This window comes from Sphaerodactylus townsendi, linkage group LG01 (genome assembly GCF_021028975.2).
Source record: "Sphaerodactylus townsendi isolate TG3544 linkage group LG01, MPM_Stown_v2.3, whole genome shotgun sequence".
NCBI lineage: Eukaryota > Metazoa > Chordata > Lepidosauria > Squamata > Sphaerodactylidae > Sphaerodactylus > Sphaerodactylus townsendi.
Window position 1 is genome coordinate 64,262,507 of NC_059425.1, and position 63,726 is coordinate 64,326,232.

At 43.0% G+C, this 63,726-nt stretch overlaps 1 protein-coding gene across 3 annotated transcripts; it reads right to left on the reverse strand.

Annotated features, from left to right (window-relative positions):
- Positions 1 to 18,524: 18,524 nt before the first annotated feature.
- On the reverse strand, positions 18,525 to 54,002 carry LIN9 (lin-9 DREAM MuvB core complex component). 3 transcript variants are annotated; one of them, XM_048507381.1, is made up of 15 exons: positions 53,924 to 54,002; positions 47,610 to 47,642; positions 46,899 to 46,993; positions 40,952 to 41,056; positions 37,248 to 37,381; positions 35,865 to 35,990; positions 32,431 to 32,588; positions 31,464 to 31,597; positions 30,257 to 30,376; positions 29,974 to 30,075; positions 26,724 to 26,804; positions 24,132 to 24,257; positions 22,959 to 23,141; positions 22,445 to 22,542; positions 18,525 to 20,272 (listed from the first exon to the last, which is right to left on the reverse strand). In XM_048507381.1, the coding sequence occupies exons 1-15, from the start codon at positions 54,000 to 54,002 to the stop codon at positions 20,167 to 20,169; spliced, it is 1,680 nt and encodes a 559-aa protein (XP_048363338.1). In that variant the 3' UTR covers positions 18,525 to 20,166. The 3 variants fall into 3 exon arrangements, with proteins under 3 accessions (XP_048363338.1, XP_048363411.1, XP_048363489.1); XM_048507454.1 differs by lacking the exon at positions 53,924 to 54,002 and adding an exon at positions 53,307 to 53,866; XM_048507532.1 differs by lacking the exon at positions 46,899 to 46,993 and having other exon boundaries at positions 53,924 to 53,968.
- Positions 54,003 to 63,726: the final 9,724 nt, after the last annotated feature.

Sequence of the window (63,726 nt, forward strand, 5' to 3'; positions counted from 1 at the left end):
GGGCTGCCCTGCTCTGCCCTGTCCTGTTCTGTCCTGTCCTGTCCTGCCCTGGTGCAGTAATGTAACCAAGTTTCACCTCAGTTTGGTTTCAGTAACTCCCGAAGAAACACACACACTATAAAGCAAAATAAGGCTTTATTGAAGACATTTAAGGTATTAAAACAAGGTACATAGTTCAGTGGAGCAGCAGAGTTATCTAGCTCACTTGCTTTAGGTCTTAAGCATAGAATTCCTAGGCTTCAAGTGGGGATTGATGGAGTGCTGAAGCCTTTGCATACTGCAGATGATTTTTGTGGCTAGATTGTCAGATGGAAGACAGATAAATCACTAGCCAAGTAATCCCTCTGGATAAAGAGTGATCAAGGGAAAAACGACATTGCTCAAGAAGCTCACCTCTGGAATAAACTGTGAAAAAGTGTGTGTGTGTGTGGGGGGGGGGGGTGTTTGCAGGTCACCCCAGAGTGGTGAACCAAGAAGCAGGACAGTGAACAACAACTCATGGCCACATTGAATATAACTGGACTCTAAGCATGACCAGCCCCTATTTTTCTGCTACTGGAAGATAACTAATCTTGAACATAAAGAGAGATTTGATCTGTGCCAAAGAGAAGCAGCCTGGCTGTGCGATAAACCTTTTCTCTGGGAAGCTATAAATCAGAATAGACTTTAAAAGGGGAGGGTGGAGAATTTAAAATAATTTGGCAAAATGTAGAATAAAGAGAAAAAGCACGGAGGAGTATTTGTATATCCTATTTTTGGACTTCTCTCAGAGTTCTCTCAGCCCCACTTCACAAGGTGCCTGATTGGGGAGAGGAAGCGGAGGGGGAGAAGGCAATTGTAAGCCACTTTGAGATTCCTTACAGTAAAGAAAAAAACAAACTGTTCTTCCTTTTCTTTGGTACTACAACCCAAAAACCAACTCTTTCTATTTTGTTTTGGTAGTACAGACTAATGCAATTGTTCATTTGGAAGTAATAGCCCAACCAGCAGAAAAAAAGGGAGCCTCTCAGGCAGGCAGAATTTCTTGACCCATTTACTGGTGAATTGTTAATTCAATTATTTGGGATCAGATAACTGCTACTATAAATTCCACAACTAATTTCAATAATTCCTATCCTGCCTTTCTCCCCCAAAACAAGTTTCTAAGGCAGCTATCCATGGGATCAAGAATATTCTATTACTATAGTTAACAGAACAATACAAAATAAGACCCAACCCACATTTAAGGCCCTTCACGGCCTGGGGCCCTCATACCTACGAGACTGCCTTACCCCATATGTCCCGAGTTGGCCTCTCCGTTCGGCTGAGGCGAATTTGCTGGTGGTCCCTTGTCCCTCAGTGATACAGCTAGCCTCCACCCGTGCCAGGGCTTTTACGATCCTGGCCCCTGCCTGGTCGCTCTTCCTCCATCTGTTAGGGCCCTGCAGGACCTTGGGGAGTTCCGCAGGGCCTGTAAAACCGAACTGTTCCACCGGGCTTTGGGGAGGCTGGCCGCTGAGTCCGCCTCTCTCTGTTTGCCTTCTCTGTTTGCACTGTGGATCATCTGATTTGAACATCTGCCAGTCCCCTCCCAGGAGTTAAATACCGAACGTCATCCATCTATTTTAATTATTTAACTATAGAAGATTACTGCGGCAAATGTTTTTAACGTATTTATGGTTTTAACTGAGTTTATTCTATGTATTGTGTTTTATTGTTTTGTAAACTGCCCTGAGCCCTTCGGGAGTAGGGCAGTTAACCAAATTTAATAATAATAATAATAATAATAATAATAATAATAATAATAATAATAATAATAATAATAATAATAATAATAATAATAATAATAATAATAATAATAATAATAATAGAAGAAGAAGCAGCAGCAGCAGCAGCAGCAGCAGCACTTGAAACATCTTTGAATTGACAAAATTAACATCTGTCAAACTCAGAAGGCAGCCCTGCTGGGATTCGCACGAATACTACGCTGATACATTACAACTTCCTAGGCCTCTGGGTGAGGCTCGAATTGTAATGAAGGCCAACAACCAGCTAAAGATCTGGCAGCTGTGAAATCTACAATAACAACAACAACAACAACAACAACAAAAATACTTAAAGTTTTGGTACACAATACTCCTGACCTCACAACTGTTGAAAAAAAGAAAGTGTGGATAGTCGATGTTGCAATTCCTGCTGACAGCAGAATTTATGAGAAGCAACTGGAAAAACTTACACGATACAAGGATTTAAGGATTGAACTACAAAGACTCTGGCACAAACCAGTAAAGGTGGTCCCAGTGGTGATCGGCACACTGGGTGCAGTGCCTAAAGACCTTGGAAGGCACTTAAAAACAATCGGCACTGACAAAATCACCATATGTCAGCTGCAAAAGGCCACCCTACTCGGCTCTGCACCCATTATTCGTCAATACATCATACAGTCCTAGATGCTTGGGAAGTGCCCGACGTGTAATGTAAAACAAAATCCAGCATATTGATCTTGTTTGCTGTGTATAATTGTTTTTGTATCAATAATAATAATAATAATAATAATAATAATAATAATAATAATAATAATAATAATAATGACAGCAGGGTAGAGGACAAAGAGCTGGAAAAGATCACAAAATACAAGGACCTACAAATTGAAGTTGAACGATTGTGGCAAAAAAGAACAACAGTAATCCCACTAGTAGTCGGTGCTCTAGGAGGAATCCCAAGAAATCTTGAAAAACATCTGGAAAGCCTAAACTTGGACAGAACATCAGTCCACATGCTGCAGAAAGCAGCACTTCTAGGAACTGCACATATTCTACGCAAATACCTCTAATATCCTAGGTCCTTGGGAAGGACTCGATATTCAGAGATGAATTCCAGACACTTGTGCTGTGTTGTTATATGTATAATAATAATAATAATAATAATAATAATAATAATAATAATAATAATAATAATAATAATAATGCATCTTTACCACCAACACACCCAACTCAAGAGAATATATTAAGATGCAGTAGATATGCATACATGCATACTGTTGGGTCTTATTTTGTATCATTATTTCAACTGTGTATATGTGCATATAATCTGATACAAAGCTACCATAGAAGGCACTTTGTAAAGGGCTGTCCAGCCCTGATGTAATAACAAGTTTGTGAAGCATGTTTGGGGGAGGGGTACTATGGCTGCCAGTCTTCACCCCCCACTTATCTCCTGACCCCTATATTAAAATGATGTACTAGTTAAAATATTTTTTTTGGTCACAGAGATTCAAAGGGTCCATTGTGGACATAGTTTGAACCTCAAATTCGTTGCTCAGCAAGGTCAATAGACCAAACCTCTGCTCATGGACGTACATAAGGGGGGGTTCTCAGGTTTGAACCCCCCCCCCCATTCATGTCCGAAGCTCTGCCCGTCCGTTTGTGGGGTTTTTTAAACATTTTAGTTCTTTTTTGGTTTTTGGCCTGCAGGGGGGTGCATTGTTTGGGCTAGCAGCACCAAACTTTCAGAGATTGTTTGGGGGACTCTCCTGATGATACTATCCAGGTTTGGTGAGGTTTGGTTCAGGGGGTCCAAAGTTATGGACTCCCAAAGGGGGTGGCCCCATCCTCCATTGTTTCTAATGGGAGCTAATAGAAGATGGAGGCTGCACATTTGAGGGTCCATAACTTTGGACACCCTGAACCAAACTTCACCAAACCTGGGATGTATTATCAGGAGAGTCTCTTATTGATACCACCTAGGTTTTGTGACATTTGGACCAGAGGTTCCAAAGCTATGGACTCCCAAAGGGAGTGCCCCATCCTCCATTGTTTTCAATGGGAGCTAATAGAAGATGAAGGCTACATCTTTGAGGGTCCATAACTTTGGACATCCTGAACCAAACTTCACCAAACCTGGGTGGTATCATTAGGAGAGACTCCTAAAGATACCCTGAAAGTTTGGTGCATCTAGCTTAACAATTGCACCCCTGACAGCAGGCACCCCCCAAATTTCCCTAGATTCTCCTTTTAAATCCACCCCCTTTGGCATGGATTTAAAGGGAGAATCTGAGGTCCTCAGTTTAGAAGAAGAAGAGTTTGGATTTATATCCCCCCTTTCTCTCCTGTAGGAGACTCAAAGGGGCTTACAATCTCCTTGTCCTTGCTCCCTCACAACAAACACCCTGTGAGGTGGGTGGGGCTGAGAGAGCTCCGAAAAGCTGTGACTAGCCCAAGGTCACCCAGCTGGCGTGTGTGGGAGTGCACAGGCTAATCTGAATTCCCCAGATAAGCCTCCACAGCTCAAGTGGCGGAGCAGGGAATCAAACCCGGTTCCTCCAGATTAGAATGCACCTGCTCTTAACCACTACGCTACATTGAAAATGATGCTGTTTCAGGGTGGGGGATAATCCACCCCAAAACAGCATCACTTTCAATGTTGTTTAACTAGGGACCCCAGATTCTCCCTTTAAGGTGGATTTAAAAGGAGAATTTGGGCTCTCTAGTTTAAACACCATTGAAAGTGATGCTGTTTGGGGGTGGATTCCAGCATCACAGGGGCTGCCTGTGGGGTGGGCGCAAAACTCGCACCAAGCTCCATTTTCCCTCTATGCCTCTGCCCAGAGGGAAGGGGCAGGGGAGGGGAGGGAAGGGGAGTCTGTCATCCCCGACCTCGGAGAGCTGCTTTTATAAGCGGTAGGCCAGGGGCGGGGCTTGGGGAGGTGTGGCCATGCCCTAGGGGCGGGTGGGGATGTGCCCCCCCCGAAACCCCCCCCCCATAGAAAATCTATACCTACGTCATAGCACAGCAAAGATAAACCACACTTTAAACTTATTCCCATATGGAAAACTTCAGTAAGAGGGAAAATTGAAAAGCAGCTCCTGTTCTCATAATTGCTGAAAATAAGAGAACCACTACACTGCAGGGATTAGAGTGGTAGGAGGGGGGAAGGACCACCTTCAAATACCCACTCAGCAACGAAGTTTAACTTTGGGCCAGTCATTCTCACAACCAGACCTATGTAGAATATGACACTGCAAAAACAGGTTACCTCTTAAACTGGATTACAAATAATCTGTTTTAATTTAGCTCCTCAATTTACACTGGATTCTTAAAGCACCTGACAGCACATTAAAACACTGTGATAAAAGGCCCAGAGTGAGTACAGACAGCTCTGAGCACAGATGGCAGGGTGCTCGCTGCTTTCTCAGTAATGGTCGCCAGCAAGAAGGGGTGCCAACTGGAACCAGGTGAGATGCCTGTTCTCGTCCGCAATTGTTCATACATATGGAAGCCTGAAAGAAATTGTGGAAGTGAAGATTTAGAAAATTCATCCAAAAGCCTCTCATCTACAGGATGTTATAAACTGAGCAGGTGAATTTCAATATAATCTTTTGTTGCCCTCCTCCCACATGGTGTAGTGGTTAAGAGTGGTGGACTCTACTCTGAGAACCAGGTTTGATTCCAACTCCTCCACATAAAGCCTGTTTAGGCTAATCACCGTTCTGTTAGAACTCTCTGACCCCCATCTACCTCACTATTGGGGGGAGGGGGAGAGAGAGAAGGTAATTGTATGCCCTTATAGTAGAGAAAAGTGAGTATAAAACCAACTCTTTTTCTTAAATATTTCTGTCTCCTGAACCCCTGCTCAGGAGCAGCAGTGGTGTAGTGGTTAAGAGCAGGTGCATTCTAATCTGGAGGAACCAGGTTTGATTCCCCGCTCTGCCACCTGAGCTGTGGAGGCTTATCTGGGGAATTCAGATTAGCCTGTGCACTCCCATACACGCCAGCTGGGTGACGGGCTAGTCACAGCTTTGGAGCTCTCTCAGCCCCACCCACCTCACAGGGTGTTTGTTGTGAGGGGGGAAGGGCAAGGAGATTGTAAACCCCTTTGAGTCTCCTACAGGAGAGAAAGGGGGATATAAATCCAAACTACTACTCCTCCTCTTCCCCTTCTCCTCTAGCCACTTCAGGGATATTTTTTTCTTTCAATTTACACAAACATATTTTTCTGCGTACCTGAGATATTCCTGCCGTCTGAGAGGCACCCTTATTAGTGGACTAGTTGACTCCTGGAGGGAAATGTTAAATCCCTGAAGAACTTTGGCAAGACCAAGAATAGTATTTATGACAGTAGCATTTCCATGCCTGTTGGCTGTTATTAGCTGGAACTGTGCCAAATACACAGTCAAGTAGCACAATGTCCACCTGATATTATGCCAGGGGCATCAACTTCTGTTACTGTGGTGCAATTTTCACACCAGCAACAATACAAAAACACCATCAACCTCTTTTAGATCAACTGAATAATTAAGCTTCAGAGATGTAATCATTCCTCTTTCAGAGCACCCCTCCAGTCATCCCATAATACAGCTATCTGATGGTCCCTTGTGATGCCTTAATGGGCTAGCTGGGGAGAATAAACAAGTGTGGACAACCCCAGGGAAAGCTGTGTATCCACAAGCTGTGTATCCCTGGTGTTCCTTTATCTGAGCATAAGCATTTTCCCTGAATGTAATCAGGTATAGCAGTTAGAGTGTCAGCCTATGGTTTGATAGACGGGAGGCTCAACCCCTCTTCCCCCTCCCCCAAGTTTGGGCCAATCATTCTTTCTCTGCCTAACTTCCCTTGCAGGGTTGTTGTGAGGATGATACCCAGAATCACAGAAGGATATTCCCCATTCTGAACTCCTTGGGGGAAGAAGGGAAAAAACAGTAATGTGATATAAGTGTTAACAGGTAGGGAAGAGGAGGAGACTGGCTGTGGGGCCATTACATTGTTTCAGGACTTTCAGGACTTCATCCTTGCACCCATCATGCTAATGCTCGTGGATCTGCATGATCTAATCAAGTAAAGGACTCTTTGTTAGTCTGATTACGTTTGCAAGCCTGGTCTCCACCCTGCCCTGCTTCATTGTTTTCAGAATCAAAACCAGTCTGGGTGACTTTGGCACAGCAGGTTGCAACTTGAGGAAAATGATTTCCCCCCTGACCTGCCCTCGAATTCCCCTGACCTTGATTTCCCCTGACCTTGAGGAGACCTGCCCTCGCTGACCCTGTTCGTTCTCGTCTGCAGCCTCCTGACCCTCCGCCACATAAACCCAAGGATACCAAAAAGAAAGTCCCGCGGAAATAACAGGAGTTGCTTCCAAAGTCGTAACGATACATACTTTGGAAGGCCTAATTATGATTCCACTAAGCCGTAATTCTATGCCCCCGACTCCGACCTAAGGGGACCGGAGGATCTGCCGGACGTCCTGCGACTAGGCAGGTATCGACCAGCCGGAGCCCTTGAAAACGAACCCACTGGCTGTCTTGATCCGTTCTTCGGAGTCAGCGATCCCTGCCGCAGAGGAGTTTTGCTACAACTGAGTTACCACTGGCTGCGTACCTAAGAGCCATAACAGACTAGTGTGATCTTGAAAACAGAGCGCGGCACCTTCGAATGTCTCTGTTATAAAACCCGCGCTTTTTCTAGACTGAAGCCTTCTGGTTGTGCGGCAATTGAAAGAGCGGCAGATTTTGCGCTTTTCACAGCCTGATGATTTTGTAGCTTTGCACTCAACACCTTCAGCTCCTTGGAGACACACACATTTCCATTGGGCCCGAAGGGTTGCCTTGTTGGGTAAAAGCTGTATCATACCTTTTTTATAAGAACCAGCCCCATAACACACCCTGTCAGCGTCTCGCCCACCCTTGGTTTAGGCGGGTCTTGTGGGGAAAGAGCTTTGCGGATCCCGGCGAGCACAGAGCGTGGCTAGAAGCCGGTCGCGCCCCATTGTGTGCTGGGAACACGAAGGAAAGTAGGGAGCCATTTAACTTAAAGCCCAAGAACCAGTAAGAAGGGATCCTTGCCTGTCTAGTGATCCCAAAGCACAGCTCCTTGAAAAGAGCGAAGAAGTCGATTAGTTGATGCATTAAGGCGGATTTCGCGTGGGCCAAAAACAGCGGTGTGAAAACAGTGTAAAAGGGTTTACACCGTTTGCACACCGTTTTTCTCACCGCTGTTTTTGGCCCATGCAGAATCTTCCTAAGAGTCAACGTAAACCAGGCTCGGGCAGTGTCGCCTAGGGAAACTTCTCCAGCTGACATGCTTCTTTCTTTTGGCGATCACCGACTTGTAAAATCTCGAATCTGAGCAAAACTCAAAACTCGATTTATGCTGATTTATGACATGGCTTCTGTTTCCAGATTTTGTTAGGGACTTCCGCAGCTAAATATGTTTTTTGTTAAGAGTCTGCCAGAAGGTAAAAAGCTCTGTTTTCACCTGTGTTCCCAAACTCATAATGCTATACGGAGACATTAAACTGGAAGTGGAGACAGGTGGACTTAGTTCCAAGTAAGCATGCATTCGGCCGGGCTATACAACGATTCTACAACCTAATTTGGGGGGGGTGGGGGTGGGAGGCACTGCTGTACAGTGAGTTTTTCATTCAACATATATTTTTTAAAACCCTAAGGATTACAGTGCCATCCTGAACAGTGGTACACCAAAGTCAGTGGCTTGAGTAGAAGGCAGCTCATGTAAATCTGTTTGGGACCGCCAATTGCCTTGGAGGAAAACACCCACTTTAACAGAGGCTTAATAAGACTTTTACAAATCTTAGAGTTAGATAACATCCTTCAGTACATAACCCACCCACCCACCCACCCACCTTTACCCACCGTGGAGCTTCTATTAAAAATACAAGATATCTTTCTCCAATACAAGATATCTATCCCCGTGGAGCTTCTATTAAAAATAAAATATTTATTTCTGCTTTAGTTCGTTGTTGTTTTGGTTCGTTTTCAAGATCTTAATCTCGTTCGGATTATTTTATTGACGAGGGCAGCCATCTTGGGGAGTGATTTTGTGCAAGTGGATATAAGAAGAAATACTTGCAAGTTAGCCTTACAGAACTCTCTGGGGTTTAATGTATTGTCTCTCTGGGGTTTGCTCCTGGGGTAAGTGCCCCAGTTAATAGTCACTTGTGTACATTAGAGCTTTGCATAGAAATGTCACTGCCTAGATGTCTGACACTGTACTGCCTTTCGACCTTCCTGTTTACTTTTAAACACACACACACACCGGTTGTCAACTGGACCTGGGGTAAAAAGTTCTGCTCTTTTAATAGAAGTGCAGTGGGTGGACGTGGGCATGGCGCAGAGATAAATAGTATCACCTGGTAATGGGTTGCAAGTTAGAGTGATATTTAAGGGGCAATCGGCAGGGATAAATAAAAACAACCCACGGTGCGTCTGCCAGTTCTGGGTTCATCCAAGAAAGCTTCTAGTACCAAAAGTCTGTGTAGGAGGTCAATATGCCGCCTGAGAAGCCCGGGAGTCTCCGGCTGTCTACGATTACTCCTGGGTCTACATTGCAACCAAGGGTCGTCGTCGGGTGAGATCGGTCCTTATTTACGCGTCGTCTGCTCAACAAAAGCAGCAGCACCCAAAGTTGGGTTTCCAAACGGCTCTCGTTTTTTGTAAGATCGACTGATATTCTCTCTTGCTGCAATGTACGGGTGTGTGTGCTGTTCCTTGATGGCCCTCGGTCGTGATTTCTCCGCAGAGATCGCGGAGGAGCACAGCGGCTCGGGGGACTCCTGAGGAATAGTTTCCTGCTCCAAGGGCTGGTTTCTGAAAACGATGGACAGGCGCTTTCGGTCCTCGGCTACGGCGGAGTCTTTCGAGGCACCGAAAAAAGATAATGTGGCAGAAACGGAGCCTCCTCCTCCAACGAAAACATATGCCACGAAAGGGCGCCCTGACAGCCAACAAGCTTAGGCTGCAGTTGGAAGAGGCTCTTCCCTGGAGTAGCCCTGCTTAGGTTTGCTGCCTAGAAAGAAACTGGACCAGGGGAAAGCTGCGGTTGTATCTGGTGCCGACGCGGCCCCAGGTCTCATGGATCCTTTTTAAAGACCTCGGCTGAGAAAGACCTGGCTGGAGGCTGTTCCCTTGACGAACTTAATGAAGTAGAGACCTGTTTGCTGGGGAACTCAGTGGGGCAGGCAGGGCGCTTTCCTAAGCAGAGGTATATCCTTTTAAGTCCTGTGAAGAAAGCTGGCTTAGGAGGATGGAACTGCTTAGAAGCAGGCTCTAAACTACCGGCCAATTTACAGACACGCGCCAAGGTTTACTCGGAGGTAAATGCCGCAGCATTCAGTGGGATCCAGCAGACCACATGCCGCGCGGACTGCCCTTGAACCTGTTTGGGCAACAGCAGACCACCCCTTACGCCGAAGGACTCTGGCCCCCTCGCGCAAGCTGATCCTATACCCTTCTTTTGAGTTCAGGGGCAGACCAGACCCCCTCTTGAGAAGGCAAAATGGATCCGCGGAGTGGCTTGAAGAGAAACTACCCCCCCTCCGGCAACTGGGGGGCGGGGACAGGAAACAAGGGTTATCACCTTCAGATTCACCGTAACCCATTCTTTGCAGTCCCTCCCTGCCCCCACTGCCGGCCAGAGTATATATAGGTAGGCCTCCTCCTCCGCTTTGCTAGCCAAACCCCCACCCCCCACCCCAAGCACTGAAGCCATGCACAGCCTCGGTGGGATGGCAAGCCACTTCGCGGGGCCGATTCCGCCGAACAGCAGTCACTTCCCGATGGCAGGTAAGGTGCCGCTGCTCTCGCCTGCTCTGCCCGGCCGTCGGGGCGGACTCCAGTGAGCAGCGGACGGCGCTGCCCGTCCCGTTTCCAGCCGCGGTGTGTCCGGGTCTCCCAGCAGAGGCCAAAACCCGATTCGCCCGAAAAGCACCTTTCTCAGATGCAAGAAAGGCCAGGGCCGCCTGGGATGGACGGCGCTTGGCGTCGGGCAAGGGGGCTCCCAAGACTTTTTTTCTATAACCCCCCCCCCCTTCCACGCAAAGGCTCGCCCCGAGCATTTCCTTAGGCGAGCCCTAAAGAACTCCGCTCTTTCCCTTCCAGATCCAGGCCACGGCTCCTCCTCGTCCTCTTCGCCGAGGGACTCCGAGGTCCCCGACTTGCTGCTCCTCCATAGCGAAAGCGCTCCGGAGCCGGCCGGCCAGCTTGGCGTGTCTGCTTCTGGCCGGCGGAAGAGGACCCACTTCACCGCTTCCCAGCTGGCCACGCTCGAGGGGGTCTTCCAGGAGAACGAGTACCCCGACATCTCCGTGCGGGAAAAGCTGGCGGACCATACCCACTTGCCCGAGGCCAGGATTCAGGTGAGGAGGAGGTGGAGGGCTGGCGGCCGGAACTCAGCAGCAGAGAGGCCTGCGGGCCTTCTTGGGCCCTGCTGGCGGTTTTGGGGCTGTTGCTAACTGCCCGGGCGGCGGCGGCGGCGGGGGTCGGGGGGGGGGTACTTTCCTTCCCCAGCCTTGCAGCCTAGTCGATTCTTTCACGGGCTCGGGTCTAGATCTGTTCACTCGAAAGTATTCTGAGCAAATCTGCTTCGAAATGCGCGCGAAAGCTGCAGGCGTCGAGAAGTGCCCCTGAACGCCTGGACTAAGTTCTCGGTGGTCTCCGCGCTTCCGTGGAGGCAGGTCGGCGGGGCCTGGGGAAGACGCATCAGCGCAAGGGGGTCTGGGGTCTGGTTTTGCGGTCTTTCTCGGCCACTGTCAACCCTTTTGGGCGAGAAATGCGCGACAGAAAATGTTTTCCAAGCCTAGATCTCAGAGCCGCCCCAGACCGGTTTCTCGAAGAAAAGTCTGTTGACTTTCCAGACTGTAGATTGCGACCCTTCTATCCATGTAAAACCAACTTTCTTCCTGGTCTGGCTGAGAATTTGGCCCCCAACCGCTGGCCGGCTTTTGTGAAGGTATCCTAAAACGTGCGTAATCCAGCTCTGGAGACCTGTGCCTGGTTGTAAAGGGTGATTTACTGTTACAAGGGAGAGCCAGCACCTTCTTAATCTCAGTTTGGGCTCATGAGGTTCTGTTTAAACCCAGAATCTGTAAACGCAAAACCCCAAACAACTTGCAGAGTTTCAAGGTACTTGTGTTTTCTTTGTGTGTGCGAAGGGTGGGGGTTAGTTGTGTTTTTTTGTGTCCCCCTGCCTTGAACTTTGGGGCTGTTGTGGTTTTGGTAGGTTTCTTCTTGGTTTTTAACCTGCTTGATTTCTGAGGGGCTGTAAAAGCTGAAGGGAAATTCAGAGTGGTTAAGTCCCAGCAAGTTCAATGGAATATTTATACCTACAATATTTCATTGCAACCACTCCAAACCTGCAGGAGTTTGCAGAAATCACAGTTCTTTAAAGGTTTGTTTAAAAAAAAACCTTTAGAGAAGTGTTAAAGATTTGGCGGCATGCCTCTCTTTCCCCTCATTTTTCACTTCACTTGAAGTGGCAAAAATGCGTCAGGCTTTTGCACCTCCCTTCAGCCTTGAAATTACTCTGCTGAACACTGCTACTTGTAGCATTTCCTTTTGGGGGCACTCTCCAGCAGTTCCATCTTTTTCTTTCAGGACAGGTGCTAGAAAGACAATCAGCCATTAAGGGGGCTGCAGCTGGACCAGCTTTCCCTTGCTGGGAGAACCTTGACCTGTTGAAACTTTAGTTGAAATGCAACCCTTATGCTATTAATTATGCTTTGCCTTCCATAGGGGGCCCTCCATGTTCTTTGAGGAGCCCCAAAAGTGGGATGGGTGGGTAGGATGATTTTTTGAAGAACCTCTCTGCTCACAATGTTTCTTTTCCCTCCCAGGTGTGGTTCCAGAATCGAAGGGCTAAAAAGCGTCGCTTGGGGACCCCACCCAGATATCCAGGAACAAACAGGCCCTTCCACAATCTCAGAGGCTCTGCTAGATATGCCCCAGTGGAGGCCTCAGCAGACTGGCAGGGGCCTTCCACACTGCTGCAGCAGCAAACACACTTACCTCCGGCTCTGGTTCCAGCCTGTTCTTCTTTCATTGCCCAACCTGCTTGCCACAGCCCACTACCAGCAGAGGATTATCTACCTCAGCTCAACTACATGCTTTCAGGAACAGGAACCCCCACTGAGGAAAAAAGTCTGATCCCAGCACCTTCAGAATACTACCTTGATGGATGATTAGTGTGAAAATTAAGTATGTTTTTGCTTACCTATGATTGTTTAGAAATTTCTTGATGAAATGCATGCTATCTTAGGAAGGATTAATTGTAATATGCTGACTATTTTTGATATTTTTGGATTAAGCTCTGTGACACTGCAGCTTTTCCAGGCAGTGGTTACTTGGTTGAACAACTTGAGTGGGACTCCTCAGACAGGGCTTGAAGCTAATTTTGGGAGTGCAGAACTGTGGCCCTTTCTGCACAGGCCAATAAACCTGAGAGAGCAACTGTAAAAAAACAACAACCCTGTTTTGGATAGAGCTTTGCATGGATCACAGCCATAAAGTGAGTCTGCCCGTGCTATTTCCCCCAAAACGGGTTATTCAAGAATTGCACTATCTGCAATTCTTTTTTAAAATCCTGGATTGCAGCCGCTTCTGAGCAAACAGTGGACAGGGAGGCGGTTTATTTAAGCACATTTTTTTTAAAAAAAATTCCTGGTGCCCATCTGCATAGCTACACAGGCACAAAGGGTCATAACATCAGTTAGCATGTCTGTGGGGGTTCACTTGAGCATGCCTGTATAGCTGTGCATCGGTGGGAGGTAAATAAAAAATAATACACACCTCCATGCAAAGGCAATTTGCTGGCTGGTACCGCGGGACGGCCAGCCATGCAAATGGCCCGGGACCACACCAAATTCATTTATCCTGGCTGCAGCCTGCTTTACATTTGCTGTGGGCAAAGGGCTTGTATAAAGAGGTAGGAACCAACATATCTCCTCTTACAACAACCATTGTGAACATAGCATATTTGGCAGTGGCGAGGGGCAGAAGTACCACCAATTTGGTGTGATGCTTGGAGGTTTTAAAAAGTTTGAATGTATAGTTCAAGAAACACAACATATGTTATGGGATGCTTAAGCCTGATGCTTTTGATAGCCTTAGCAATGCAGGTGTACTCAGATGCAAGTGGGCAGGAAAAACTCAGCCCAAAGGAGTTTTTCACTAGGAATTCCTAGACCTGTCTGCATCCCATATAGCAAATACTATGTTCTGTCTATGCTTGTAAACAGTTTCTAACAGCAATAGGTATGACAAAATTCATCAAGTCTATCAAGTAGTCATTTGTAAATAATCAGTTATTGAAGCTAATAAAGTTTGTTGAAAAAGTTTCTCTTATTGCTTCCTCAGAAGTCAGATACATTTCCAGTATATAGCAAAGGTTCTCCACTGCCTGAAACCAAGTCTAATTGGATTCCTTCTCAGTGTTGTGTTCTATTATTCTAAGCATCATATTCTAAGTAAAGCCAAAATAATATGCCTAATCTTATTGTACATAAAAAAGAATGCAAACAATTTACATGGGGAATTAAAATTTTTATGAAGACATTCAGTCCTCATGAAAACTAAGCATAATTCAGCATCACTTAGATACATTTGCTATAAAGTAGGAAGCTAGCGCCTGTATAGTCAGTAGGTGCTGCAGCTGCTCTCACCCCAATTTCATGTCTGCCCTTTGACCTTATGTACGCTGATTTGTGCATAGCTCTTTTGCTGTCTGATGATCTGGATTGCTAATATATAACCCTGCCCTATATATTTTTCAAACCCCATTCAGTACCTTATTTTCTTAGACCCTGTATGAATGAGTCACTCTTAAGATTATTGTAGTAATGTTTATTATTTTTCTGAGACTTACTAAAACCCTTCTCTATTGTCAAAAGTAGTTCTCATTATTGAAAGGTCTAAACTCCTATAGATGAATCCTGGTGTACATTGGGGGAGAGATTTTACTGTTAGTACCCACTTCTGGCATGAATTAAAATTCCCCACTATAATTTACTTGCTTGCAGACAACTAATTCAGGATGTTATGCCCCTGAATTCACATACGTTTATATCAGGGGTGTCAAACTCATGTGTTAGGAGGGCTGGATATGGCATAAATGTGACTTGGTCAGGCTGGGCCAGGCATGTTTGTGTGTGTGTGTCTCAGCTGGTGTGCCCTCAGAAGGCTCACCAGCCCAGATCAGCACTTGGGGGCGCATGAATGCCTCAGCAGTTAAGCCTTCAGTGGGCTCACCAGGCCAGATCAGTATGGTGTTTATGTGAGGCTACCTTAGCTGGCAATCCCAGAGTGGTATTGGGGCAGGTGGTTGGCATGGAGGGGGGTGACTGCCTTAGCAGGCAAGCTTGCAGCAGCCTTGTCAGCCCAGATCAACACTGGGGGAAATGGTCAGCACTGGGGATGGTGGCTGCCTCAGCTGGCAAACCCACAGCAGGGGTGGGGTGGCTACCTCATCTGAGTGGCTACTTGGCTGGCAAGTGGGGTTTGCCAGCTCACAATGGCACTGAGGGGGTGGTTGGTGACTGTGTCAGCTGGCAAACTGTAGCAGACTTACCAGCCTGGAACTGTACAAGGAGGGATGGTGGCTGCCTCCGCAGACTCACCAGTCCAGAACAGTTCTAGGGGAGGTGGCTGGTGCTGGCATCCCCACAGTAGGCTTGCCAGCTCAGATCATCATGGTGGGGGGGGGGGGAGTTGCTTCAACTAGCAAGTCTGCAGCAGGCTCACCGGACCAGATTGGCATGGGAGATGGCTTGCCAACCCAGACCAGGAACAGGGTGGGGTGGGTGCCTGGACTGGCAAGCCTGCAGTGGCCTCACCAGACCGGATTGGGAGCAAGGGGTCAGGGCACGCTCTCAAACTCCCCCCCCTCTTGTGATTTGGATGTTATGCCCCTGTTGACACACCCAAGATCGCATTAGGCTTTTTTTTGATGCTGCATTACACTGACTAATAACTAATTTTCTGTCCAACCACATCCCAAGGTGTTATTACAGGGTCATTAACTGATTTAAGAGCCAAAGTTGGTGTTGTCATCTTATGTTTATTGATGTTTTAATTGGAATTTTAATGTGTTATTTTATTGCTCTGTGTTTTAATGATTGCACACAATCCAGAGCCCCTTGGGGTTATCAAGTTTAAATAATAAATTAATTAATAAGATCTTCTTATTAAAAAAGATCTTATTATTAAAAAACAAGACAGAGGGCAGACTTGGTGCCTAGAAAATCTTTTTGTAGGCAACACATAGAATCTGAAGAAAGGATCACATGGGGGCTTGAGTTCTTTTCCTCTGTTACTATATTAAACTGGTAGTATTAACATATTGGCCATTAGGATCTGAAATAGCTCCCCCTTTAATTGGATTCAGGAGAACCCAAGGTATTCATGATTTATTAGTTCATACTGATGTTAAACAGGTAGAGTCACTTAGCATGAGCTTGCAGGGGCACTTTGAATGTGGTAGATGCATTGTCTGTAATTATGCTTTGGAAAATTCCATGTTTACACATTCAAGTAGCAATTATTGCAAGCTACTAAATTTTTTTCTAACTGCAATTCCAAAAAAGTAGTTTATGCCATTCTATGCCCATGTGATAAACTATACATTAGTAGCATGATTCACATGGTGAAGCATGTTTTTGAGGCATGTATCTCACATCAAATATGGGAAGCCCCCCTCCCTCATTTTCTGGGGAATAATAATAAAGCATTGTCGAAGGCTTTCACGGCCGGATTCAACTGGTTGTTGTGGGTTTTCCGGGCTGTGTGGCCATAGTCTGGTAGATCTTGTTCTTAACGTTTCACCTGCATCTGTGGCTGGCATCTTCAGAGGTGTATCACAGAGGGAAGTCTGTTACACACTGTGATACACCTCTGAAGATGCAGGCAAAACGTTAGGAACAAGATCTACCACACCATGGTCACACAGCCCAGAAAACCCACAACAACCAATCATAAAGCAGCTCATTAAAATGTGTAGTTCAAACTAAATATAACAATAATTCATTAAATTATATAAATGTTAATTCCCCAGGCTTAAATGCTGTTATTGATTTTGCTCAGTTTAAGTAGAAGCAGATTGCACAGCTCTTTAAGTGTTTCATTGTCTGTAACTGGTAATTCATGTTTAAAAATAGTAGATTTGGTAGAACCTCCCTAAGGACATCTGTGAGCTGGGAGATTCTACGTTTTTAAGTAGTGTATGTTGATAGTTTGTATTCTTGACTGTTTGCATTCTTTGTATGCACAATAAGGTTAGGTATATTATTTTGGCACTTGATGTTGCTTTATTTAGAATAATAGACCACACTGAGAGGTAATCCAATAAGACTTTGTTTGAAGCAGTGGAGAATCTTCATTGTTATATTGAAAATTGGCTTCCACTTTCTGTGTCCTTCCTTTCCTTTAGACTAGTACAAATGAAGTTCAGTGATATATTTACTACCCTCCCCTTAAATGGCTTTATGATCCTGTATCACTGAAATATATTAATATTTATGAGATTTTGTTATGTTTGATGATGTATGTCACCCGGCCTAAGTCTATATGGGGAAGGGTGTCTCATACATCAAATAAATAATCTTATGAAATGGGACAGGATTGGTAATTTTTATTCCTTTTAAAAGTTCTTTCATTAAGCACAGCAAAATATACCGAGGACCAAAAAAGGAAGCAACAAAGAGAATGGGAAAATCCTATTAGCTAAAAACGGGGCGGGGAGGGGAGCTTTTCCAAATTTCCCCCCCAGTTTGCACAAGAAGTTAACTGCATTAGAATGGTGTGCTATGATTAATGTATATACTGTTTCCCCAAAAATAAGACCTACCCTGAAAATAAGCCCTAGCATGATTTTTCGGGATTTTTGGAGGATGCTTGAAATATAAGCTGTACTCCAAAAATAAGCCCTAGTTACAGATTGCCTGGCGCAGCTGATCTGGTCACGTGGGAGGTGCAAAATCACGGGGAAAAAAATAAGACATCTGAAAATAAGCCCTAATGCATCTTTTGGAGCAAAAATTAATATAGGACCCTGACTTATTTTTGGGGAAACACGGTAGACCATTCACAGGATGGTAATGTTAATTTTATACATAGCTGTGTGTAGATTTGGAGGATATGCTCTTTCTGAGCATTGGGCTGTGTGGAAGAAACCAAACTCTTTGCAAAGAGAACTACTTGACATAGGACCAAATACATAAGAGAATGTAGAAAACTGTTTCCCAAATAATTTCTTCTGAGTTGCATTGTGCATTGAATAGACCTCTCAGGCTCAGATGTGAATTTAATTACTATGATTACACAATTTAGGAAGAAGAACTCACTGAAGCAGTTCACAACCAAGCTCAGCTTTTCTTTTGTGATATGTAAAGGTTTGCCTGAATCAGTATGGGGAAAGCTGTATGAATTGAAGAATATTATTGAGGATGGGAGGCACATTCTACAGTCATGCATCACTGGCAAAATATACTGAGGGACAAAAAAAGGAGCAGCAAAAATAATGGGCATTTAAAGAATCCACTTTTTTTAAGAGTCCACTTTTGTTTTTCTATAGTTGTGTCTACTGTTTTGTTTCCCATTCAGGAGGCTCTGTGCTGCCATAGGAAATGAAGTGGGGGGTGGGGGTGAGCAACTGTAGGGGAAAAAAAGTGTTGCTGATAAGCTGCCTGGAACAATATAAATGCTCTTTTATCAAAATGCTATGTTTAACAGTGCAGAGGACAATGGTTTTGACTAAAGCAGCACTTCAGTAAGATCATTTAATAGTGAAAGTGGGGAAGGCAGGCACTAGGACCCAGGCAGAGCATTCCTCCACAAAAAAGGCCCAGGGAGATGTGGCAAATTAATTCACACCTGACATCTTTTAGTGTAAAAAGGTACATAGTAAAACCAGGCTTTCAAAAAAGTCATTGACTTTCAGTCAAAATATTATCAAGCATACATCAAAACAGGCTATTACATAATAAAAATTAATAATTCTGAACAAGAAACCTTAAGGACTAGACTCCACGAAGGGCAAGAACTTTTCATGAAGGATCTGAAGTAATCTACAGAATAAACATCCAGTATATCCTGTTGTCAGGCAAAAATATATTTCTAAGATTATATTAAGTGAATATTTGAATTATCTAATCTCTTCAGGTATAAAATGTTTTGCAATTTTGAAAATATTGCTACTTACATAAGTCATTGTGAATAAAATATTTATGCATTTCTTAGAACAGGATTTGCTAAATATAGACTCTGCGGTTAAGTTTTAAAGCAGCACAGATACAGACACAATACAGATGCATTTTTAAAACTATACAAAATTTTAAATTGAAAATAATTGTTTACATTTTGTTTGTACATTAACATACAAAAGACCTCATTTCATGAGGCATCCAAGAATCAAACATTGCTACAGATACCTAAAAATTCTAATTTGGAAACAATTTATTACACTGAAGCTTTACAAGACTACTAAATAAACAACTCAATACACACTTTTTACAAGATTGAAGTTTCAGTATATCCCTCAGATCTTAGCCGTCTACATTTTTAGGAGGTTCACAGGACTGACTAGCCAACTGCATTGTCAAAACTTTGTAAGTTGGTTCATAACCAGTTACTAAGTTTAAGGTTGTGCAAACAAATCAGTGGAAAATATTACCAGTTATTTGTGTGAAATACCTTAACTAGAAAACTTTTTACCCATTCAAGAAGGGAAAAAAGCAAGCCAAACATACTTCTGGAAATCCAGCAGTCCTTTTCTACTCCTTCATTAGATTTCTTTTATAAGTTACGATAAATTAAACATTCAAAACAATATTAATTGATTTACAAGGACTCCCAGTATCCACAAGTGTACGATAGCTATCTAGCCACTAGCATTCCTTTGCATATCCCATTCTGCTGCTACTTTTCAGAAAAAGGAATACACACATTGCTTTACCAATCATCACACTGTTCATAGACTAAAATTCAAAGGCAGTAACACACTAGTATTGGGGTACTGTATCTTTCAGAACAAGAGATGGCCACCCAGCCCTTTCTTGTGTTTTTCCTTTTCATTGTTTTCAACACATCGGGATTAATGGCAACTAAGTTTAAAATAAAATATTCTTCCTTTACATTATCTGTATATCTTCCAATTAAAACAATATATGTATTTTTACAACTAAAGTTTAGCTGTTAAACAAGATATTGTATGTGCATAGCAAGTGATGAAGTTTCTAGCAATGCTGGTAATTTTTTGCTGGTTTCTTCAGAAGCAGTACAACACATCTCAAAATATCCTTCTCATTTCCTTTATCTTCCAGCAGTTAGGATATTTGGTGAAGCTTATAACAAGGCTTTTCCACAACTACATTCTGTACACTTGGAGTAAGGTAAAAATTTCTCTGTGTCAGTCTCTGTTGGTGTTGTTTGCAGCAAAGGCATGCAAATTTCCCATCTGGCTGAGTCCACTCTGAATATGTGCAACATGGATCTCCACATTATTCTGAAAACAACTAAGGAAAGCAAAGCAGTTTTTAATTATTTTGGTCATTTTAAAAAGAGCAGCATTTATATTTGATAATGTTAAGTCAAGGTATAACATAAAACTGTAAGATAGAAATAAAACATTTTAATTTTTTAAAATTCAAGTAACCATCACAAATACTTGGAAGGAATGGGAGATGAAAGACACACCTGAGTATCTCAACAGATGTTCTTGATAGAGGCTTGGCTTGCTCTCTACTGGCCTAGCTGAACAATTAACAGGTAGACTTCATAAGCCTTGAGTTAAGTATGTAAAAATGCTGTTTTTGTACACTTGGAAAATAATTAGGCAGTCCATTTCACTTTTTAATGTTATGTGTTTTACAATATTTCCATATCTGACACAAGAGAGATGGGCAGCCCCCTCCACAAGCTGGGCGGTTGGCTGTGGCTCCAGCTGGCCGCCACTCCCAGAGAGGCTTCTGGTGGCATGGGAGGGAGGCCCTGCAATGAGAAAATGCCTCCCTGCCACCCAGCAGCCTCTATGGGGCTCCTCAAACCTAGGCCACCATTTTAGGTGGCTTAAGTCCAAATGAAATGCTGGCGCAATGAGGTTAAAGGCCTGGAGGGAGCCAACTAACATCAGTTCCTCCCCTAGCCTGCTCCCACTATGTTGGTGGCAGAGGCGCAGGAATGCTGTCGCAGTATCCTGCCCTGTGCTCCAGCACTGGGGGGGGGGGGGGGGGGGGGAGAGTGGCGGCAAATCTGCGGGCACAGCTGTGTGCCGCTTCCACAGGCAGATTTGGTTCCTCCCCTAGCTCTTAGACTCCCATCTGGGGGGGGGGGGGAAGGAATCTACCAGTGGGTGTGGCTGCAGATTCAACCTCCCTGGAGCATTCACTCTGGTGGAGGGGCGATATTGCTGGTGTGCAGCCACTGTGGCCCTCCCCAGCATTGGAACACAGCGCTGGACATGGCATCAGTGTCCCTGCCACTACAGCAGGGGGCTGGCCTGGGGAGGAGCCAACATCTGTCCGCTTAGTCCTGGTCATTCACCCTGTTGTGGCAGCAGCTGGGTATTCAGATGTATGCAATCTAAAAAATTGGTGCAAGTCAATTAATTCCAATGGAGGCTTCTTGGCGATGGTGAGGCATTTTTGCTTTTTAATCGTCCTGGTGCCATTGTAAAGCCTCTGTGGGAGTGGCGGGGTGGGAGTGGCCAGCTACCTGGCCCTTTAGATGGGCTGAGAGAGTTCCAAATATCCTTATAAAATACAAAGCTATTTTCTGTTCTAAGCATACGAGGGACATTTTGTTTGCTTTTTCTTTTTCCCTTCCCTGAAAGCCCCCATGGCCTATCTCCTTTTCCTGTTTTCTTCTCCCCTTCTCACCCACCAGCTAACCTACCTTTATCTGCTCCCCTGTCTTCAGATTTTCTCAAGTAGCTTCTACCCAGGAAAAATATGGTCTAGTTCAGGGGTAGGGAACCTGCGGCTCTCCAGATGTTCAGGAACTACAATTCCCATCAGCCCCTACCAGCATGGCCAATTGGCCATGCTGACAGAGGCTGATGGGAATTGTGGTTCCTGAACATCTGGAGAGCCGCAGGTTCCCTACCCCTGGTCTAGTTGCTGGGCTGGGCTTAGCAAGCAGCCAGTCCTAAGTAAAGCATGCAAATCTTGTGGTATCAAGTTGTGCAGTGCTGCTTCCAGGCTTTGCCTTGATAATTCCTTCCTTAATGGTCCAAAAAGTCCTGGAAAGGGCATTCCCTTCCCCGTTACTTACGAAAACAAAGGCTTGAAGGCTGGCAATACTATTGTGGTTGCCTAGCAATCCCACTAAGAGGGCACTCATTTCTGAAAACTACAGGTGCTGCTTCCATTGTTGGGTGAGAATTTAACCCCACCCCCTTGTTTTTATTTGCTTTTACCATTTCAGATATTTTAGGTACATAGAAAGATATATCTTGTTTACCCATTGCTCCAGTGTGCAGATTTAAGGGAATGAACAAATTCTGGCCATGTTAAGAAATAGATACATTGATGAATATAAAATGAATTATGACTGCAATCATACAGATTCAAACTCACTATACACCATTAAACATGCTAAAACATTAAGAGAAAACTGGACTGTACTTTGGTGTAAATATTCTTGGTTATATATATCTGAAATGTATTTGACTATGTACTGCACATTACCTGATATTGGAGGAATCTATGGAGTTCTTGATGTCATTTAATGAATCTGTTAATGACTTAAACTCAAAGGAATTTAGATCACCTCCTTCTGCTAAACACTGGAAGAAATTAGAGATTAAAATGTCAAGCATTAATATTTCCACCTCACATACCAAGCTCACATAACTACATTAGATCTTCTGATGTGTGCTATAAAACAGGGCATCTGTAGAAAACTATACAGGGATTGTCAAAGTCACATACCCTCTTCCCCTCAACTACTTGTGTGTGAACACAGCAAAAGCTAACCAAGAATGCCTCCTTGGTTATTGTGGAAAGGTAGATTACCAATATTTTAAATAAATAATGTGGATGGGTGCTAACTAAGGATGCTATATTAAGAATACTTGTAAAGGTCCCACAATCTTTAGAAGCAATTTTTTCAGGAGGCATGGAACTGGGAATATGTGTGTTCTGTAAACTCTGGTTTTTTAGATCTGAGCCCTTTGTATGTTTTTCTCTCAACTCTACTTACCTTAATCTGCAGCAATATTGCTGTAAGTCTAGCAATTAGGTCTGTTAGGTTTTCATTTTCAACACAAGGCTGCCCTGTTGTTGATGTATTTGACTGCCTCACAATCTCCTGAGCTTCCTCCTCACATCTCCGTCTCAAATCTGTTGGATGGTCTGCAAGCTGGAGGCCTTGATCTGGTGCAAGCTGTGAAGATTGTTTAAAACAAAGGTAATTAAGGACTTAACAACTATCATGCCTGTCAACAGACAGCTGAATTTTCAAATGTAATTTCACAGATAATAAGTAATAAACATTTCTTACTCTATGGATTGGAGCCTAAGGTTGTGCTCATGGAAGGTGCTTGTCAAAGTGGATCTTCCTCTTTTCACAACAACCCTCTGCAACCCCCATGGACAGTAGGCACAGGGAACTGCAGTGAAGAGGAGGAAATCATCCAAGATGATTGACAGCTTGGTATTCTGCTGGTGGAGGACATGTGGCAGAGCAAGCTTTCATTTGGCACAACAGTAAGGAAGAAACTGTTTTGCTCAGTTCCACTTATCACTGCAAAATCCTGCACCTAGTCAGTTTTTCTCTGTGGGTTTCCTGAAATTCCCGGCAATGGGAGTCATAGAGGGCTGATGCGGGAAGGCAAATATGCAAAAACATCCTCCAGGGCCACTTTCTACTGCGACCATAGGATCCAACTCAATGTGTTTATTTAAAGACTCATAAATACAGCAGCAAGGTCACCTGTAATTATCATAAATGTGATTCTGGCACTTCCAGCCATCTTTGGTGGGAGCAACAAACAAACAAACAGTCTGAGGCACTTGGTTGGAAATCTACCGCAGTATATTTCAACTAGCAGTTTTTAAAAAATCCTTCCTTCCACTGCAGAGTTATCCTCAGACTGTTACTGGGGAGTTTCCTGTCCTGGGCTGCTGTGAGATAGGGAAGGTAATGAGGTCACATTCCACTGTTGGAATTCCCTTCCACTGCACACACTCATAATAAGAAAGTCAGGGAAGCAGGCAGTAACACTTCCAAAACAGCATTAAGCGTCACCATGTAGTAGGACACAGTAGTAAAAAAAATCTAGTGTTTTGAAATATTCAAGGGAAGAATCTTCAAGACTTAATTTGTAAAAATGATTTAGTTAAAAACAGGCCCTTTAAAGTAGCTACATTTTACCTCAGAGCAATACTGCTGAACTTTATGCAAAACTTTGTTTAGATCCTTGTTTAGCTGCTCAAGATCTAAAACAATTGTCGCATATCTTCGTTGAAATTCAATGCTGATGGGCATAGAATAGGATTTCTGTAAGATAAAAAGAAAGAAAAAAGTTTAAGGCTACATTTTGATATATTTGCTGTCCTTAACAGTTTATTGTTATAGAATAATTTTATATTACGTTTTGAAAATAATTCCTGCTTGCTAACCCTTAGGCATGGCATCTAAGTTTATTTCAATTACTTGCATTATTGGATGCAAGAAAATAAATCTGAGAAAACACTTAAAATCCTCAGCTGGATCTGATCAATCAGGAAAACCATGAGTATTTGGCCAATTCCAATCACATGGGCACAAATCGGCTGCTGCAACTAATCTAAGTACTGGCACAGGGGATGTGTGAGCAGATATTTAAAGAGTTTTAAAAATTATTTATTTTACTCTGCATGCCAATCAGTCTAAGGTTCAAGAAAGATATGCTTGGCTAAATGAAAACTGGTTAATTCTATCAACTTCCACAGGAGCCAGGAGTGCATAGGTTTCTTGAACATTTGCACAGGTGAGAGAATAGATAATGAAAAACTGAACTTGTAGATTCTTCACGCAACGTGTGATTCGTGTTTGGAATATGCTGGCACAGGAGGTGGTGATGGCCACTAACCTGGATAGCTTTAAAAGGGGCTTGGATAGATTTATGGAGGAGTAGTCGATTTATGGCTACCAATCTTGATCCTCTTTGATCTGAGATTGCAAATGCCTTAACAGTCCAGGTGCTTGGGAGCAACAGCCGCAGAAGGCCATTGCTTTCACATCCTGCATGTGAGCTCCCAAAGGCACCTGGTGGGCCACTGCGAGTAGCAGAGCTGGACTAGATGGACTCTGGTCTGATCCAGCTGGCTTGTTATGTTCTTATTCATGCAAATTTTTACTGGGAAGAAGTACACATGTTGATGAACTCAATATCTCAGATTTTACGTCATAGATGCTTCACATGGTTACTCAGTGTGGAGAGGTTCCCAGCACTTTAGAAAAGGGTTTGGTTTATTATCTAGCCACTATTTCTGGTTGCTGCCAGCCCCTTCCCTTATCCCAAGTTTTCTTCTGTGTGCAGAAGGCTCAGGAATGTGCAATTATTTTTCCCAATTGTCTTCTCCATGCGAAACATTTTTATTCCACTCTTCCTTCAAGGATACAGACTGAACCTTTCACATTTATCCTCATTTATCCTGTATGGCAAGTTGGGCCAAGAGACAGTGATGGGCCTTTTTTCACCGAACATACTTAATAGCGGTGTAGGCATCTGAATTCGGCATCTTCCATATCCTAATTCGGCATTTTCCATATCCTAATCCAACATTCTAACCACTACATTACACTGGCTCTCAGGTTCAGAGAAGAAAGAAGCCTTATGCTTTATCTGTCTATTTTTTCTGCTGTCAAGTCACAGTTGTCTTATGGCAACCCCACAGGGTTTTCAAAGAAGAGACATTCGGAGATGGTTTGCCATTGCCTGTCTCTGCATCACAACCTGGGTACTCCTTGGAGGTCTCTTGTCCAAATACTAGTCAGGGTCAGGGCTGAAAGTGTGTGACTGGTCCAAGGTCACCCTGCAAGCTTCCATGGCACAAGTGGGGATTTGGACCTTGATTTCCCAGGTCCTAGTCTGACACCTCTATCATTACACCATGCTGTACTGCAGCACAAATGAGAGAAGACGTGACGTGTACTGGGGTTGGGAGGGGGGGTATCATGTGTATGAGATGATAATATGCAGAGGGAAGATAAGAAACAAAGAGATCTCTGTTATTCCTTGTCTTCCCAAACTACAGTACAAGTGAGCGTTCGGTTGGTATGATGAATGCTGCTGGGCATTCTTCTTGCCAGAAGCATTCCTCTAATGAGCCTGAAGTTAGATTTGCAGAAGGTAATTTTATGTTTCCAAGCAACAGATTAAAGATATTTGTAAATGTTAGAGACTAACCAGGCCAATTTCCACATAGTCATTTTGCTATGGGACATAACAGTGCTGAACGGGGTAGACTAGGTTCTAGTTACACTCTTTTCTGCAAAACACACCTTGGGGCTGTGAGTTTCAGAATTTGTGAGGCTAAAACAGGACAACCTTATGTATGCTATGCAGACATGGGTGAAAGGCAGGGTACAAATGTAAGAAATATATGGTGTCCAATTCTAGGGTTGTGTCTAAGTTACCATTTAAGAAAAACACTAGCAAAATCAGTTCTCATTGGTACCAAATATTTTTCCATGCTAATGCATAATACTGAGACCAGCTCAACTATGCTATGAACACAGGAGACTGGTGGTACCTCCCAAGTCTATGCTGCTTATTTTAGTTGTGAGAAATTTGGTAAGTCTAAATCACTGATCAACTCCTATCCTCTTGAAGTTGTCTTGTAAGACTGCCCATTAAATGCACTACTACAGCATATTTGCGGTAGATTGACCTTTGCTTGTGCTATAAAAATACACCTACACAATGGATAAAACTCTATGTACTCTGTATGAGCAACTGAAGCATGTGTATGTACTTGCCAGTTTTTCTGCCTCTGTGTTCATTTCCCTGAGTTGTTTGATGTGTTCCTTCTTAATCATAAGGATTTTCGATAATCGGGTCTGCAGGAAAAAAAAGAAAATAACTATTTTAATGGGCCTTTAGCGTGCTACAGAGTTGGAAAGCTGATAGGCTAATATTTCAGTCAATAATTGGATGCACAAGACTGTAACAGGTTCTGTTTTCTCAGTTAATACTTTCAAAATAAATGTCAGTGCATATTTCCAACAAAAAAGCAGAGGAAGTGGACACATGAGGTTGTCTTGGCTCTGCAGATATACCCTCATTCCTTTCCCACTGTTTTCTTGGCCTGCTTGGTCATGCATTGCTTGCTCAAATCCTCTACATCTAAACATAACTGGTCATATTTCCTAGGTTTAAAAATTCCTTCTCTGGAGCAGCCCTGTCATGGGGGAAGTAAGAACAAAAGATCCCTGATGGATCATATCAGCACTCCACCTAGTTCAGGATCCCATTTCACATATCAACAAACCAGTTTGCACTGGATGACCAAGGTCTTCCCCTGATGTTGCCTCCTGCCACTAAGATTCATAGGTTTGCAGCCTCTAGAGACGGAGGTTCTCTTTATTCATCATGGCTAATAGTAATGGATGGTGAGTAAACATTTGAGCTGCAGTATCCATGCCATTGCCTGAACCTCAAAAGTCCCACACAGAGAAAACACATCAGTGGGGCCTTCTTAAAGCTGGACATCAGCAGAAACATCCCAGATCACATCAGCAGAAACATCCCATATCACACATTACTTCCCGCATGTCATTATAGCAAAGGGACCCCTTTCCATGGTGATGCTAGGACTCTTTATAAAAAACTTATAAACTTAAAGCAAAAAACAGAAATCTGAAAAACCACAAAAAAAGCAGAAGCTTAATATTACCACAAATGCACGTTTCAGGTATTGTAAACATTTGTATAATAATATAATCACATTTACTACGAGAGTTTGAGGAGCTTAATGCTAAAAAGTAGGAAATTAGCCTGTACTTTTGCTCTGGGCATGCTTCTCTCTGGGTGCTGTAGAGGTGGTCCTGCACTGTAACACATGTTCCTCTTGCACCAGGAACTTTATGGGTCCTTGGAAAAAATTGTTCTAGTCCAAATCAAAGTGCCTACTAGCACAGTGACAAAGCTCTGTAGTGGAGGATTGTCTCTGCAGCACCTGAAGAGATAAGCATGCAGATGCAAGCCAAAATGCTATCATCTCTGGTGATAGATATGTAAATCCAGATCCCAAACACATTTCAGAAAACGTGGACAAACCATGAAATTAGTCAGCTCATGTGGATTTACAGTGCCATCATAAGCACATCTTAAACCAATAGGTTTAGAAGGATGTATCCCTGCTCTGGATGGAACTGTTGTATTTGTTTTTCTTAAGCAGCAGATCCCAAGAAACACAGCACAATCTGACAGAAGTATCAAAACCATTTGTGTTCTTTAAGAATCTGGAAAATAAAATTCCACTGGGCTAGGACACCACCTTTGTATGACTGAAGAAATTATAATTAGTAATCAAAATTCATTGCTATGTTCTATTTTCTGTTGCCTGGTCACACTGAATTCCAGGGTCGCCTGCTTTCTTAATCAGCATGGGGTGCATATACTCCAGTGACGCAAACATTCATAGTATTGCAAGTATAGTTTATAGCTGCTGTCATGCAAAGCCACAAGACACACCAAAGAAAAGGAGGCACTATTGTTCCTTCTACTGATGCACGAGGGAGACTGGGCTGTGTTAAGGAGAGGAGGCATGCCTGCTTGGCCTGGAGACCAGCAAAAAGAACAATAGCAAGGAAACACTGGGAAGAATCATAAGGTGAGCCTCGGCAATCAAGAACACTGCAGGGAGAAAAGCAAGATCAATTTTTCAAGATTCATCATTCAACTTTTGTTCAAAATTGAGCTAAAAATAGAAAAGCTGTGTGAGCCAAGAAAAACGCTAGAAGGGGTTCCACTGCCCAGCAGTCCTGGAATTGCACAAACTGCACTGTCTGTTTAATTATAGGGTTAACTTCAGTACACCAACAAAGATTTCAGCAGCTTTCACTTTAAATACATTATTCTTACAAGCAAAATGTAACATTATTCTTTAATATTTGTTGTTTCAAAAGAAAACCAATGTGCAATCCTACCCATATATATTGAGAATTATGTTCAAGTATTTAGCAGGGCTCACTTCCAGGACTGCATTCTTAAGGGAAAAATCTTGAAGAGGTTAGTAAAGATGATAGAGCATTGCTAGGAGAAAACAGATCCAAAATGCTAATATCGTTTTTGATGTTTAAAACTGATTTATCTATTGGTGAAGTTCAAAACCAATCAGGGGCGTAACGAGGCAGCCCTGGGCAAACTGTAGCCCTGGGCAAAACCTGAGTTGGATGCCCCCCCCCCCCCCCATGGGCGGCCACTCCACCACGACCACATTTTTTTTTTGCACCAGGACATTGGTGCATGCAGGGGGTGAATTTTTAGACATATCCCACATTCTTTGCTAAGGAGATGGGGGTTACCCTTTTGAGGGTCCATAACTTTGGACCCCCTGAACCAAACTGCACCAAACCTTGGGGGTGCCATCATGACAGTCTCCAGATGATACCCTGAAATCTTGGTGCTGATACGTCCAGGAATGCGCCCCCTGCAGGAACATCCCAGAAATTTGCCCAAGAATCTTTGTTCTGCATTGAGTTTTTTGTATTGCTGTCCATGGGGGTTGCAGGCTGGTGGGGGGGGGGCATTTCTGAAGGTACAGTCTCAACGCTTTCAGGGTATCATCAGGAGACTGCCCTAATGATTCCCCCCAAGTTTGGTGCAATTTGGTTCAGGGGGGGCAAAGTTATGGACCCTCAAAACTGTAGCCCCCATCTCCTATTAGCTCCCATTGGAACCAATGGGGGATAGGGGCACCCCTTTTGGGAGTCCATAACTTTGGACTCCCTGAACCAAACCTCACCAAACTTGGGGGGTAGCATAAGGACAGTCTCTTGATGATACGCTGAAATGTTGGTGCTGATATGTCTAAAAATGCTAGCCTAAAAACTGCGCCCCCTGCATGCCAGAAATGGAAAACCACTAAAAATACCCAAAAACGAACCCAGCATTTTGATGCCCCCCGCAAGGTGATGCCCTGGGCAGCTGCCCACCTTGCCCAATGGGCATTACGCCAGTGAAACCAATACAGATAAAACTGAAGGAAAAGCACTTGACACTCACCACTTGGATAAGGAATTCTACTGGAAAACCACCTAAAGTCTCACTATCTGAGCCTGAAATTTTGTTTTTCCAGGAAGACTGTCCTAATAAAGGATCATTGTCCTGTACAAGAAAGAAAGTTGCATTGAACTTATTTCTAAAAAACATTCAGCAAAACCTTAAACTTGAGTTATGGTAACTATATTTTAAAAATTCATCAAATTAATGTCTTTATTTTCTTCTGTTTTTTATAATTCTGAGAAGTGACTAAATGCAAAACACATTTCCATTTTATGTCACTTACTGCAATTGGTGACTGAAGGGAAGGTGTATAATGTAGCCGAGGAGGAGTCATAAAGTATCTAGAAGGCCGCTGTTTTTGTCCAAAGGCAGCAATTGGCATAGTTTCATGAGGTTCATTACTCTTATATCACAAAGGAAAATGAGTTTCAAGGTTATTTTAAGAACAAGAATGTTATTTTTACTTTTAATTCATACATTTTAAGGCTTCGGTCCCACCAAAAATCTCCATTAATTTTCATCATGAGTTGTGACTTCTCCACCTGTCCCTACTGCAATTCAAAATGCCCCCCAGATGCTGTTCCTGGTGGTAGGAAATCCCCAGGAATAGCAAGGGGGGGAGGGGTAAGAAAAACAACAACACAAAAACATGCAGAAATTATTGGTAGGATTCAATACTAAATTTGAATTTTAGACAAAATACACAAAGGAAGTTATTTTGAGATGTGTTAAATCTCATTAAGCTTGTACTGTATTATGAACAGAATGTTATCATCCAATAAAACACACACACAGCTTCTTTTTTCTTTCAGCTTGGAATCAGACTAGGGCTACAATCCTACGGACACTTACTTTGGCATAAGTGCCACTGAATTCAATGGGACGAATTTCTGCAAATAAGCAAGCCTAAAAAATGCGCTGAATATACTTATAATGCCCGAATGTCTAAAATAAAGGGAACCTCACTGACCTTCTAACAAAAGAATCAACACACCAGTTTCACATACTGCATGGTGTGGATTATGGTGAAGACAGACAAATATCACAATTTTTGGTCCTTGTGGATTCAGAGTTTTTATTAACTATATGTACAGGAAAACTTTACTTGTGGGAACAGATTTGGAAGCAGTATACTGGTTGCATTGCTATGCTGGGATTTGAACCTCTTTAATCAAACTATGCAGTAACTTTCAATATGTCTGTATTCTTATTAGTACACAATCAACAAAAGCAGCATGTGCATGCAGTGAGGATTTGTTGAAAAAGTTGACCACAAACTGAACAAGCAATTCTTAGTGAAGTTATTCAGAGTGTTGACAAGATATTATTTTCTATATATAAGATTTGCAAATAGAAAGAATCCCTGTGTTTTACAAATGACATTTCTGGATTTTATTCCTGAATTAATATGTACCTAAAATTTAAAAAAGAATATGTTTTTCAGAGAAAAACATTTGTGTGCTAAACCATTTTCCATAGATAATACTTACCAGGACTTCATAATCGGGGATTGTGTGAGTTCCAAGCCCTGTCCTCTCAAAAGTTACTCTGTAAGTAGCATTAAGAGTGTCAACAGCATCTATCTGTCCAGTGAAGAGTCCATCATGAGCACCACGTAACCTTGCTAAAATCAATAATAAATATCACAATTTTAATATGAGGAAAACAGATCTAGATGTCTTTTAGGGTTGGTTCTGGATAGCTGTCACATATAATAAGACAATATCTACTGTCTACTAAAGAAATCAAAATAAAACACGAAACTTTCAAACTGAATATGAATCCTGTGACTGGAACAACTATGAGACTTATGGAGTATTACATTTTTGCATCATTTATACTGCAATCCTACAGCCTTCTAAAACCATCAAGTTCAATGAACTTAGAAGGGTACATCTCTTCTTAGGGACTGCATTGTTGGTCTGCTGCTCAAATTATAGAGGAAAAGGCTAGCACACATGTGCCTCCTTTTTCTTCCCACAATAAAGAAAGATGACAGATGCTGCTGGGGTAGCTTTAAAGAAAAGGATAAGAAAGATATTACAGCAGCACTGGAGGATGGGTAGAGAGTTACTTTTAAATGCTTGGAGAGGGACTGATCATTCTTGAGTGACCTTCGCCTTCGGTCCAATCCTACCTGCAAATATTTAAATACCTATGTAGAATAATACTGTTCTATGGACAATGCAGTACAACTATGTAAAAATGAAACAGCTTTAGTTGTCTTCATGCTACAAAAGGTTGAAGGCAGCAAGAAAAGAGAAAGACCCAACATGGGATGGATTGACTCAATCAAGGAAGTCACAAACCTCAATTTGCAAGACCTGAGCAAGGCTGTAATGATAGGATGTTTTGTAGAACAGCAATTCATAGGGTTGCCATGAGTCAGAGGTGACTTGACAACACTTAACACACAACTGACAATATTTAATTCCATTTAACAGAGGAAAAGGGTACCTGTAACTTTTGTTCCTATAACTAGGGGAAGTGGGATTTCTTCAGGAAGATCTTTAAACTGGGATATGTCTGCCACCTTCCGCTGCTGCAGAAGTCTAATTTTCTGCCGTTTCTGTTTTAATGCAGATCTTTCCTCTTCAAAGAACGCAGAAGAACATCTGCAAATAAGCAAGCAATTTTTTTTTTCATTTGCACTAATTCTGAACCTGGTCACTGTGCAAATAGAAAAACCTAAAGAATGAGGCCAAGACATTTGTCTACAGAAACTTCTAGGAAAAGGCAAAGATCTCACAGTGATGCGTTACAGAATCTTGGCAACTATTTTGGAGGAGGAAGGAGCAGCAAGTCAAGCAGACAGGGAAGGAGGAGGAGTTGCTGCTATCACAGCTGTGTGAGCAAAGCAGGCAGAGGCAGTGGCACTGCAGGTGGGCAGGATGGCACCTTACCAAAGGTAAGACAGAAAACTTTTATACCATTTTATATTTTAAAAATCTAATCATAACAAAAGAGCCAGTGTCGACAAGGATTCCTCCTGAACCGTTTGCTAAAGTTGAAAATGTTTATAAACAAGTGCTTGTTTCCCCCCAAGTCTTAACACTGACACAGCACTTATTTCCCACTTTCCAGCCAAAAAGCTGTGAATAACTTTGAGAAATAAGGATAAAAATATTAATTCAAAATGTTCCTCAGGGAGGAGAATATCAGCCACCCTCACTTCCACTGATGGTCTCATGAAATGTAAAGGGTAGAAAACTCTTCATGAATCTGGATCCAGGTACTACAGCCTGGTTACTTCCAGTACTCCCAATGCCAGTAGTGCAGAGTATGGCAGAACACATCTGGACAACTTTATTGGGGATGGAAATATCCACAATATCTACAGATGTCTGTTAGTTACTGTAGCAGAGTATAAATGCTTATCTACCCTGAATAGCTTGGGTTCTGCATAGCTCATTAATCTCTCAGTGGTTCACACGTGCTTTAAAGGACATAAGAAAATGCTCTACTTAGTATCTTCCCAGATGTGAGACTGGCCTCAGGATTTCATTTAATACTATTTACTATCTATAGGGCCCCACATAAATTCACAGTTATATCACTATAGAGTTTTTATTTGTCTGGTTTTAGCAACCTATGCTTGGGTGGACTTAAATTTCCTCTGCAGAGCTGCCATTTTACCATAAAGGTAAAATTTGGTTTTACAATAGTTGTAATTACCATATATACTTGTGTGTAAGTCGAGTTTTTCAGCACATTTTTTGTGCTGAAAAAGCCCCCCTCGACTTATACACGAGTCAGCTGTATTTTAAAAAATATTTTAGGGTTTTTACTTTGTCGGCCTCCAGGGGACGCAGTTTTTAGACTAACGGCACCAGAATTTCAGGATATCATCAGGTGACACTACTGATGGTACCTGCCAAGTTTGGTTCAGGGGATCCAAAGTTATGGACCCCCAAAAGGGCTGCCCCATCCCCCATTGTTTCCAATGGGAGCTAATAGTAGATGGGGCTACATTTTGAGGGTCCATAACTTTGGACTCCTTGAATCAAACTTCACTAAACCTGGGTGGTATCATCAGGATAATCTCTTGCTGATACCAGCCAGGTTTGGTGATGTTTGGTTCAGGGAGTCCAAAGTTATGGACCCCCAAAGTGGGTGCTCCCATCCCCCATTGTTTCCAATGGAAGCTAATAGTAGATGGGGCTACCCTTTTGAGGGTCCATAAGAACATAAGAACATAAGAACTAGCCTGCTGGATCAGACCAGAGTCCATCTAGTCCAGCATTCTGCTACTCGCAGTGGCCCACCAGGTGCCTTTGGGAGCTCACATGCAGGATGTGAAAGCAATGGCCTTCTGCTGCTGCTGCTGCTCCTGAGCACCTGGTCTGCTAAGGCATTTGCAATCTGAGATCAAGGAGGATCAAGATTGGTAGCCATAACTTTGGGCCTCCTGAACTAAACTTCACCAAACCTGGCTGGCATCATCAGGAGAGTCTCCTAAAGATACTCTGAAATGTTGGTACTGCTAACATAAACATTCCTCCCCTGACAGGTTGCGGGAATGTCCCTTCTAAAATGACACCTGCCATGTGCAATTTTAAAAATATGTACACTGAAAATAACGAACTATTCTTTTAAAAAGCAGGGTAGTTTTGAGTCACAGTGAACAGGCATGTTCATTCCAGTTTTTATTGTAAGATCCATTGTTTAAAACCCTTCCTTACAAAAAAGCTAAGGTTTTTGTACTTTTGAAGTTATTGTTGATACCATATTGTTCTTGTTGACCCTCTTTTCCACTTACAGAGCTAGTTTACTGTTTTTCTTTGAAATAAATATTCAAAAACATTTAACCTACTGATGCCTCAATGTAATTTTATTGGTATCTTTATTTTTGAAATTTACCAGTAGCTGCTGCATTTCCCACCCTCGACATACACGAGTCAATAAGTTTTCCCAGTTTTTTATGGTAAAATTAGGTGTCTCGACTTATATGCGAGTTGACTTATACACAAGTATATACAGTATTTTATTCATGGAATGTATACATTGTTGTAACTTGCCCAGGCTATTTACCAGATTAGACAAGCAAGGTTATTAATAAACCTACCCCAATCACTGTAGGCAGCTTTCTGATACTACAGAGTGGCAGGAAGGCTGCCAGGGGTCTTGTGTGCCACAGATTGTGTAGGGTGATCTGTTGAGGGGTGGATGGTCCTGCTTTTTTGGGCAGGACAGCTGAACTAAAATGCTCCTTTTAGTGTGGTGTAGTGATTAAGAGTGATGGACTCAAATCTGGAAAACCAGGTTTGATTCCCCATTCTTCCACATGAGCAGCATCTGGTGAAGTCGATTTGGTAAACTGGGTTTGTTTCCCCACTCCTACGCATGAAGCCTGCTAGGTGACCTTGGGCTAGTCACAGTTCTCTGTTAGTCCCACCTACCTCACAAAATGTCTGTTGTGGGGAGAAGAAGGGAAGGTGTTTGTAAGCCATTTTGAGAACTCCTTTCAGGAGAGAAAGGTAGGATATAAGTCCAAACTATTCCTCTTCTTTAATCCTACTATTCTTAGATCTCAGTCGGGGCAGACTAAAGGTTTTGTAACTCACAGTGCTAACTTGGCAGCTCATTTCACAGTGTAACTATCCTAGCAGAATCATTCTAGTAGAATCACAGTGTAACTATCCTAGTAGAATCATTTTGACCACAGAAGGGATATAGAACTTGTATATATTTAGTTGGTGAAAAAAAGTTGAAATATTTCAGTCTTAGTTATAATTATATGCTGCATCTAGTGTTCTAGAAACTAACCATAAGCTTTGAAAAATGAATTGTTCACAAGAAAACTTCAAATAAAAGCTACCATTAACCACTCATGAAATCCCACTGCTTCCTTCATTCAAATTAATCTTGAAGGTTTTTTTTTGTTTTTTTACCTTCGTGGTTTCCCCATTAATCGTCTGATTTTTCCCCATTCTACTCTTGTTAATTTTCTGGTTTTCAGATTGGGAAACGATTCTTTCAGGCAAACACAGAAATCATTATCACCTTCAAATAGTGGCCTGTTTAAAAAAAAATTGGCATTTGGTTGTTATATAAAGTGCTTTCAGAAAATACATTACAAAATAAGACAATTTCATTTCCACATACATATAACAATTTCCCTTAGATGAGAGATAATAAAAAAAATACAGCCAGTTATTAAGAGTGCAATCCATGTGGAGAGAGGTGAATGCAGTCTTGGACGCAGCATGGAATTGCACCAATTTGGGTGCCCACTCTGTCAGCATAAGGGGTGAATACACTAGAAGAAGGGCTGTTATGCCAGCGGTGAGGTGCTGCGCAACTGTGTGGGGCCTGAACCTCAAAGCTGCTGGACACACTAACATCCGTCTGCTGCAAGAGCCTGTGCCACTGTGGATGAGGGGTTTTTGGGAGGGTGGGGGTTCCAGGGACAGTGCCAACTTTAGTTGATTTCCAATGCCCTCTCAGCCTGGGAACATCATTTTTTTTTTGGTGTTCCAAAAAGGCTGGCATAAGCTAAGCCCTTCAATGAGGCTTTTTACCAGCTGATGGGTTTTTCTGTTTATTTTCTCAGCAACTATGCCACAGAATGCCTCTTTGGAGATGGCGTGGCAACACCATACCCGGCCACTGTGGATCTACCCACCCCCCTTTAGATTGGGCGGCCTATGAACTCATGGTCCAAAACCGACTACCCTTTTTATTACAACGAGAGGGGAAAATATAACATTTATGACTGAAAAATACTTCGAAGTTGACATAGTCAATTTAGAAATTAACAGTGCATGACTTTACTAAAAGAGATATATTCCTACTGACTATGGATGTTACAGATAAGCTCCAGCTACAATTAAACCGTTATAACTCTAACAGTAACATCCTGTGCAGAGGTACTCCACTCTAATCCACACTGAATCAGAAGCAAGTAAGAAATAATTTCATGATGCTACAATTTATAATCAAAACATGAAAGCCCAAAACCAGGTAGAACCAGACTAAGAAGATAAACTGTTCAGTAAAAGTATATTTGATGACAAGGATCGGAAATAGTAATTATTTTTTATCCCAATTAAAATCTGTAACAGTGTGAACCATTTATGTAGATGAATAAACTACCTTACAAAATAAACAGCTGAAAAAACATTAGATATTGATAAAACAATTTTTGCCCCATTTTTCTTAGAAAAAATAACTTTCAGTGTATAAAGGAAATCCATATAGTTACTACATGAAAATGCATATAGTTTAATTCCAATTGTAAAATAATATGTGAAAGGCCTTATAATCATACATACTTATCTATATTGGAATAGAACCATTCATATATACACCATTTGTGAGCTTTTGGAAGTTTGAGTAAATTACGCAGTCGTAAACCAATCTTCTGTGATGCTTTTTTGTCTGGGGTTGGCATTGTTGCAGTAAACTTCTGGACAATAAAAGAAAATAGAGATTACTAACGGACGAACAATCAAAGTGAAATCTTGCTACTTTATAAACTGTGGTTTGAATCTCACCTACAATTTCTGTAGATTAAAAGGAAAGGGGAATTTTTGCTGGTTCTTTTCTCCTTAAAGAGCCCTCTGATCCCTCCCCCAGCTATTCCTGGGAGACCCCTGTTGCCAGAAGCACATTTTGGGAATCTTTACAGCTGCTGTAGGAAGTGGGAAAATCAACAAAAATTGAACACACACCCTGCTCATGTAAATTCCAGATGAGATTCTTGCCGTTTTTTAAAAAAAGAAATACTATTATTATAGTGTACTCTCAATCAAGCACATAACCAGCATAACACAAATTTATCTTATCTGGCCACGGAAATCTGTACATGTAAGCAAGTACTCTCTGGATAAAAAACTAAAAGCATAAATCCAAAGTGCATTTAGATGTCCTTTTAGGCTAGAGTGTGGATGCTTCCTTTGTTTCTTATTATTGCTTATCTCCTAAATCTGGAGTTACATCCTGCCCCCCCCCCCCCACACACACACACAATTTGTGCTCAATAATTAGAACATAGCATGTTCTGCTCAATTGTTTCAGATCCACTGGTGCATTCATTTCTGCTTTTTCATGGCAGGCTCCTTGTGTTCTGTTTAATTGCTATCAAGTTGCATCTGACTTATGGCAACCCTTTATTTATTTATTTGTTTGTTTGTTTGTTTATTTATTACTTCGATTTATACTCCACCCTACCCCCGAAGGCCTCAGGGCAGCAACAACAATAAAACTATTACAATAAAACAGAAACAATCTTAATAAATAATTTAAAACAGATGGCGACTTTCACATACTTTATCAAACACCGCCCCCCCCCCCCCCGGAAGCCAAAACAGATGACAAGCAGATGAAATCGATGGCAAAAAGGACATTTTCGATCAGCATCCTCCAAAATGTCCTATTGTTAACAGCCTTGCTCAGGTCTTGCAAACTGAGGATCATAGCTTCCTTGGTTGAGTCAACCCATCTCATGTTGGGCCTTCTTTTCCCCCTAACATTATTGTCTTTTCCAGTGATTCTTGTCTTCTCATAATGTGACCAAATACAGTGGCATACAACAAGGCGAGGGGGCGACACCCCCGGGCACGTGCTAGTGCGGGGGCATGGCAGGGGCATTCCGGGGTGGGCAGGGGTGCAGAGCGCATGCGTGCCCCAGGTGCAGTTCCCCCTCGCTCCGGCCCTGGGCATATCTGCCTGGGGACATGTCCCGGGCATACACCTTTTGGTAACTTGGGGGACATCAGGTGCCCCCCCCCACATGACACAATGGCATGCACTGCAGCCACCAAGTCCTGCCCCCTACAGCCTCCAAATCTGGACCTTTTGAAAGCACAGAGGCGAAGGGGGGCAAGGCCACACACCCCACCTCTGTGCAGGCTAGAGGGTGGGGCACCACCCCACGCACCCCTTCATGCAGATAAGTCAAAGCCCCCACCCCTGAGCCCCACCCCCTGGTCTGCAAGGAGGCCTTTCTTTTAGCAGGCCCAGTCCTGCCTTAGACTGTCTTTTTAAGTTATGGTATTTGCATATTTAGCAAAGGTTCATGGGTATGTTGTTGAAATGCTCACCGTAACTTGAAAAGATAGTCCAAGACAGGACTGGGTCTGCTAAAAAAAAAAAAAGGATCTCCTTGCAGACCAGGGGGTGGGGGCCTACCCCTGCCCTCACCTCTAAGCCCTGTCCCCTGCCTCTGTGCAGGCAAGTCAAAGCTTGTGAAAGCTGGCTGACGTGTGCGGGGGGGGGGGGGGGCTCGCCCACAGGGGGGCACACAGAGAAGGAGTTGTCTCCAGGCGGCATTTCCTACCCATACACCTCTGCCAAAGTACAATAGCCTCAGTTCAATCATTTTAGCTTCTAGGGAGAGTTCAGGGTTCATTTGATCTAGGACCCACTGATTTGTCTTTTTGGAAATCCACGGTATCTGTAAAACTCTGCTGTAACAGCAGTGCAATCCATGCACAGAGAAGGAGTTGTCTCCAGGCGGCATTTCCTACCCATACGTCTCTGCCAAAGTACAATAGCCTCAGTTCAATCATTTTAGCTTCTAGGGAGAGTTCAGGGTTCATTTGATCTAGGACCCACTGATTTGTCTTTTTGGAAATCCACGGTATCTGTAAAACTCTGCTGTAACAGCAGTGCAATCCATGCACAGAGAAGGAGTTGTCTCCAGGCGGCATTTCCTACCCATACGCCTCTGCCAAAGTACAATAGCCTCAGTTCAATCATTTTAGCTTCTAGGGCAGTGATGGCGAACCTTTTTGAGACCGAGTGCCCAAACTTCAACCCAAAACCCACTTATTTATCGCAAAGTGTCAACCCGGCAATTTGAACCGAATACTGAGGTTTCAGTTTAGAAAAAACGGTTGGCTACGAGGCATGTGTTACTTGGGAGTAAGCTTGGTGGTAGTTGTTGGCTTTGCTTTGACGCAACCATGCAACAGGTGAATCACGGCCCTAGGAGGGTTTTCTCAGAAGTAAGCCCCATTGCCAGCAACTGAGCTTACTCCTAGGTAAAGGATCGCGGTTTAGTTCTTTGCATGAAAATCAGTGGGGTTTAACAGCGCTTAACAGGGTTACCTACACTGCTTCCCCAAAATTAGGTCTTAGGTTTAATGCTAATAATCGAGCCCAGCGGCCCAGGCCAGCCTAGATGTGGGGGGAGGGGGGCAATTCCCCCCCCCACCACATGATGAACTCTATGCGTGCCCACAGAGAGGGCTCTGAGTGCCACCTCTGGCACCCGTGCCATAGGTTCACCATCACTGTTCTAGGGAGAGTTCAGGGTTCATTTGATCTAGGACCCACTGATTTGTCTTTTTGGAAATCCACGGTATCTGTAAAACTCTGCTGTAACAGCAGTGCAATCCATGCACAGAGAAGGAGTTGTCTCCAGGCGGCATTTCCTACCCATATGCCTCTGCCAAAGTACAATAGCCTCAGTTCAATCATTTTAGCTTCTAGGGAGAGTTCAGGGTTCATTTGATCTAGGACCCACTGATTTGTCTTTTTGGAAATCCACGGTATCTGTAAAACTCTGCTGTAACACCTCATTACAAAGGAATCTCTTTCTATCAGTTTTCTTCATTGCCCTATTTTCATACCTATACATAATAAAGACTCCTTGCGAACGCAGAATTAATCGGCCTAGTTTCTTGACTGGTCTTAGCAATGCGAAGTAATATATTGACTTATGTTAAGACTAACAAGATCCTTCATTTCAATATACTTAGAGGATTTGACTCTGTACAGGTCAGCACTGAACCAGTCTGTTGGTTTCTTATGGTTTACTGGTTAAGAGTTTTATGGTTATTGATTTTAACATCATGCCAAACTATCTTGGAATAATGTCCAGATTCAAATATTTCTGAATATTACTAATTATTGTTAATTTGAATTGTAATAATGAAACTGAAAAACTGAGTGGTTTATGATTCATTTACTGGTTAGTTTAAAGTTTTAGCCTGGCTATGGGAGAATGTAAACAAGTGTTATATAAGTATACCTGTGGAACCATTGCAACCCTCTGATTTCTTTTAGGTGATCTTGTATTTATTTGTCTTTCTTCTTCTTCACAAAAGGAACGACTTCGTTTTGAACTTCTGAATGACTGGAATAAAATAAAAATCAAGATAATTTACTTGTTTCAATATATCAAATCCCTGATAAACAAGCAGAGAGTGCTTCCTTTCTTAGCATCTGTTTTGATACATGTAACACAATTAAGGCCTAGAACCCATTAGTTCCCCTTGTAACTTTAAAAAGTAATTTTACTTTCAGTTGAAAGTAATGCATCTCCATGCAATGTTGCTGGCTCCCCATGTGTAAAACTTTTGGTACTCATGTTATTTTTTATGATTCTGAAATGGGATAGCTATTGGTTTAGTCCATTCTTAATCTTTACATTTTGGTGTTTTAGCATTAGTTGTAAAAAAGGTTACGTAAGAGCGGCCTCATTCAGAGAACTGCTCCATTTAAGCCAGCACTGATAATTCTGACAGCAGATCTCTCAGTACTACATAGTTTGCAGCTCTGCTGTATGACGTATTTCACATGAACTTGCTACAGACTGAACTACTAAACTCCAGAAAAGCAGCAGATACACATTACAATAAATCAACATTGGAAAATAAGGCAGAAAATGAGTTTCACCCTTGAGCTATGGCTCCTCTCCAAAACTTTGAAGGTGCTCTGTGTCAGAACCTCCTTTAACCAGACAAGCCAACCTGACACTCTGTATTCTAAAATATTTAGTTCCCTTTGTTAGCGAATCTGTCAATGTTAAATACTTGTTTGTGTCCATGTTAATGTCAGTGAGAAAGAACAGCACATGTTCTCCAAATGCAGAGACACCAATTCAGCTAAAAATGCTTACCTGTAGCTGGGTTGAACCACATTATTACAGCATTCTTCAGCTAGATCCCTCTGGTACTGTCATAATATTTCAACACAACCAATTGTTTACTACTTAGTTACTGCCTGATTAGTGGCTGGAACTATTTAGCAAGCCCACTGGCAAACTGAGCTAGGCTGAAGATGGACCTTTAAGCCACCCCTACTTTGTATGGCTGTCTATCTGTGCCTGTTGCTCGGCTGACCTTTCTACATATGAGAAAATGAAAACTACTGTCAGATTGTCACCTGGAGTTCCTTGCCCTCCAGCCAGAGGCGCAGCTGTAACAGGGCGGGGTGGGAACAAACATCCCAGGCAGGCAGCTGTTGGGTCACGTGGGAGGCAGAAAATTGCCCCCCTCGCCCCTCCTCCTCCTGCCCTCGGCCCTGCCCCACCAGACTGCTCCTGAAGGAGCAGCCTGGCAGTGCTGCCGTCTAGCGCCCCTTGGTCAGGCCCGGCCCTGTCAGGCTGCCCCAGACTGCTGTCACGCTGCCTAAGGTAAGAGGGGCACAGCCTGGGCCTACGGGGGCCTGGTAGAGGCCTTCCCTCCCCCACCACCCCTTGCCACCCTCACCCCTGGGATGTGTGATTGTTGTGTTCAGACATATGGCCAGGGGCTTGGGCTATGATTTGATGCTGATTTGGGAGGGGGGGGGGTCTTGGTGCAAAAATCATAAGGATCCATGGGAATCCATGTTTTTCAACCAAGTACTGTGTTTCCCCCCAAATAAGACAGGGTCTTATATTAATTTTTGGTACAAAAGATTCATTAGGCTTATTTTCAGGGATGTCTTATTTTTTTCCATGATTTTGGGCCCCGTTCCCCCCCACGTGATCAGATCAGCTGTGCCGGGGAATCTGTAACAAGGGCTTATTTTTGGAGTAGGGGTTATATTTCAAGCATCCTCCAAAAATCATGCTAGGGCTTATTTTTGGGGTAGGGCTTATTTTCAGGGAAACAGGGTATTTGCGCCTCTGCGGCATCATGAAGCATGAGATGTGTGATTGTTGGGCTCAAACATGTGGCTAATGGCTGGAGTTGTCATGTGCTGGTGATTTTGGGATGACTTAGGGCAAAAATCATGAGGATCAGTGTTTTTCAAGCAGATTTTTGCACCACTGTGGCACCACAGAGCGTGGGATGTGCAATTGTTTTGGTGCTGCCTGTAGACCAGGGGTAGGGAACCTGCGGCTCTCCAGATGTTCAGGAACTACAATTCCCATCAGCCCCTACCAGCATAGCCAATTGGCCATGCTGACAGAGGCTGATGGGAATTGTAGTTCCTGAACATCTGGAGAGCCGCAGGTTCCCTACCCCTGCTGTAGACTAAGACATGTTCTATAGTTTCATGGTGGTTTCATTTCATTCCAATGCAAAAATCATATGAATTATGAGGATCTGTTTAATATCATCTGGATCCGGCTTTAACCCAGATTTGTGAGTTGGGGCATGTTCTATAACAAGGGTAGGGAACCTGCGGCTCTCCAGATGTTCAGGAACTACAATTCCCATCAGCCCCTACCAGCATGGCCAATTGGCCATGCTGACAGAGGCTGATGGGAATTGTAGTTCCTGAACATCTGGAGAGCCGCAGGTTCCCTACCCCTGTTCTATAATGTGATGGTGACTTTGAGATGACCTGGTGGGGGAGGACAGCTGCCCATGGGAGGCGGGACTCAGATTTTGCCCTGGGTTCCACTTTCCCTAGAAGAATTTTTCTCTATGCTTGCTTTTTTCTGGTGTTTTGCCCTGGAAGAGTCAATAAATTGTTGTAGTGTAGTTGCTTAATAGTATGAATTGGAAGTACTTAAAAGTGGCACATTAATGCTAAGAATAATAACATAATAAACCCCCTCATGGACACCCCTTTGTTGTAGGGAAGGGGCTTGCGTGCTTCGATTACGTTGAGAGCTATGCTGGAGGTATACTACCAGAAGGGGCTCCCAAGCCAGACAGCTCTCAACCGAGAAACCAGACTAAGAGTGTCCACCAACCCATACAATATGGTGATACAAATGAAAAATAATTCCGTACTGCATTGGTCGTCGTGTGGATTAACAAGGGCCGTGTTGCATGCTGGAGTCCCTGGGCATGTGTCAACAAGTGGGCTACAAGTGGACCAATCATCAAAAAGAAAGAAATATAGTGCGCAAAAAAATCATGCCATCGTGGCTTGTTTTCAACTCTGAAAAAAAGAGGATACTTGAAGCGGATGTACAAACTGTGGAAACAACACTACCCATATTCGAATATTACGGAGCAAAGACTGGCAGATCAAAGGCGATTCATCATATGAAATAAAGCGTGTATAGAGATAGAACTGGAAGAAATCCAGAAAAATTGTGAAAAGAAAGCAACTATAACACTAGAAGGAAGAACAGTACATACTTCAGAAACAACAAGAGAGAGATAATAGTAGAACTATTAGATGAAACTGCCAGTACAGGAGAGGAAATAATAGTGCAACCACCAGAGAAAGTCCCCATGGAAACAACTGATGGACTGACTGAAAGATCCTAGTTAAGAAGAAGAGTTGGATTTATATCCCCCTTTCTCTCCTGTAAGGAGACTCCTTTCTCTTCCTGCCCACAACAAATGTCCTGTGAGGTAGGTAGGGCTGAGAGAGCTGTGACGAGCCCAAGGTCACCCAGCTGGCATGTGTTGGAGTGTACAAGCTACTCTGAATTCCCCAGATAAGCCTCCACAACTCAAGTGGCAGAGTGGTTCTCCACATTAGAATGCACCTGCTCTTAACCACTATGCCACTGTGTAGTAGAAAATAATTCAATGCAGCAAAGAAGGGAGAGTTATGTCTCTCTTTTCTCCTATCTATAGTAGTGAAAGTGGCTAACACCTGCTAAAATTGCTTATGGAAGCCCCCTGGCTATGACCATGCCCTGATTATGAGTAAAGAAGCTTTCTGGATGTTGGCCAAATAATTTAAGTATAAATTACAACATGAAAGAAAAGATAGTGTGATACAAGTTGAAACAATAGCCACCACATATGCTAACATAAGTTTTATATTTATATCACCAAGGCAGCCCAACTGGCATTTTTTCATCTTTGCCAGGTGAGGCAGCTCACCCCCTACTTATCGTTCTGTGATCTGGCTACAGTGATCCACGCAAAGGTCACCTCAATATTGGACTACTGCAATGTCTGGAAACTCCAGCTGGTCCAGAATGCAGCTTCCTGGTTCCTCTCGGGGTCGCCATGGTGACACATACATCACCGGTGTTGTGTGAGCTGCACTGGTTGCCAGTTGAGAGCTGGATCAGATTCAAGGTTTTAACGCTGACTTTTAAAGCCCTTCACGGTCTAGGCCCAGGATATTTGTGTGACCGCCTCTTCCATTATAACCCCCAGTGGACATTATAACCCCCAGTGGACATTATAACCCCCAGCGGACATTAAGGACAGAGCCCTTAGGGGATGGGCGGTGTATCAAATTGAATGAATGAATGAATGAATGAATGAATGAATGAATGAATGAATGAATAAATAAGGTCAGGAACCAAGGGACTCCTAATTACCCCTGGCCCACGGGAGGTCCGTCTGGCCTCAATGTGGGCCAGGGCCTTCTCAGCTTTAGCCCCTTCCTGGGGGAACAGCCTCCCAGAGGAGATCAGTTCCACAGAGCTTGCAAAATGGAGCTGTTCTTCCAGGCCAGGGGTCGGGAACCCGCGGCTCGCGAGCCGCATGCGGTTCTTCCGCCGCTGTTCTGCGGCTCCATGAGCGGAGCCGCTGGCCCCACCTTCGCCCGCCCTGCAGGCAGCAGGGCGGGCGCATCTCTCGCCCGCGGCCGGCTAGGCCGCGCCGCGGGCTTTGCCTCCTGCCCGCCCCGCTGCTTGCGGGGCGGGCGCTCTCCCGGTGGCCGGGCAGGCCGAGCCGCCGGGCCCCTCTTCGCCCGCCCTGCAGGAAGCAGGGCAGGCACATCTCTAGCCTGCGGCCGGTGAGGCCGCGCCGCGGGCTTTGCCTCCTGCCCGCCCCGCTGCTTGCGGGGCGGGCGCTCTCCCGGCGGCCGGGCAGGCCAAGCCGCCGGGCCCCTCTTCGCCCCCCGACTTCGCTGGTTGCGGGGCCGCCGGCCCCAGCCTCACCTGCCCTGCAGGCGGGGGGGGGTGAGCGGGGGGAGGGAGGGCGAGCGAGCGAGCAAGTCGGCGGGGGAGCGGACGGGGGGCGAGCGAGTGGGTGGGGGGGTGAGTGGGGGTGTGCCAAATGGCTCTTTGGTGGTGAGCCAAATTTGGTGGTGAGCCAAATGGCTCTTTGAGGGGAAAAGGTTCCCGACCCCTGTTCCAGGCATTCCATTGAGGCTGGTACTGTGACCGTCAGCCTCCCCTGGGGCCATGTCATCTTAGCCACAAGTCTCATTTTTTTCCACTTGGTTTGCAGACTGCAGTGAAGTTTGGTTTTGTCAATTGCTGATTTCATGGATTTTGTGGTTTTATTTAATTACTTTGAGCACTGTCTTTGATTTTTAAATTATGGGTATTTTATGTTGAAACAGTTTTTATGAAAAGTAATTTTGCTTGTACATCGCCCTGAGCCAGATCTGGGAGGGGCAATTAATAAGTCTAATAAATAAATAAATAATAAATAACAGGGCATTCTGAAGCAGAATTACTCCAGTTCAATGGACTTAAAGCAGAGTAACTGCAGATGTTTGTACTGCATGATTCCCATTGACTTTTGCTGTTTCAGTCAATTGCTTTATCTGAGCATTTATTGAAATAAGTGAGGAATAAAGTTTTTTTACAATTCCACACTGTAGCGGGGGGAAATGCACAGATATTATATCCAAGAACACACAATATCCTTGTATTCTAATGCTGTGGATGGTTACCAAGTTTTTTAGTGAGTTCAGGGGGATTTACACCAAAGAAAGAGCACACAGAACTGCAGACTTAGCTTTGATGACATTAGAAATAGTTTTGAAAACACAATGGCAAAATATGCTCAAAATCCCCAAATGAGCAAAAAGGCCAGATAAAACAAAAGCAAATATGGATTTTCAATAAACTTAGGGAGCCACTAACTCAAGTCAGTGTTATCCCTTACCATTTCTACTGCAGCGCCTGCATTCTTGCCTTTCCAAATAGGTGTTTTCTGCACAGAAGTGAATTTTTCATTCCATGTGTTAGATAAGCTTCCCTCTGTTATGAACAAGTCACATATAAATGCAGTTATCTCCTCATATGTAAAATAAGCAGAATAACCATTCTAAAATATATTAAAGAAAATTAAGATTTTGCAGTATTAATATTGTAAACCTTCCCTGTACCAGTCACATATCTATAGCATTCCTGCTTTCCCTGAAGTACTTTCCTCCTAACAGAATTTCCAGCTGATACCAGAACAATAAAAACAAGGACCTGGGAGATGAGCATTGGATGGAGGGGAGGGCAAGGTCTGCTCTTTCTTTTGCCCTAAACATTTCTTTACTGAGCCTTCATATTTCTAATTCTGTGTTTGGAAACTGTATGAAATCACCATGCCTAAGGAACACAGGAATATCTGTTTCATTGTATGCAAGTTGTAAAATTTATTGTGCATCATACACAAGTGTTATGGCGATCATAAGATATTTTGTGACACAGGCTCTTTCTTCTCTAACTTCTCCTGAATCTGTTGGTGCCTAATTCATCCACAGTAAGTGAAATTCAGCTGACCTTGCCTTCCCACTTACGGAGTAAGCTGTCCTTAAATTGCATTCACATTTGTGACTGCACTTTCATGATTGCTACAACCTAAGAAGTAAACATGTCTTACCTTTCAAACTGACCAGGGCTTTTGCAGATGAACCTGCAATTGATAACATAAAATCAATATACATTACAATATGTCTCACAGTAGAGTCATAGATGGCAATATTAATATCTCATATAGCCAACTTTTTTTCTGCATTAGTAAGGAACCAGTGAGAATAAAATTGTTTAAGTACAGTTCCCAACCAAGAAGTTCCATTCCAAAAATCTCTAATTCACTATTTTCTTAGGAAAAAAGTATTAGTGGCTCAGGGGATACCACAAGAGGGGATACCACAAGAGTTAAACCAAGGTCAAAATGGGTTACATTTATAGTGTCCATATACCAGGATATCACAAGAGTTAAACCAAGGTCACAATGGGTTATATTTATAGTGTCCATATACCAGGAAAGTACCACTATTAAGTTATAACAGCAAGAACAATTTACAGTTCTATGGCACCCTAAATACTAATAAATTATGGCATATGCTTTTGTGTGGTATAGTCCATCTTGTCAGACATTATTTACTTGGAAGCAAACTTGAATTCAGTAGAATTTCTTTTTGAGTAAGTATGCACAGAACAACGCAGCTAGTCTAGATTTGAAATTAAATAGCATTAGTGCAGTAAATGCCAATGTGATATCCTTCAGGCCTCATCGGAAGCTTAGAAGCTTTCAGTAAGAAGCAAAAGCAGGATGATATCCTTGCAAACTTTCTGTTTACAAATGACTAAATAGTTATTTCAACAAAATTATAGCAACTGTGAAGTCACTAACACAGCTGTGCCAGCACATTTCCAAAACCAGGCATGATCTTCAATTTTTTAAAGCAATGTTGATTTAGAGAGGTTTCCCCCTTTCAAATACAGCAATGTGAGTTTATGCATAGCAGAGAATGAAAGATTAAACCACTTTTCATCCACTTCTCCAACCCTAAAGCAAGTATTTAGATTATGTCCTCATCCATCTTCCCTGTCAGCCTGTTCTGATACAACACAAGTAGCACCAATTCAAGTGGAGTACCAAACATCACATTATTAAGCCACCTTCATGGTCCATGTAAGGGTAGAAAGGCAGGATAGGGCTTTTGTAAATAAATAAGTAAACAAATAAAATGTGAAAAACTGCGAAGAAAAAAATAGTGGAGACAAGACATAAGACTGCTCTAACTTACAACAGAAGATTTGCAACGGTCAAGCAAATACCGGCAAAACGATGCTGTAACTTCCCCCCTGCCCCATCTCTAATTTTCCAGTTTTCTATTCTGCCATAGCTTACTGAGTTGCTAAAAGAAGATACTTTAAGAAGATGCTTTAAAAAGTATTACATCACTACTGATTTTTTCAGAATGGACACACAATGTAAGAAATTACAGTGACCAAAGGAGGAGATGAATCTGATATTTCTATATTCTGACATTATCAATGGATGTGGTGCTTTATTAAGTATGAAAATACTTAATTACGTACTTTATTAAATACTAAATTAGTGGCTGTCCAATTCTTCGGCAGAAGCCAAATTAGAAAAAATGTTCTAGCAACAAGCAAGATGGAGTCTCAGTTATTCCAGGCACTGCCTTTACCTCAGATGATTTCTTGTGTTCCTGTTTTGATGGAAGATTGTCAGTAGGAAAAACTTTGCCATACTGCTAACTTTCCTCCTGATGTCTGGGGCAAGAAGACCTCATCCCTGTACACCAAAAAGGAACTGTGACTCACAAAAGGTCACACCCTGCCCAAACTTTGTTAGTCTTTACAGTGCTACTGGACTCTTTTCTACTATTACAGTATACAGTACTGTAATAAATCAATAAGCCTACCTACATAGTGGCATTCTTGGCTTTAGGGACTATTCGATCATGGCCTTTTGACAGGTCATCTTAAGCATGTCAACAGAGTAACACTATGTTGCACAGAACAACAGCATACAGATGTGCTGCTCAAATTGCATAGAGCCCAACTGTAGCCCAAACCAAATTTCAGTGAAAGAGAGTAACAGTACCAAAAAAAAGGCTCTGTAGGGGCTCATAATTATAAGGCAGGTTGCACTCTGCAACCCACCTGCAAGTCCAGACTTGTGGGTTCAACAGCACTAGTCTAGAAAAAGACAATAACTAGTTGTCACACCTGTAAGTGCTGATGCAATAATAGTTCTTGACCTACAGAATTAACACCTACAAGATCTGACTAATGTATAATTATCCTAGGCTACTTTCTTAGATATGTTCTAGTGATGTAAAAGGCAAGTATTTCTATGTAAAGATGTTTGGAATAAGAAAACAAACATACTAGACAAATATTTACCCAAACTGAGGTGGAGGAGGACTTCAATAATAGGATGCCTCTTCCCCCCCTCTCTACCCTTTCCCTAGCCAGGAAAAAAAAGATGCCTCAGTGGTAACTTTATGGAAATTAAGGTGCTCCCCATAAATACTCAGAGGAAAAAAATCATTTTCACAAGCAGCAGATAAGGAGAAAAGGCTGTGTCTGGACTGAACCCCTTCAGCCCTGCTGGCAGGAGTTGACATGACAGAATGCTCACCAATGGCGAACAATTATTCCAACAAAGAAAAAAATAATGGAAGAAGTTAGTCTTCTAAATAAGTCCCCCCCCCCCCCAAATGGGTGACTCTTCCTTCTCTTTTAGATCAGGAGGAAACTTGCCTTGAGGTTAGGTTAGCCAGGAATCTAAGCTGTGGTTGCCTTGAATGAATTTTGAAATTTAATTTAAAATATTTACTGGGCAATAGACTTTAACATATGAAGCTGATGCTAAGACACACATCTTGATCTTCCCCTTCCTCGGGTACTCCCCTCCTCCATTTTATTCTCACAGTAATACCATGAGACATTAAAGACAAAGTTCAACTAGTCTAAAGTCATTCTCAGTGCAATCCTATGCAGAGTTACTCTGTTCTTGGACCATTGTGGGCTTCAACTGGTATAGAGTAATGCTGTTAGTGTGTTTCATGAAAGTGAGGATTTGAATTCAGGTCATACTAATGCCTACAACACAGTGGGACTCATATAAATTAATATTTAGATATGCAGCCATGTTGGCTTTCAGACAATGCCAGTTTTATGATTCTATATTGAACATAAAAGCATAAGCAAAAATCTTGCACGCATTCATGCAAATATATCTATGTCATATATTATCTCTCTGTTCAGTGTACAAGTTTTGTACATGGTAATCTGTCATAAGTCTCTCTAAAAGGCAAAAAAACATCTTTGAACAATTCTGTCTGAACACAGGGTTATCCCTGTTAGCTATTTCACTATGATCCTAAAATGTGTGGTTTCATTTTGCAATACATTTTGAACATGTTTTGCTAATGATGGTAAGAGTCTATTTAAGTAGTTACCATACAAGTAGTTATTTCCATGGCCAAAGTATACTGCTATGTGTCTGCTATACATATTGTAAGCTGAAACTTTTATCATGCTGCAGTGAATTTTTACACCTGATGAGATGCTTTTCTACATACTGATTATAAATTTAAAAGTTTAAAAATATATTTTAGAATTTTCTTAATTATTTTGGTAGTTTAAACACTTATAATTAACATACAAATCCTTCACAAGCAATTCATAATTTTCCTCCAAGTGCTCTTTTATTCTCTTTCATATACCTCTGTTTTGTGTAACATCAAGATGGTTGTACATCTAAATATGCAATTAGCATGTCACTTTGCATTCTGGTGCATGACATTGGCCATCAAGCTCATAACTCCTATTCAAGTACACAGAAAACTAGTATTTGTCAGTTAAATCCATGTGTTCATTAACATTGTCATATAAGGTGCCTATGCTTTGCAAGCTTACATGACGCTTCCCCGTGTTTAATACAAGGCATGGGCTTGAAGGCTGTGTAGATTTCTGAGGGTCCAAAGGGGAGGAGGAAGATTTTTACAGCTGCTCTACAGGATACTTCCAATTCTTGTCAAGCTATTCTGGGGGGCACTTGTCCCGTAGGAACACCATTTCAGGGTGTGTTTTAGGCTGCCAATTAGGAGGGAGGAATCAACTAAAATCACCCCCCCCCCAAATATGCCTGTGGCAATCTAGCTGGAAATCTAGATGAGCCATTGTGTGTTAGCTGCCCCAGTGTTCATTCCTCAAAAAGAGTTTATATCAATATGCACCACTGTTCAGTTGATATTTTCTCTTAATACTCTCTTTTTTACATAAATAAAAGATCTCTAGCCAGTATTAGAGCCACGTTTATATGGCAGATTCTAATTCTTCATGGAAGATATTATTTATTTATTTATTTATTATTTGGGTTTATAAACCGCCCTCCCCCAAAGGGCTCAGGGCGGTGTACAACATGGATAGAGCACAATAACATTTTAAATACGATAAATATAAGTTAAAACAGCTCTAATAAGAATAAAAATAAACCCTTCCCCATTTAAAATGCAGCATTAATTAACTCAGGATGGCGGCCTCTACTAATTCCCATAACCCCAAACAAAAGGGGTGGCGGTGATCTCCAAGCGGATGATATCGTGAATGGAGAAAAAAAAAAAAGAGAGGAGGAAGGAAGAAGGAGGGAAAGGGGCCCCTATCAACAGCTGGGAGTCTTCCCCAAAGGTCCGGTGGAACAGACTCAGTCTTACAGGCCCCATGAACTCAGCAAGATCCCTGCAGAGGGTCCGGATACAGCTGATGGAAGAGCTGCCTTACCAGGCAGGGGCCAGAGCTGTAAAGGCTCCTTGAAAGCTCCGAGGTGGAGGCTACAGTCCGTATCATCGAGGGGCTGGGAATCACTTGATAGAGTTGGCCTCTGCTGAACGCAGAGGCCTATTCGGCTGACATATGGGGGTAAGAGCGGTCCACTTAGATGCACGGAGAGGGTCCCAGGTCAGCATAGCAAGGCCCTTAAAGGTTAACACCAACACCTTGAAAATGATTCGGAATTCAATTGGTAACCAGTGCAAGCGGCGGAGCACAGGGGTAATATGTTCTCCCCTGGCACCCCCTGTGAGCATACGCGCCGCTGCATTCTGGACCATTTTTAATTTCCGAATCAGACGCAAGGGAAGGCCCGCGTAGAGCGAGTTGCAATATGTTCTTACCTATAATGTAGTTTCTTTTGGATGCACAATATGAGACATCCTTTCCACACAGTCTTTGCTCAAAAGTGAAATATACCACATCGACACCTGTGTTCTGCCAAAATGCTTCTCCCAAACAAAATACATCCAAGTTTTTGCTATCCTTCCAAGACAGTGCCTAGACAACCCAGGTGGATCATACAGACAAGGCCAATTAAGTATAACACACTACTGTTTTTCCACACCAAGCCTCATAACAGGAACCATGTTCTTTCATAGTGAATACCCCCAAAACAACGTTCTGTCCTTTGATTCTGTACTCAAATATATTAACATTTAATATGTTACATATACATGAGAAGAGAATTTTATACACCACTTTCCTCTACCTTAAAGAGCATTAAACTGGCTTACAAACATAAACACAATCCCTTCCCCTCCCCATAACAGACATATTGTGAGTTCTGCAAGAACTGGGAGTAGCCCAAGGTCACCCAGCAGACTTCACATGAAGGAGTGCGGAATCACACGATTCTCTAGGATAGAGTCCACCATTCTCAGCCATTACACAATTATATGGACCAGAGATTGACCCATACAAGGAATTACAAGGAAACTTTCTTGCACAGCAATTTTTTTGGTTTGTTTTTTGTTATTACCGTAGAAGGCAAAAAGACCTGGACAATCCCCCGATCCACTGACGGCAAATGTCACGCCAACCTCCAGGAGCCGGTGCCCGAGCCAGGACAGACCTTACGTTGCCCTGCCTGCAATCTCTCTGCTCTGCGAAGGTGCAATGTCAGTGCCACCCAGTGCCCTGAACTACACACAAAGCGGTTCTGCCGGGCTTGACAAGGCGTGCCACGCTTCCTGCCCATCAGTGACACTGTCCTGCCTGCGGCGGGTCGGGTCGGGGGGTGCAGGGCGCGGCTCACCCCCGACGGAGAAAAGCGGAGCTTATATAACAGCGGCTTCCGGCCCTGCTCTACAGGTCTCCCTAAGAAGGGAGCTCGAGGGACCAGCTGTGGGGCGACGCACCAGACAGCGGAGCTAGGCCGGGACGGGACTGAGGAAGGAGACTGTTGCTCCGGCCCCGCACTGATCCGGCGCCCATAACAACAGCGATAGCAGCAGCAGGCGACGGAGACATCGCAAGCAGCAAACGCAGAAACGGGAGCAGCTGGAAGGTCCCGTCCCCGGAACCGCTCGTCGAGGAACGGCGCTACACGTAGGACCGGCGGCGGGGCACAGCCGAGGGGCACAGGGCGCTACTCACTCTCGTCAGGCAGCTGATCCAACTCCGCCATCTTGAAGGAGCCGCGCCGCTTTTTCAAAGGCTGCCTGCCGCGGTGCATTGTGGGCAAAGGCAACTCGGTCCTCCGGCTGGCCTCGCTGGCGGACGGCGGCGTGTGGAGCGGCGGAGACTGCCGGGGCTGCGTCAAGGCGGGGGCGGGGGCTCGCGCGCGCGGCTTTGCTACCCGCTGGTGGGATTATAAGGTCTCCGGTGGAGTGGGTGCAACGTCAAGGGCCAGTGTGGGACCCTGCAAAACTTCACGACTTTGGTGCCTCTGCAGATTTCGCTTGTCCGTCTCGCCCTTGAGCTGAAATCTTTACTTCTACAATTGCTAGGACTTTGGGGGAAAAATGTTTTAATGTGCCACGAACGGTGTGTGTGTGTGTGTGTGTGTCACAAAATTGTATGAGTCGCTCTCCTGTTTCGTTTCGTGCTCCTAGCCTAAATTTGCCAACAAGATTCGACTCTGCATTGTTTCCTACTTTTTGCGTTTCGGTCACCTGAGGTGTGTGATCACCTCCACAAATTCTTTCCTGTAAATATTTGAGTCCCTCCCCCCCTTAACTATCCATGTTCAGTAATGAAACTCACTTGTGACCATGTATTTGTCCTTTGCCCTCTTTCCAGCATTTCATTAAAAGAAGTACAGTTCACATAAGTGGCTGAAAATTTCAGGATCCAAAACAAAATTAAACTTCTATTTGCAGTTCCAAATTCTGCAGTCAACTGAGTAAATTAATGATTTGACCAGATACAGTAGCTCATTTCAGCATTTGGCATCCTTCAAAACAAGCATTATAACATGGAGGTGACAGATTGATATAAGAACAAATCTCCAAAGTGCTAGAGTGTGAATCCTTACACATCCAAGAGATACCATTCTATCACCAGTCTCCTTAACTAACCCAACTGTCAGAAAACAAGGGACTGAGTCTGTAGCCCTCCCAGTCTAAGATCAAGAAGTCATCCCTGCAAGGCACTTGCCAGTTGAGTTCCAAAAACCAGTTATTCCGGTAGCTATAACCAATTGTGCTAAAAAATTAGATTCCGCTTGAAGGCCCCAAACACCACAAAATAAGGTTTAAGGGAATGTGCAGGAATGCACAATAGAGGAGCAATGAACATCTGGGATAAAATAATAATTGAATATCTAACCTAAGCACATTTATAAGCATTGGTTCTCTAAATCTAGATATTAACTGACAAAACAGTCCAACAGAGTTTCTCAGTCCAAAGTCAGTGCCCTGGCCATGATGGCCCACCTGGCCTAAAATCGGGAGGTACCCCCAAAACAGATGTAATGCAGAGAAGGGGCAAAGACTAGAATGAAAGATGCCGAATGACCCGGCATGATTCTAGTTGACCAATCAAAAGTCTAGCAAATGATATAATTTAATCAGGTATATTGCTAACCAGGTGACCCAACCAGTCAAGTTTATTTTCATTGTGAGACTCAGTACTCTGCAGCTGTTCAGGGCCTAATTAAGCAAGTACTTCCTCCTGCTCCTGCATCCTTGCTCTAATGAGAGGGAAGATGTAGGCAAACTCCTTCCCTGGATTCTTTGGCTTCGCAACTGTTAGACCTAATGGTCTAACTGGCCTCTGGGTAGACTTCTTTCCTTCCTTATTCCCTGACCCTGCAGTCAGCTTGACCTCAAGTTCTCAGAGAAAGAGAAGCTTGCATGATTTTAGCAGATCCTTGTGCTGTGGTGGCAGCTGCCTAAACAACATTTAAAATGTCTGGATAGCTGATCAAATTCCAGTAGTCACTCAAAAGTCTTGCTGGGCAAACGCAGAAACGGGAGCAGCTGGAAGGTCCTGTTCCTGGAACCGCTCATCGAGGAATGGCACTACACGAAGGATTGGTGGCAGGGCACAGCTGAGGGGCACAGGGCGCTACTCACTCTCGTCAGGCAGCTAATTCAACTCCGCCATCTTGAAAGAGCTGCGCCACTTTTTCAAAGGCTGCCTGGCACAGTGCATTGTGGGAAAGGCGACTCGGTACTCCAGCTGGCCTCGCTGGAAGACAGCGATGGGTGAAGTGGCGGAGGCTCCTGGGTCAAGGCGGGAGAATGAGATTAAACAAATGTTGGATAAATGGGGGGGAAATGAATTTATCACTACAGTATATGGAAGAATCTCATTGATCAAAAGGTTAGCATTACCTAAGTTGGTATTTTTGTTCCAATGTATCCCATTCATTACCTGAACTAAATTATTCGCTGATTGGCAGATGCAAATAATAAAATTTGTCTGGAGTGGGAGGAAACCAAAAGTAAAATATAAGAATTTAATTGATGAGAAAAAAAGAGGAAGATATGCTTTACCAGATCTCCAACTATATCACAACTCAGCGGCACTGATGTGGATTAGAACATGGATAGTGTTAAAAGATGACATATTATCACTGGAAAGATACAAAATGAATAAAGGCTGGCATAATTACTTGTGGCCAAACTCAGAAAAATAAAAAATAAATTAATAAGGACATCAAAATACATTACTTAAGAATTATTCTATTTAAAATATGGATAAAATACAGAAAAATCTTTTGTACTTAGACTCCAATTTGGATATCCTGTATGGAAGCACTTCAGATAAAATATAATAACGAAGGTAAAAATTGGCCAAGCTACCAAGAATTAATAGAAATAAAAGAAGGAAAAATAACTTTGAAGCCTAGGGAACGCATAACATTTAATTAACAAGTTTGGATAAATGGGGAATATCAACAACTTGGAATTAATTTGACAGATTAATGACTATGAACAACATAAAAATAATCAGTAGAATATATAAATTACTATTAGAACAGAAACATAAGTAGTAAAAAACAATATGATAAAATGGGCACAAAGTCATAATGATATAATAACAGAAAAATGGAATAAATACTGGAAAAGCATATATAAATACACTCCAAATACAGACTTATGAGAAAAGAACCTAAAGATGTTCTATAGAAGTTTTACAACCTCACTAGCTTTATCGAAAATAAACAAAAATAATTCACTTCTATGCTGGAAGTGCCAGCAGGAAGTTGGCACATTTTATCATACGTGGTAGACTTGCAAAAAGGTCAATAAATACTGGAATCTGATTCATTTACAAATCATAAAAGTAATAGGAATTCATTTTCCAATACAGTCAATTACCTTCCTCTTAGGTCCAGTACTCTCTTCTTGTAATGCATTAAAATCTCATGCGCATGTAATGTTTCATATGATAGCTGCTGCCAGAATAGTTCTGGCGCAGCTATGGAAAATGGAACAATTACCAGAAATAGAAGAGTGGAGAAATAAAGTACAACAACTACATACTATGGATAGAATAGCACATCAGATAAGGAAATTACCATTTGATACATATAAGTTGAATTGGGAATCGTGGACGAATTACATTAACAAATATAATGATGTTTCAATTGCACCGGTTGAATACTAAATAGAAATCTAATCAAAAAAGATGTACTAGAGAAGGAGAATGTACTAGAGAATACTAAATAGAAATCTAATTTAAAAAGATGTACTAGAGAAGGAGATATACTAGAGAAGGAGAAACAGATGTACTAGATCTAGTAGTGAAGAACAGCAGTTAAGATACGTAAAGATAGTAGTTAAGATATGTTAGTAGTGTTCAGTGAAGAAAATCTAAGATAAGTTAGTTAAGATAGATTGGAATAAATATTATATGAGTTTACCAAGTTGTTGATTTGAATACTTTGATAGATATTCTAAAAAAGATGTGTACCATTTAGCAAACTGGGAATGAACAATTGTATTGTGTTACATATATTGAGGGAAATGAATGTTTTATCTTCTTCTGTATTTTCACCTTTCTAAAATGAGTAAATAAACTCAAAATGAAAAAAAAGTCTTGCTAGGGAAAAGTGCTACCCACCCACTTTCTAAACACTTGGTGGGGGTGGGACAGAAAAGGTTTCGCAGGTTACCATGATGCCCATAGAAATCATGTTGGGGAGCCTTGCTTTACTTTTTTCCAAACTTTTTGTTGCTTGCCTGTGATAAGCTTTGCTAAAGTGCTCAGAAATCAGTTTTCTCAGAGGGTTTGTGGGGGAAGTTTAATGTTTTCTTCCTTTCTGGTTCAGAAGATAAGTTTGAGAAATTGCAGAAAACATCCGCAGCAAGATTTCCAGAGTGCAGTGTTTTCAATGCCCAGTGGCCCTTCTACATGACAAACAATCAGGGAGCACTTTTAAAATGTAAGTGTGTCTTAAGTTCCATGAAGTGGCTTTCGACTTACAGCAACCCTTTGAATTAACGATCTCCAAAACATCTACCGTATATACTCATGTATAAGTCGAATTTTTCAGAACATTTTTAATGCTGAAAAAGCTCCCCTCGACTTATATGCGGGTCATTAAAATTTTGTGTGTGTTTTTACTTTGCTGGCCAGCAGGGGGCGCGGTTTTTATGCTAGCGACCCCAAAATTTCAGGGTACCCTCAGAAGACACTCCTGATGATACCAGCCAAGTTTGGTTCAGGGGGTGCCCCCATTCCCCATTGTTTTCAATGGGAGCTATTAGTAGATGGGGCTACCCTTTTGAGGGTCCATAACTTTGGACCCTCTGAACCAAACTTCACCAAACCTGGCTGGTCTCATCAGGAGAGTCTCTTTATGATACCAGCCAGGTTTGGTGAAGTTTGGGTCAGGGGATCCAAAGTTATTGACCCCCAAAGGGGGTGCCCCATCCCCCATTGTTTACAATGGAAGCTAATAGTAGATTTTCCATTTCTGATAATATCCGTCTTAAAATCTAAGTTGGGTTACATTTGGACATACAGATGATGATGAGGAATCCAGTTTTGGAGGATTTTAACTCTTGTGTTTTAGCTTGGTTTCTGGTTGAGCTAAGGTTTTTGTACTTTTAGAGTTATTGTTGAGACCATATTGTTCTTGTTGACCCTCTTTTCCACTTACAGAGTCAGTTTATTGTTTTTCTTTGAAATAAATATTCAAAAACATTTAACCTACTGATGCCTCAACTGATGTAATTTTATTGGTATCTATTTTTATTTTTGAAATTTACCAGCAGCTGCTGCATTTCCCACCCTCGACTTATACGCGAGTCAATAAGTTTTCCCAGTTTTTTGTGGTAAAATTAGGTGCCTCGATTTATATGCGGGTCGACTTATACACGAGTATATACAGTAATTAACCGCCTTGGTCAGGTCTTGCAAATTGAGGATATCTTGCTTTGTAGAGTCAATCCATCTCATGTTTCAGTAGCTTATGCCATATGTCTGCTCCACAGCTCATAATAATTTGCAGAGATATGAAGTCTTCGAGAGAAGTTAGGAAAAACTGGAAGAATCTTTGCTCCTTCTTTTCTAGGGAAAAAATGGAACAAACCAATTTAAAAGAGAAAATATATTTCAAGAGTGAAATTATTTTTAAGGACAGGTTTTTAAAAACTTTTAAGTGCCCTTCAGTCTCTCCAAGTTCTACTAATTATGTCAGACATTGCAGTATAAGGTAATTATAATTACTGTCAAAATGTACAACTCTCAGATTTTTTCATCTTTCACAATATGTAAAAAAACTGGAAACATACACACCCAGTAAACAGGTGAAAAAGTGATTGGTTTTACATACCATTTTTTTAGTTCTCTGCAAACTACAATAATATGAGGGCTCAGAAGCCATGTCTCACTTAGGTTGCAATTCTACATACACTTACATAGAAATATGCCCCATTGAACACTGGGGCTCTGTTGTGAGTAAAGAGGTATAAGAGTCCTTTGTTAGGAAACCAGTTATTCTTGAAAAAGTTTCTACTGCAGACCATTTTGGATTCTAGTCCAATAGGATCTTGAAGACTAACAAGTTTTCCAGGTTACAAGATCTGTTCCTCACATACAAGTAGGAATGGAGACCCCTGAGGCCTTAAACCTGAGTCAGAAGGTGGGAGGCCTGTTGCAAAGAAGGGAATCAAGATGCAAAGATACAATGCAAAATGTAATGAGTTTGTTTAGAGCAGGGTAGGGAAATGCTAAGGCACAGAAACATGGCATCTGGAGATAAGAATGTCCCTATTCAGTCTGAAGGCATCAATTGCTGTGAATGAACTCAAGTTCAGCAATTTTGCATTTTCCACATGGAGCATTTAAAACTTTTTGCAAATGTTTAAAAATAACCATTTTGGCTTTTGTAACTGAGGTTACAAAGGCAAGACACTCTACTTAGGTAAGTTAGAAAATGTGAATAGCAATTGTTCAGAAACTACCATCCCTTAATGCATACCTTGTTCAGGAAAAGAGGTGTATAGAGGTGCTTTGCTAAAGAGTGTTCCAAGTGACTTATCCATTCTCCCAGATAACACTCACTGGAGATATCAGGGGAAACAGGGTGGGGTGGGGTGGGGTGCTGAAACACATACCATGGAAGAACACTGTCATAAGCATACTGTCTCATCTTTACTTGCCAACCAACCTCTCAATGAGCACCTAGTCACTAGAACTCTCTACTGAAGCTGCTAATCAGTACTCATCATCATATCATTCAACATAGGCAGCGGTGTAAGAATGTTCCCAACTCTGTGACCTGCAAGACCCACATCAAAAATGCCTGGTAGGATCACAGTGGTGTCTTCATTCCTATTGCCTTCCAGAGGCGTAGCTTCAAGGGGATGGGGGTAGGGCGTGACGCACCAGGCGAACGCTCCTGTGGGGGTGTGGTGGGGGCGTTCCGGGGGCGTTCCGGGGCAGAAGTGTTCCGGAGCGGGGGCAGAGGACTCACCTGTGCACTGGGCGCTTTCCCCCCTTTCTATGCCTCTGTGTCCTTCCACTAATCTTACACCTTTCAAAAAATGCAGATAAATGTAATAAGTGCAGCTACATTCACTTTGAGATGTAAGGACAGGAAAAAGCTCCATCTGTTGTTCCTTGATTATACAGCTGTCTCATTATTCCTGGAATACCAAGGTCAGACTTATTTCTCATGATGCAAAGAGCGCTTTCTAAAACTTGCTTCAGCTGGGTCTTGGCTTACATAATAGGTGTCATAATGGAAATACTTCTATCAGGTCTTCATGATGGGGCATGTATTCTGAAGAGGTATTCCACACTAATCTGGGACCTGCATGTTGCCCATGATCTTATGTTTGTTTCACTTTACTTTGCTGTGGTGGCCAGTGCTTCAGTCACAGCCTCACACCCATTGCCAGGTGTGGAATGAGCTTGCTACTCTCCCAATGTGGGACTGCACAGAAGACCATGAAGAGGTGAAATGTTGCACTTACCTGTAACTGTTCCTTGAAAGTCTTCTGTGCAGACACCCATCCCTCCCTCCGACCCTGCTGTGGTCTGTTCCTGAGGTGCCTGATAGTTGCAAGGAGTTTAACTGGGTGTTGGACAGATTCTGTGGTGAAGGTAGAACTAAGGGGAGTGCTCCTCCCCCCTCCCTATCATGTGACTTTTTAGGTGGGAAAAGCCTGCCTGGAGCCTCTGGATGGGAGTGGGAGCACTCTAGAAGCTTAGGGATATAAAAATTAAAAACATAAAATAAATAAACTAGCTCTGTAAGTGGAAAAGAGGGTCAACAAAAACAATATGGTCTCAACAATAACTTTAAAAGTACAAAAACCTTAGCTCAATCAGCAACCAAGCTAAAACACAAGAGTTAAAATCCTTCAAAACTGGATTTTTGGTCAGGGGAGGAATGTTTATGTTAGCAGTACCAACATTTCCGAGTATCTTTAGGAGATCCTCCTGATGATACCACCCAGGTTTGGTGAAGTTTGGTTCAGGGGGTCCAAAGTTATGGACCCTCAAAATGTAGCCCCATCTACTATTAGCTTCCATGGGAAACAATGGGGGCACCCACTTTGGGGATCCATAACTTTGGACCCCCCTAAACCAAACATCACCAAACCTGGCTGGTATCAGCAAGAGATTATCCTGATGATACCACCCAGGTTTGGTGAAGTTTGGCTCAAGGGGTCCAAAGTTACGGACCCTCAAAACGTAGCCCCATCTACTATTAGCTCCCATTGAAAACCCTAAAAAATTTTTTTAAATACACCTGACTCGCGTATGAGTTGAGGGGGGCTTTTTCGGCACAAAAAATGTGCTGAAAAATTCAACTTATATGCAAGTATATACGGTAATTGTTTTTGCACAGAATCGTAAAAAGGGCAATGATGGAGGGCGGGATGAACGATTTCCTCCAATCCGAGGGTACAATTGCAGTTTCTGTTGAAGGTTGCAATGTGATTCTCTCTATTGAATCTTCTGGTAGAAGGAAGCACATTACATCTAGCCAGAGTAACAACTCACTGCAGTTAAAAGATGAAGGTAACAGACTGCAATGGTAAACTGAGGGAGGATGCCCAGATGGATAGGGGAGCAAACTTTTTTCGCTTGGGCCATCAATTTCTGTGACTCTTGCTCAAAAAGTCTTTGTTTTATTATATGGAATATCTAATTGGCAGTTAGCATAAGTAGAGAATCCAGTGGTAAATCCAGGTCTTGTAGTTTGGCATTTAAATGAGCCCACCAGCCCGTTGTATGGAGAAAGGTGAGAGCATGAGAAGTAAAACTAAAATGCTCATTTCTATAGCAAATTCATAGCCAAAACTTGAAAGTGAGACACCAAGCTCTGGTTTCCATCAGATGCTGTCCTGCTTCCAAGCACAAGACAGCGTAGGGCACAGAGTGGGGGATTCAAAAAATTCTGTATAGGAACCTAGATTGGATTATCTCAATTTCGATGTTCCATGCTTGAATCCATAATGGGATACCATAGAAAAGCTGTTGACAGATTTTGGCATTAAAGATCTTTAGAGCTGCCGGAATATAACCATGTCCCTTATTGTGGAAGAAGCGAAGGATAGCATTGCTGGTAATTTTACTCAGTGCTAGCGCTCTATTCCTATTTTGTATCCATTTGGCCTTATGGTGGTAATTAAGGCCTAAATATTTGGAAGTCTTCACTTGCTCCAAGTGGTGTTTGTTAAGGGGCCATTTGAGAAGGCGCCATGAGTTTGAGAAGGCTAAGACTTAAGATTTAAAATAGTTTAGGGCTAGGTAGGAGCCAACAGTATAAAACTAGAGCCAGTCATACCTCCGTGCTCAGTTTGTTGGTGGCCTCAGTGAGGCTTGGGGCCAGCTGAGGCCCACAGCAAATGGGTCATACCTCTCTGAACTCCACGTGAAGATCCGGGTGGGGCAGCTAGCCCTGCACTTGAACTCCATGTAGAGTTTGGGGGCGTGGCCAGTCAAGCTGGTGCAGCTGCAGGGGGCATTGTTTTAGTAAGCTATGCTCCTGCTCAGGAAGTAACAATCCTCACCCGGCAGCAGCTGAACGACTTCATGATACCTCCCAACACAGTACTCAAGCCCACTGCACCACCCAAATAGGCAGAGACCAGAGCAGCTCAAGATTCTAGGGGCTTTCCAAGAGACCAGTTTTGGGGTGGGGCCAGCCCGGCTGGCGGGTGTTTAACTGTGCCCTGGCCCTGAATGGGGCTGAGCAATTGGAAGGAGGAGGGTGGCAATACACCTGCTGAGGAAGTGGTTCTGAAGCTGTGGCCCCCTTGTGCCCCCCTTGCTATGCCTGTGCTCCTGGATATAGGTCAGGGCAGATGATGGTGCCTGAAGTTGTGGCTGTGGCGTAGGAGGTTAAGAGCTCGTGTATCTAATCTGGAGGAACTGGGTTTGATTCCCAGCTCTGCTGCCTGAGCTGTGGAGGCTTATCTGGGGAATTCTGATTAGCCTGTACACTCCCACACACGCCAGCTGGGTGACCTTGGGCTAGTCACAGC

Coding starts and splice junctions, on each gene's coding strand:
- LIN9 (XM_048507381.1), bottom strand. CDS start 54,002: ATGCACCGCGGCAGGCAGCCTTTGAAAAAGCGGCGCGGCTCCTTCAAG. Junction 26,805..29,973: donor TAGAATTCCTTATCCAAGTG/GTGAGTGTCAAG, acceptor TTTTTCCTGCAG/ACCCGATTATCGAAAATCCT. Junction 24,258..26,723: donor ACACAGAGGCAGAAAAACTG/GCAAGTACATAC, acceptor TTTATCTTACAG/AAATCCTATTCTATGCCCAT.